Genomic DNA, 70,153 nt, shown 5'->3' with positions numbered 1-70,153 from the left:
AACTTGTGAAAACTCTTTCAATTTTTGTTGTACAGACTTTTCCTAAAACATCAAACGGGACCATATGGCAATATGAAGCGTGTTTGTGTGTCTGTGGCTGTGGCTGTCATGGTTCTATCGAAACTGTGAGTCTTGATGTTATGAGGGCGATGCATTGTGAGTGTGTCAGTTGTAAATCTCCTTTTATTTTGATAATATATATCAGGTTCTAAATATATAAATATTGTGCACTTGAGTATTATGGGTGTATCAGTGTGCTCATTCTGAATAAATGTGTGTGTGTGTGTGCGTGTGTTACTTCTCAATGTATTTGTGTGTATCTGTGTTGTGTATACATTTTTCTATGTGTCAAAGCAAAGTAAGAGAGCAATAAATAAGCAGTGAGTACACATAAACTCACACAATGCCATAACACGGTTCAGAAACACGCACACAAACTCACACAGTCCGACAAAACGGTTCAGAAACCCGCAGACAAACTCACACAGTCCTAGAACACCGTTCAGAGACACATTAAACTCACAGCGTCCCACAACACGCTGCAAAGCCACACACAAACTCACACGGTCCCACAGCACGGTTCAGAGACATACACAAACTTACACAGTCCCACAACACGGTTCAGACACGCACACACAATCTCACTCAGTCCCGCCGTTCATTTTAAATACCTGTCGAGCACGATAGATCTTAAAACCAGAGACGTTCACCATCCTGTCTGCACATATCCATTTCAGTAGCGAAAGGGGGAGCACTGGCTCCGGCCAGTTCTGATATAGCACGAGGCTTGTCAATCAAGTCATGCTCCACCCAGCGCAGATTGAGTCACCTACCAGGTCGCAGTTTACTGTGTGTCAGAACCTGCCCCTCAGGTGTGGGAGATTCCAAGCTTAGTCTGTCGGTTAAAAGGGCATGGGGGCAGATTGGCCTTTTGCCATGTGGCAGTATCCTCAATAAAAGCCTCTTTGCCTGGGAAACCGGGTCTAACGGTAGCTACCTGGAGACGAACCGGCAACATTGTGAGTGCACATGCAAACGAATGGTGGATGCTGGAAATCTGAAATGAAAAGAGAAAATGCAGGAAATGCGCAGCAACTCAGGCAGCACATCTGGAAAGACAAACAGTGTTAGACTTTCTGGTGGGCAGCCTTTCTTCACAACTGGATAAAGGTTAGAGATTGAACAGGTATAAAGCGAGTGCAGAGGCAGAGGGAAAGGCGAAGGGGCAAGGTCTGGGATAGGGTGGAACTGTGGCCTGGAGAGTTTGTCTGTCAGGGGAAAGATTTCCGCAGCAGAACAGTGTGACATTGTTAAATGGGCTCTGTTTTGTGCTTCGTACAATTGTTGAATTGCCGCAACCGTTTTGACATTGTCCCCTTGTGAAATGGTTCTCCGACTGACGGAAAAAGTGCTGGGGAGAAATTTTGATTTGTACCACCAGATGGCAGAGATAAACAGATACCATCCCGCAGCGTCGATCTGGAAAAGCTGATGACTGGCAGGATTCTCCAGCTCACACGACCTGAGACTCGAATTCATTGAAACACTGGTTTGCAGTGTCTTGAGTGATTTTGCTGTGGTAGTATCTGTGGCGCAATTGGCTAACGCGTTTGGCTGTTAACTGAAAGGTTGGTGGTTCAAGCCCACCCAAGGACGTCGGCCCTTACTGAGCGCTTCATTTAGCGCTCCTGGACGTGCTTGTTCTACTCTCTGTGTTTGCATTGGTGTCTTCTTTTCCTGATTATTTAACAACGCTGCTCTGATCCATTACCTGACTGTTTCCATGCATTCATGATAAGCAATTTTCAATGAAATGAACAAAAACCATGCACAGACGTCGAACCCATGCTAAATATATTAAGGTCGGTCGGGCTTCGAAAAAAGCAATGCAAATTCATTCAATGGCTGCACAATCTGGGACTGTTCCACCGCTGGGATTAGGGAAAACAAGTTGAATGCGGTGGACCATTTTAATGATATTTTACCTGCATCAAATAAGTTCACTTTTATTGATGTACACTAAACGTCCCTGGCTGACATTGTTCCAGTCCACTGCTAACAGCTGATCAAAGCAGGTGTGGAATTGCTCGAGACAGCTGAGCACCAAGCGCTGAATTTCCTTCAGTTTTCAAATCCAATTCCACACATCGTGACTCAGAATCACTGCTCTGAGAGTGGGAAATCGCTGCAAATACTCAACAGGACGGGCAACTTGTGAAAACTCTTTCAATTTTTGTTGTACAGACTTTTCTTAAAACTTCAAACTGGACCATATGGCAATATAAAGCGTGTGTGTGTGTCTGTGGCTGTGGCTGTCATGGTTCTATCGAAACTGTGAGTCTTGATGTTATGAGGGCGATGCATTGTGAGTGTGTCAGTTGTAAATCTCCTTTTATTTTGATAATATATATCAGGTTCTAAATAAATAAATATTGTGCACTTGAGTATTATGGGTGTATCAGTGTGCTCATTCTGAATAAATGTGTGTGTGTGTGCGCGTGTGTTAATTCTCAATGTATTTGTGTGTATCTGTGTTGTGTATACATTTTTCTATGTGTCAAAGCAAAGTAAGAGAGCAATAAATAAGCAGAAAGTACACATAAACTCACACAATGCCACAACACGTTTCAGAAACACGCACACAAACTCACACAGTCCGACAAAACGGTTCAGAAACCCGCAGACAAACTCACACAGTCCCAGAACACCGTTCAGAGACACATTAAACTCACAGCGTCCCACAACACGCTGCAAAGCCACACACAAACTCACACGGTCCCACAGCACGGTTCAGAGACATACACAAACTTACAGTCCCACAACACGGTTCAGACACGCACACACAATCTCACTCAGTCCCGCCGTTCATTTAAAATACCTGTCGAGCACGATAGATCTTAAAACCAGAGACGTTCACCATCCTGACTGCACATATCCATTCCAGTAGCGAAAGGGGGAGCACTGGCTCCGGCCAGTTCTGATATAGCACGAGGCTTGTCAATCAAGTCATGCTCCAACCAGCCCAGATTGAGTCACCTACCAGGTCGCAGTTTACTGTGTGTCAGAACCTGCCCCTCAGGTGTGGGAGATTCCAAGCTTAGTCTGTCGGTTAAAAGGGCATGGGGGCGGATTGGCCTTTTGCCATGTGGCAGTATCCTCAATAAAAGCCTCTTTGCCTGGGAAACCGGGTCTAACGGCAGCTACCTGGAGACGAACCGTCAACATTGTGAGTGCAAAAGCAAACGAATGGTGGATGCTGGAAATCTGAAATGAAAAGAGAAAATGCAGGAAATGCGCAGCAACTCAGGCAGCACATCTGGAAAGACAAACACTGTTAGACTTTCTGGTGGGTAGCCTTTCTTCACAACTGGATAAAGGTTAGAGATTGAACAGGTATAAAGCGAGTGCAGATGCAGAGGGAAAGGCGAAGGGGCAAGGTGTGGGATAGGGTGGAACTGTGGCCTGGAGAGTTTGTCTGTCAGGGGAAAGATTTCCGCAGCAGAACAGTGTGACATTGTTAAATGAGCTCTGTTTTGTGCTTCGTACAATTGTTGAATTGCCACAACCGTTTTGACATTGTCCCCTTGTGAAATTGTTCTCCGACTGACGGAAAAAGTGCTGGGCAGAAATTTTGATTTGTACCACCAGATGGCAGAGATAAACAGATACCATCCCACAGCGTCGATCTGGAAAAGCTGATGACTGGCAGGATTCTCCAGCTCACACGACCTGAGACTCGAATTCATTTAAACACTGGTTTGCAGTGTCTTGCGCGACTTGGCTGTGGTCTTCTCTGTGGCGCAATTGGCTAGTGAGTTCGGCTATTAACCGAAAGGTTGGTTGTTCAAGCCCACCCAGGGACGTCGGCCCTTATTGAGCGTTTCACTTAGCGCGCCTGGACATTTTTGTTCTTCTCTCTGTTTGCATTGGTGTCTTCTTTTCCTGATTATTTAACAACGCGGCTCTGATCCATTACCTGACTGTTTCCATGCATTCATGATAAGCAATTTTCAATGAAATGAGCAAAAACCATGCACAGACGTCGAACCCATGCTAAATATATTAAGGTCGGTCGGGCTTCGAAAAAAGCAATGCAAATTCTTTCAATGGCTGCACAATCTGGGACTGTTCCACCGCTGGGATTAGGGAAAACAAGTTGAATGCGGTGGACCATTTTAATGATATTTTACCTGCATCAAATAAGTTCACTTTTATTGATGTACACTAAAAGTCCCTGGCTGACATTGTTCCAGTCCACTGCTAACAGCTGATCAAAGCAGGTGTGGAATTGCTCGTGACAGCTGAGCACCAAGCGCTGAATTTTCTTCAGTTTTCAAATCCAATTCCACACATCGTGACTCAGAATCACTGCTGTGAGAGTGGGAAATCGCTGCAAATACTCAACAGGACGGGCAACTTGTGAAAACTCTTTCAATTTTTGTTGTACAGACTTTTCCTAAAACATCAAACGGGACCATATGGCAATATGAAGCGTGTTTGTGTGTCTGTGGCTGTGGCTGTCATGGTTCTATCGAAACTGTGAGTCTTGATGTTATGAGGGCGATGCATTGTGAGTGTGTCAGTTGTAAATCTCCTTTTATTTTGATAATATATATCAGGTTCTAAATATATAAATATTGTGCACTTGAGTATTATGGGTGTATCAGTGTGCTCATTCTGAATAAATGTGTGTGTGTGTGTGCGTGTGTTACTTCTCAATGTATTTGTGTGTATCTGTGTTGTGTATACATTTTTCTATGTGTCAAAGCAAAGTAAGAGAGCAATAAATAAGCAGTGAGTACACATAAACTCACACAATGCCATAACACGGTTCAGAAACACGCACACAAACTCACACAGTCCGACAAAACGGTTCAGAAACCCGCAGACAAACTCACACAGTCCTAGAACACCGTTCAGAGACACATTAAACTCACAGCGTCCCACAACACGCTGCAAAGCCACACACAAACTCACACGGTCCCACAGCACGGTTCAGAGACATACAAAAACTTACACAGTCCCACAACACGGTTCAGACACGCACACACAATCTCACTCAGTCCCGCCGTTCATTTTAAATACCTGTCGAGCACGATAGATCTTAAAACCAGAGACGTTCACCATCCTGTCTGCACATATCCATTTCAGTAGCGAAAGGGGGAGCACTGGCTCCGGCCAGTTCTGATATAGCACGAGGCTTGTCAATCAAGTCATGCTCCACCCAGCGCAGATTGAGTCACCTACCAGGTCGCAGTTTACTGTGTGTCAGAACCTGCCCCTCAGGTGTGGGAGATTCCAAGCTTAGTCTGTCGGTTAAAAGGGCATGGGGGCAGATTGGCCTTTTGCCATGTGGCAGTATCCTCAATAAAAGCCTCTTTGCCTGGGAAACCGGGTCTAACGGTAGCTACCTGGAGACGAACCGTCAACATTGTGAGTGCACATGCAAACGAATGGTGGATGCTGGAAATCTGAAATGAAAAGAGAAAATGCAGGAAATGCGCAGCAACTCAGGCAGCACATCTGGAAAGACAAACAGTGTTAGACTTTCTGGTGGGCAGCCTTTCTTCACAACTGGATAAAGGTTAGAGATTGAACAGGTATAAAGCGAGTGCAGAGGCAGAGGGAAAGGCGAAGGGGCAAGGTGTGGGATAGGGTGGAACTGTGGCCTGGAGAGTTTGTCTGTCAGGGGAATTATTTCCGCAGCAGAACAGTGTGACATTGTTAAATGAGCTCTGTTTTGTGCTTCGTACAATTGTTGAATTGCCGCAACCGTTTTGACATTGTCCCCTTGTGAAATGGTTCTCCGACTGACGGAAAAAGTTCTGGGGAGAAATTTTGATTTGTACCACCAGATGGCAGAGATAAACGGATACCATCCCGCAGCGTCGATCTGGAAAAGCTGATGACTGGCAGCATTCTCCAGCTCACACGACCTGAGACTGGAATTCATTGAAACACTGGTTTGCAGTGTCTTGGGTGATTTTGCTGTGGTCGTCTCTGTGGCGCAATTGGCTAGCGCGTTCGGCTGTTAACCGAAAAGTTGGTGGTTTAAGCCCACCCAGGGACGTCGGCCCTTATTGAGGGTTTCACTTAGCGCCCCTGGACGTGCTTGTTCTAATCTCTGTGTTTGCATTGGTGTCTTCTTTTCCTGATTATTTAACAACGCTGCTCTGATCCATTACCTGACTGTTTCCATGCATTCATGATAAGCAATTTTCAATGAAATGAGCAAAAACCATGCACAGACGTCGAACCCATGCTAAATATATTAAGGTCGGTCGGGCTTCGAAAAAAGCAATGCAAATTCATTCAATGGCTGCACAATCTGGGACTGTTCCACCGCTGGGATTCGGGAAAACAAGTTGAATGCGTTGGACCATTTTAATGATATTTTACCTGCATCAAATAAGTTCACTTTTATTGATGTACACTAAAAGTCCCTGGCTGACATTGTTCCAGTCCACTGCCAACAGCTGATCAAAGCAGATGTGGAATTGCTCGTGACAGCTGAGCACCAAGCGCTGAATTTTCTTCAGTTTTCAAATCCAATTCCACACATCGTGACTCAGAATCACTGCTGTGAGAGTGGGAAATCGCTGCAAATACTCAACAGGACGGGCAACTTGTGAAAACTCTTTCAATTTTTGTTGTACAGACTTTTCTTAAAACTTCAAACTGGACCAGATGGCAATATAAAGCGCGTGTGTGTGTCTGTGGCTGTGGCTGTCATGGTTCTATCGAAACTGTGAGTCTTGATGTTATGAGGGCGATGCATTGTGAGTGTGTCAGTTGTAAATCTCCTTTTATTTTGATAATATATATCAGGTTCTAAATATATAAATATTGTGCACTTGAGTATTATGGGTGTATCAGTGTGCTCATTCTGAATAAATGTGTGTGTGTGTGTGCGTGTGTTACTTCTCAATGTATTTGTGTGTATCTGTGTTGTGTATACATTTTTCTATGTGTCAAAGCAAAGTAAGAGAGCAATAAATAAGCAGAAAGTACAGATAAACTCACACAATGCCACAACACGGTTCAGAAACACGCACACAAACTCACACAGTCCGACAAAACGGTTCAGAAACCCGCAGACAAACTCACACAGTCCTAGAACACCGTTCAGAGACACATTAAACTCACAGCGTCCCACAACACGCTGCAAAGCCACAGACAAACTCACACGGTCCCACAGCACGGTTCAGAGACATACACAAACTTACACAGTCCCACAACACGGTTCAGACACGCACACACAATCTCACTCAGTCCCGCCGTTCATTTAAAATACCTGTCGAGCACGATAGATCTTAAAACCAGAGACGTTCACCATCCTGACTGCACATATCCATTCCAGTAGCGAAAGGGGGAGCACTGGCTCCGGCCAGTTCTGATATAGCACGAGGCTTGTCAATCAAGTCATGCTCCACCCAGCCCAGATTGAGTCACCTACCAGGTCGCAGTTTACTGTGTGTCAGAACCTGCCCCTCAGGTGTGGGAGATTCCAAGCTTAGTCTGTCGGTTAAAAGGGCATGGGGGCAGATTGGCCTTTTGCCATGTGGCAGTATCCTCAATAAAAGCCTCTTTGCCTGGGAAACCGGGTATAACGGTAGCTACCTGGAGACGAACCGTCAACATTGTGAGTGCAAAAGCAAACGAATGCTGGAAATCTGAAATGAAAAGAGAAAATGCAGGAAATGCGCAGCAACTCAGGCAGCACATCTGGAAAGACAAACACTGTTAGACTTTCTGGTGGGTAGCCTTTCTTCACAACTGGATAAAGGTTAGAGATTGAACAGGTATAAAGCGAGTGCAGAGGCAGAGGGAAAGGCGAAGGGGCAAGGTCTGGGATAGGGTGGAACTGTGGCCTGGAGAGTTTGTCTGTCAAGGGAAAGATTTCCGGTGCAGAACAGTGTGACATTCTTGAATGAGCTCTGTTTTGTGCTTCGTACAATTGTTGAATTGCCGCAACCGTTTTGACATTGTCCCTTTGTGAAATGGTTCTCCGACTGACGGAAAAAGTGCTGGGGAGAAATTTTGATTTGTACCACCAGATGGCAGAGATAAACAGATACCATCCCGCAGCGTCGATCTGGAAAAGCTGATGACTGGCAGGATTCTCCAGCTCACACGACCTGAGACTCGAATTCATTGAAACACTGGTTTGCAGTGTCTTGTGTGGTTTGGCTGTGGTCGTCTCTGTGTCGCAATTGGCTAGCGCGTTCGGCTGTTAAGCGAAAGGTTGGTGGTTTAAGCCCACCCAGGGACGTTTGCCCTTATTGAGCGTTTCACTTAGCGCTCCTGGACGTGCTTGTTCCACTCTCTGTGTTTGCATTGGTGTCTTCTTTTCCTGATTATTTATCAACGCTGCTCTGATCCATTACCTGACTGTTTCCATGCATTCATGATAAGCAATTTTCAATGAAATGAGCAAAAACCATGCACAGACGTCGAACCCATGCTAAATATATTAAGGTCGGTCGGGCTTCGAAAAAAGCAATGCAAATTCATTCAATGGCTGCACAATCTGGGACTGTTCCACCGCTGGGATTAGGGAAAACAAGTTGAATGCGGTGGACCATTTTAATGATATTTTACCTGCATCAAATAAGTTCACTTTTATTGATGTACACTAAAAGTCCCTAGCTGACATTGTTCCAGTCCACTGCTAACAGCTGATCAAAGCAGATGTGGAATTGCTCGTGACAGCTGAGCACCAAGCGCTGAATTTTCTTCAGTTTTCAAATCCAATTCCACACATCGTGACTCAGAATCACTGCTGTGAGAGTGGGAAATCGCTGCAAATACTCAACAGGACGGGCAACTTGTGAAAACTCTTTCAATTTTTGTTGTACAGACTTTTCTTAAATCTTCAAACTGGACCATATGGCAATATAAAGCGTGTGTGTGTGTGTCTGTGGCTGTGGCTGTCATGGTTCTATCGAAACTGTGAGTCTTGATGTTATGAGGGCGATGCATTGTGAGTGTGTCAGTTGTAAATCTCCTTTTATTTTGATAATATATATCAGGTTCTAAATATATAAATATTGTGCACTTGAGTATTATGGGTGCATCAGTGTGCTCATTCTGAATAAATGTGTGTGTGTGTGTGTGCGTGTGTTACTTCTCAATGTATTTGTGTGCATCTGTGTTGTGTATACATTTTTCTATGTGTCAAAGCAAAGTCAGAGAGCAATAAATAAGCAGAAAGTACACATAAACTCACACAATGCCACAACACGGTTCAGAAACACGCACACAAACTCACACAGTCCGACAAAGCGGTTCAGAAACCCGCAGACAAACTCACACAGTCCTAAAACACCGTTCAGAGACACATTAAACTCACAGCGTCCCACAACACGCTGCAAAGCCACACACAAACTCACACGGTCCCACAGCACGGTTCAGAGACATGCACAAACTTACACAGTCCCACAACACGGTTCAGACACGCACACACAATCTCACTCAGTCCCGCCGTTCATTTAAAATACCTGTCGAGCACGATAGATCTTAAAACCAGAGACGTTCACCATCCTGACTGCACATATCCATTCCAGTCGCGAAAGGGGGAGCACTGGCTCCGGCCAGTTCATGATATCGCACGAGGCTTGTCAATCAAGTCATGCTCCACCCAGCCCAGATTGAGTCACCTACCAGGTCGCAGTTTACTGTGTGTCAGAACCTGCCCCTCAGATGTGGGAGATTCCAAGCTTAGTCTGTCGGTTAAAAGGGCATGGGGGCTGATTGGCCTTTTGCCATGTGGCAGTATCCTCAATAAAAGCCTCTTTGCCTGGGAAACCGGGTCTAACGGTAGCTACCTGGAGACGAACCGTCAACATTGTGAGTGCAAAAGCAAACGAATGGTGGATGCTGGAAATCTGAAATGAAAAGAGAAAATGCAGGAAATGCGCAGCAACTCAGGCAGCACATCTGGAAAGACAAAGTGTTAGACTTTCTGGTGGGTAGCCTTTCTTCACAACTGGATAAAGGTTAGAGATTGAACAGGTATAAAGCGAGTGCAGATGCAGAGGGAAAGGCGAAGGGGCAAGGTCTGGGATAGGGTGGAACTGTGGCCTGGAGAGTTTGTCTATCAGAGGAAAGATTTCCGCAGCAGAACAGTGTGACATTGTTAAATGAGCTCTGTTTTGTGCTTCGTACAATTGTTGAATTGCCGCAACCGTTTTGACCTTGTCCCCTTGTGAAATGGTTCTCCGACTGACGGAAAAAGTGCTGGGGAGAAATTTTGATTTGTACCACCAGATGGCAGAGATAAACAGATACCATCCCGCAGCGTCGATCTGGAAAAGCTGATGACTGGCAGCATTCTCCAGCTCACACGACCTGAGACTCGAATTCATTGAAACACTGGTTTGCAGTGTCTTGCGTGGTTTTGCTGTGGTCGTCTCTGTGGCGCAATTGGCTAGCGCGTTCGGCTGTTAACCAAAAAGTTGGTGGTTCAAGCCCACCCAGGGACGTCGGCCATTATTGAGTGCTTCTCTTAGAGCCCCTGGACGTGCTTGTTCTACTCTCTGTGTTTGCATTGGTGTCTTCTTTTCCTGATTATTTAACAACGCTGCTCTGATCCATTACCTGACTGTTTCCATGCATTCATGATAAGCAATTTTACATGAAATGAGCAAAAACCATGCACAGACGTCGAACCCATGCTAAATATATTAAGGTCGGTCGGGCTTCGAAAACAGCAATGCAAATTCATTCAATGGCTGCACAATCTGGGACTGTTCCACTGCTGGGATTAGGGAAAACAATTTGAATGCGGTGGACAATTTTAATGATATTTTACCTGCATCAAATAAGTTCACTTTTATTGATGTACACTAAAAGTCCCTGGCTGACATTGTTCCAGTCCACTGCTGACAGCTGATCAAAGCAGGTGTGGAATTGCTCGTGACAGCTGAGCACCAAGCGCTGAATTTTGTTCAGTTTTCAAATCCAATTCCACACATCGTGACTCAGAATCACTGCTGTGAGAGTGGGAAATCGCAGCAAATACTCAACAGGACGGGCAACTTGTGAAAACTCTTTCAATTTTTGTTGTACAGACTTTTCTTAAAACTTCAAACTGGACCATATGGCAATATAAAGCGTGTGTGTGTGTCTGTGGCTATGATGGTTCTATCGAAACTGAGAGTCTTGATGTTATGAGGGCGATGCATTGTGAGTGTGTCAGTTGTAAATCTCCTTTTATTTTGATAATATATATCAGGTTCTAAATATATAAATATTGTGCACTTGAGTATTATGGGTGTATCAGTGTGCTCATTCTGAATAAATGTGTGTGTGTGTGCGTGTGTTACTTCTCAATGTATTTGTGTGTATCTGTGTTGTGTATACATTTTTCTATGTGTCAAAGCAAAGTAAGAGAGCAATAAATAAGCAGAAAGTACACATAAACTCACACAATGCCACAACACGGTTCAGAAATATGCACACAAACTCACACAGTCCGACAAAACGGTTCAGAAACCCGCAGACAAACTCACACAGTCCTAGAACACCGTTCAGAGACACATTAAACTCACAGCGTCCCACAACACGCTGCAAAGCCACACACAAACTCACACGGTCCCACAGCACGGTTCAGAGACATACACAAACTTACACAGTCCCACAACACGGTTCAGACACGCACACACAATTTCACTCAGTCCCGCCGTTCATTTAAAATACCTGTCGAGCACGATAGATCTTAAAACCAGAGACGTTCACCATCCTGACTGCACATATCCATTCCAGTAGCGAAAGGGGGAGCACTGGCTCCGGCCAGTTCTGATATAGCACGAGGCTTGTCAATCAAGTCATGCTCCACCCAGCCCAGATTGAGTCACCTACCAGGTCGCAGTTTACTGTGTGTCAGAACCTGCCCCTCAGGTGTGGGAGATTCCAAGCTTAGTCTGTCGGTTAAAAGGGCATGGGGGCAGATTGGCCTTTTGCCATGTGGCAGTATCCTCAATAAAAGCCTCTTTGCCTGGGAAACCGGGTCTAACGGTAGCTACCTGGAGACGAACCGTCAACATTGTGAGTGCAAAAGCAAACGAATGGTGGATGCTGGAAATCTGAAATGAAAAGAGAAAATGCAGGAAATGCGCAGCAACTCAGGCAGCACATCTGGAAAGACAAAGTGTTAGACTTTCTGGTGGGTAGCCTTTCTTCACAACTGGATAAAGGTTAGAGATTGAACAGGTATAAAGCGAGTGCAGATGCAGAGGGAAAGGCGAAGGGGCAAGGTCTGGGATAGGGTGGAACTGTGGCCTGGAGAGTTTGTCTATCAGAGGAAAGATTTCCGCAGCAGAACAGTGTGACATTGTTAAATGAGCTCTGTTTTGTGCTTCGTACAATTGTTGAATTGCCGCAACCGTTTTGACCTTGTCCCCTTGTGAAATGGTTCTCCGACTGACGGAAAAAGTGCTGGGGAGAAATTTTGATTTGTACCACCAGATGGCAGAGATAAACAGATACCATCCCGCAGCGTCGATCTGGAAAAGCTGATGACTGGCAGCATTCTCCAGCTCACACGACCTGAGACTCGAATTCATTGAAACACTGGTTTGCAGTGTCTTGCGTAGTTTTGCTGTGGTCGTCTCTGTGGCGCAATTGGCTAGCGCGTTCGGCTGTTAACCAAAAAGTTGGTGGTTCAAGCCCACCCAGGGATGTCGGCCATTATTGAGTGCTTCTCTTAGAGCCCCTGGACGTGCTTGTTCTACTCTCTGTGTTTGCATTGGTGTCTTCTTTTCCTGATTATTTAACAACGCTGCTCTGATCCATTACCTGACTGTTTCCATGCATTCATGATAAGCAATTTTACATGAAATGAGCAAAAACCATGCACAGACGTCGAACCCATGCTAAATATATTAAGGTCGGTCGGGCTTCGAAAAAAGCAATGCAAATTCATTCAATGGCTGCACAATCTGGGACTGTTCCACTGCTGGGATTAGGGAAAACAATTTGAATGCGGTGGACAATTTTAATGATATTTTACCTGCATCAAATAAGTTCACTTTTAATGATGTACACTAAAAGTCCCTGGCTGACATTGTTCCAGTCCACTGCTGACAGCTGATCAAAGCAGGTGTGGAATTGCTCGTGACAGCTGAGCACCAAGCGCTGAATTTTGTTCAGTTTTCAAATCCAATTCCACACATCGTGACTCAGAATCACTGCTGTGAGAGTGGGAAATCGCAGCAAATACTCAACAGGACGGGCAACTTGTGAAAACTCTTTCAATTTTTGTTGTACAGACTTTTCTTAAAACTTCAAACTGGACCATATGGCAATATAAAGCGTGTGTGTGTGTCTGTGGCTGTGATGGTTCTATCGAAACTGAGAGTCTTGATGTTATGAGGGCGATGCATTGTGAGTGTGTCAGTTGTAAATCTCCTTTTATTTTGATAATATATATCAGGTTCTAAATATATAAATATTGTGCACTTGAGTATTATGGGTGTATCAGTGTGCTCATTCTGAATAAATGTGTGTGTGTGTGCGTGTGTTACTTCTCAATGTATTTGTGTGTATCTGTGTTGTTTATACATTTTTCTATGTGTCAAAGCAAAGTAAGAGAGCAATAAATAAGCAGAAAGTACACATAAACTCACACAATGCCACAACACGGTTCAGAAACATGCACACAAACTCACACAGTCCGACAAAACGGTTCAGAAACCCGCAGACAAACTCACACAGTCCTAGAACACCGTTCAGAGACACATTAAACTCACAGCGTCCCACAACACGCTGCAAAGCCACACACAAACTCACACGGTCCCACAGCACGGTTCAGAGACATACACAAACTTACACAGTCCCACAACACGGTTCAGACACGCACACACAATTTCACTCAGTCCCGCCGTTCATTTAAAATACCTGTCGAGCACGATAGATCTTAAAACCAGAGACGTTCACCATCCTGACTGCACATATCCATTCCAGTAGCGAAAGGGGGAGCACTGGCTCCGGCCAGTTCTGATATAGCACGAGGCTTGTCAATCAAGTCATGCTCCACCCAGCCCAGATTGAGTCACCTACCAGGTCGCAGTTTACTGTGTGTCAGAACCTGCCCCTCAGGTGTGGGAGATTCCAAGCTTAGTCTGTCGGTTAAAAGGGCATGGGGGCAGATTGGCCTTTTGCCATGTGGCAGTATCCTCAATAAAAGCCTCTTTGCCTGGGAAACCGGGTCTAACGGTAGCTACCTGGAGACGAACCGTCAACATTGTGAGTGCACATGCAAACGAATGGTGGATGCTGGAAATCTGAAATGAAAAGAGAAAATGCAGGAAATGCGCAGCAACTCAGGCAGCACATCTGGAAAGACAAACAGTGTTAGACTTTCTGGTGGGTAGCCTTTCTTCACAACTGGATAAAGGTTAGAGATTGAACAGGTATAAAGCGAGTGCAGAGGCAGAGGGAAAGGCGAAGGGGCAAGGTCTGGGATAGGGTGGAACTGTGGCCTGGAGCGTTTGTCTGTCAGGGGAAAGATCTCCGCAGCAGAACAGTGTGACATTGTTAAATGAGCTCTGTTTTGTGCTTCGTACAATTGTTGAATTGCCGCAACCGTTTTGACATTGTCCCCTTGTGAAATGGTTCTCCGACTGACGGAAAAAGTGCTGGGGAGAAATTTTGATTTGTACCACCAGATGGCAGAGATAAACAGATACCATCCCGCAGCGTCGATCTGGAAAAGCTGATGACTGGCAGGATTCTCCAGCTCACACGACCTGAGACTCGAATTCATTGAAACACTGGTTTGCAGTGTCTTGGGTGATTTTGCTGTGGTCGTCTCTGTGGCGCAATTGGCTAGCGCGTTCGGCTGTTAACCGAAAGGTTGGTGGTTTAAGCCCAGCCAGGGACGTCGGCCCTTATTGAGCGTTTCACTTAGCGCCCCTGGACGTGCTTGTTCTACTCTCTGTGTTTGCATTGGTGTCTTCTTTTCCTGATTATTTAACAACGCTGCTCTGATCCATTACCTGACTGTTTCCATGCATTCATGATAAGCAATTTTCAATGAAATGAGCAAAAACCATGCACAGACGTCGAACCCATGCTAAATATATTAAGGTCGGTCGGGCTTCCAAAAAAGCAATGCAAATTCATTCAATGGCTGCACAATCTGGGACTGTTCCAGCGCTGGGATTAGGGAAAACAAGTTGAATGCGGTGGACAATGTTAATGATATTTTACCTGCATCAAATAAGTTCACTTTTATTGATGTACACTAAAAGTCCCTGGCTGACATTGTTCAAGTGCACTGCTAACAGCTGATCAAAGCAGGTGTGGAATTGCTCTTGACAGCTGAGCACCAAGCGCTGAATTTTCTTCAGTTTTCAAATCCAATTCCACACATCGTGACTCAGAATCAATGCTCTGAGAGTGGGAAATCGCTGCAAATACTCAACAGGACGGGCAACTTGTGAAAACTCTTTCAATTTTTGTTGTGCAGACTTTTTTTAAAACTTCAAACTGGACCATATGGCAATATAAAGCGTGTGTGTGTGGCTGTGGCTGTGATGGTTCTATCGAAACTGAGACTCTTGATGTTATGAGGGCGAGGCATTGTGAGTGTGTCAGTTGTAAATCTCCTTTTATTTTGATAATATATATCAGGTTCTAAATATATAAATATAGTGCACTTGAGTATTATGGGTGTATCAGTGTGCTCATTCTGAATAAATGTGTGTGTGCGTGTGCGTGTGTTACTTCTCAATGTATTTGTGTGTATCTGTGTTGTGTATACATTTTGCTATGTGTCAAAGCAAAGTAAGAGAGCAATAAATAAGCAGAAAGTACACATAAACTCACACAATGCCACAACACGGTTCAGAAACACGCACACAAACTCACACAGTCCGACAAAACGGTTCAGAAACCCGCAGACAAACTCACACAGTCCGAGAACACCGTTCAGAGACACATTAAACTCACAGCGTCCCACAACACGCTGCAAAGCCACACACAAACTCACACGGTCCCACAGCACGGTTCAGAGACATACACAAACTTACACATTCCCACAACACGGTTCAGACACGCACACACAATCTCACTCAGTCCCGCCTTTCATTTAAAATACCTGTCGAGCACGATAGATCTTAAAACCAGAGACGTTCACCATCCTGACTGTACATATCCATTCCAGTAGCGAAAGGGGGAGCACTGGCTCCGGCCAGTTCTGATATAGAACGAGGCTTGTCAATCAAGTCATGCTCCACCCAGCCCAGATTGAGTCACCTACCAGGTCGCAGTTTACTGTGTGTCAGAACCTGCCCCTCAGGTGTGGGAGATTCCAAGCTCAGTCTGTCGGTTAAAAGGGCATTGGGGCAGATTGGCCTTTTGCCATGTGGCAGTATCCTCAAGAAAAGCCTCTTTGTCTGGGAAACCGGGACTAATGGTAGCTACCTGGAGACGAACCGTCAACATTGTGAATGCAAAAGTAAACGAATGGTGGATGCTGGAAATCTGAAATGAAAAGAGAAAATGCAGGAAATGCGCAGCAACTCAGGCAGCACATCTGGAAAGACAAACAGTGTTAGACTTTCTGGTGGGTAGCCTTTCTTCACAACTGGATAAAGGTTAGAGATTGAACAGGTATAAAGCGAGTGCAGAGGCCGAGGGAAAGTCGAAGGGGCGAGGTCTGGGATAGGGTGGAACTGTGGCCTGGAGAGTTTGTCTGTCAGGGGAAAGATTTCCGCAGCAGAACAGTGTGACATTGTTAAATGAGCTCTGTTTTGTGCTTCGTACAATTGTTGAATTGCCGCAACCGTTTTGACATTGTCCCCTTGTGAAATGGTTCTCCGACTGACGGAAAAAGTGCTGGGGAGAAATTTTGATTTGTACCACCAGATGGCAGAGATAAACAGATACCATCCCGCAGCGTCGATCTGGAAAAGCTGATGACTGGCAGGATTCTCCAGCTCACACGACCTGAGACTCGAATTCATTGAAACACTGGTTTGCAGTGTCTTGCGTGACTTTGCTGTGGTCGTATCTGCGGCGTAATTGGCTAGCGCATTCGGCTGTTAACCGAAATGTTGGTGGTTCAAGCCCACCCAGGGACATCGGCCCTTATTGAGCGTTTCACTTAGCGCCCCTGGACGTGCTTGTTCTACTCTCTGTGTTTGCATTGGTGTCTTCTTTTCCTGATTATTTAACAACGCTGCTCTGATCCATTACCTGACTGTTTCCATGCATTCATGAAAAGCAATTTTCAATGAAATGAGAAAAAACCATGCACAGACGTCGAACCCATGCTAAATATATTAAGGTCGGTCGGGCTTCGAAAAAAGCAATGCAAATTCATTCAATGGCTGCACAATCTGGGACTGTTCCACCGCTGGGATTAGGGAAAACAAGTTGAATGCGGTGGACCATTTTAATGATATTTTACCTGCATCAAATAAGTTCACTTTTATTGATGTACACTAAAAGTCCCTGGCTGACATTGTTCCAGTCCACTGCTAACAGCTGATCAAAGCAGGTGTGGAATTGCTCGTGACAGCTGAGCACCAAGCGCTGAATTTTCTTCAGTTTTCAAATCCAATTCCACACATCGTGACTCAGAATCACTGTTCTGAGAGTGGGAAATCGCTGCAAATACTCAACAGGACGGGCAACTTGTGAAAACTCTTTCAATTTTTGTTGTACAGACTTTTCTTAAAACTTCAAACTGGACCATATGGCAATATAAAGCGTGTGTGTGTGTCTGTGGCTGTGGCTGTCATGGTTCTATCGAAACTGTGCGTCTTGATGTTGTGAGGGCGATGCATTGTGAGTGTGTCAGTTGTAAATCTCCTTTTATTTTGATAATATATATCAGGTTCTAAATATATAAATATTGTGCACTTGAGTATTATGGGTGTATCAGTGTGCTCATTCTGAATAAATGTGTGTGTGTGTGGGCGTGTGTTACTTCTCAATGTATTTGTGTGTATCTGTGTTGTGTATACATTTTTCTATGTGTCAAAGCAAAGTAAGAGAGCAATAAATAAGCAGAAAGTACACATAAACTCACACAATGCCACAACACGGTTCAGAAACACGTACACAAACTCACACAGTCCGACAAAACGGTTCAGAAACCCGCAGACAAACTCACACAGTCCTAGAACACCGTTCAGAGACACATTAAACTCACAGCGTCCCACAACACGCTGCAAAGCCACACACAAACTCACACGGTCCCACAGCACGGTTCAGAGACATACACAAACTTACACAGTCCCACAACACGGTTCAGACACGCACACACAATCTCACTCAGTCCCGCCGTTCATTTAAAATACCTGTCGAGCACGATAGATCTTAAAACCAGAGACGTTCACCATCCTGACTGCACATATCCATTCCAGTAGCGAAAGGGGGAGCACTGGCTCCGGCCAGTTCTGATATAGCACGAGGCTTGTCAATCAAGTCATGCTCCACCCAGCCCAGATTGAGTCACCTACCAGGTCACAGTTTACTGTGTGTCAGAACCTGCCCCTCAGGTGTGGGAGATTCCAAGCTTAGTCTGTCGGTTAAAAGGGCATGGGGGCAGATTGGCCTTTTGACATGTGGCAGTATCCTCAATAAAAGCCTCTTTGCCTGGGAAACCGGGTCTAACGGTAGCTACCTGGAGACGAACCGTCAACATTGTGAGTGCAAAAGCAAACGAATGGTGGATGCTGGAAATCTGAAATGAAAAGAGAAAATGCAGGAAATGCGCAGCAACTCAGGCGGCACATCTGGAAAGACAAACAGTGTTCGACTTTCTGGTGGGTAGCCTTTCTTCACAACTGGATAAAGGTTAGAGATTGAACAGGGATAAAGCGAGTGCAGAGGCAGAGGGAAAGGCGAAGGGGCAAGGTCTGGGATAGGGTGGAACTGTGGCCTGGAGAGTTTGTCTGTCAGGGAAAAGATTTCCGCAGCAGAACAGTGTGACATTGTTAAATGAGCTCTGTTTTGTGCTTCGTACAATTGTTGAATTGCCACAACCGTTTTGACATTGTCCCCTTGTGAAATGGTTCTCCGACTGATGGAAAAAGTGCTGGGGAGAAATTTTGATTTGTACCACCAGATGGCAGAGATAAACAGATACCATCCCGCAGCGTCGATCTGGAAAAGCTGATGACTGGCAGGATTCTCCAGCTCACACGACCTGAGACTCGAATTCATTGAAACACTGGTTTGCGGTGTCTAGGGTGACTTAGATGTGGTCGTCTCTGTGGCGCAATTGGCCAGTGCGTTCGGTTGTTAACCGCGAGGTTGGTGGTTCAAGCTCACCCAGTGGACGTCGGCCCTTCTCGAGCGTTTCACTTCGCGCCCCTGGATGCGCTTGTTCTACTCTCTGTGTTTGCATTAGTGCCTTCTTTTCCTGATTATTTAACAACGCTCCTCTGATCCATTACCTGACTGTTTCCATGCATTCATTAAAAGCAATTTTCAGTGAAATGAGCAAAAACCATGCACAGACGTCGAACCCATGCTAAATATATTAAGGTCGGTCGGGCTTCGAAAAAAGCAATGCAAATTCATTCAATGGCTGCACAATCTGGGACTGTTCCACCGCTGGGATTAGGGAAAACAATTTGAGTGCGGTGGACCATTTTAATGATATTTTACCTGCATCAAATAAGTTCACTTTTATTGATGTACACTAAAAGTCCCTGGCTGACATTGTTCCAGTCCACTGCTATCAGCTGATCAAAGAAGGTGTGGAATTGCTCGTGACAGCTGAGCACCAAGCGCTGAATTTTCTTCAGTTTTCAAATCCAATTCCACACATCGTGACTCAGAATCACTGCTCTGAGAGTGGGAAATCGCTGCAAATACTCAACAGGACGGGCAACTTGTGAAAACTCTTTCAATTTTTGTTGTACAGACTTTTCTTAAAACTTCAAACTGGACCATATGGCAATATAAAGCGTGTGTGTGTGTCTGTGGCTGTGGCTGTCATGGTTCTATCGAAACTGTGAGTCTTGATGTGATGAGGGCGATGCATTGTGAGTGTGTCAGTTGTAAATCTCCTTTTATTTTGATAATATATATCAGGTTCTAAATATATAAATATTGTGCACTTGAGTATTATGGGTGTATCAGTGTGCTCATTCTGAATAAATGTGTGCGTGTGTTACTTCTCAATGTATTTGTGTGTATCTGTGTTGTGTATACATTTTTCTATGTGTCAAAGCAAAGTAAGAGAGCAATAAATAAGCAGAAAGTACACATAAACTCACACAATGCCACAACACGGTTCAGAAACACGCACACAAACTCACACAGTCCGACAAAACGGTTCAGAAACCCGCAGACAAACTCACACAGTCCTAGAACACCGTTCAGAGACACATTAAAATCACAGCGTCCCACAACACGCTGCAAAGCCACACACAAACTCACACGGTCCCACAGCACGGTTCAGAGACATACACAAACTTACACAGTCCCACAACACGGTTCAGACACGCACACACAATCTCACTCAGTCCCGCCGTTCATTTAAAATACCTGTCGTGCACGATAGATCTGAAAACCAGAGACGTTCACCATCCTGACTGCACATATCCATTCCAGGAGCGAAAGGGGGAGCACTGGCTCCGGCCAGTTCTGATATAGCACGAGGCTTGTCAATCAAGTCATGCTCCACCCAGCCCAGATTGAGTCACCTACCAGGTAACAGTTTACTGTGTGTCAGAACCTGCCCCTCAGGTGTGGGAGATTCCAAGCTTAGTCTGTCGGTTAAAAGGGCATGGGGGGCAGATTGGCCTTTTGCCATGTGGCAGTATCCTCAATAAAAGCCTCTTTGCCTGGGAAACCGGGTCTAACGGTAGCTACCTGGAGACGAACCGTCAACATTGTGAGTGCAAAAGCAAACGAATGGTGGATGCTGGAAATCTGAAATGGAAAGAGAAAATGCAGGAAATGCGCAGCAACTCAGGCAGCACATCTGGAAAGACAAACAGTGTGAGACTTTCTGGTGGGTAGCCTTTCTTCACAACTGGATAAAGGTTAGAGATTGAACAGGTATAAGGCGAGTGCAGAGGCAGAGGGAAAGGCGAAGGGGCAAGGTCTGGGATAGGGTGGAACTGTGGCCTGGAGAGTTTGTCTGTCAGGGGAAAGATTTCCGCAGCAGAACAGTGTGACATTGTTAAATGAGCTCTGTTTTGTGCTTCGTACAATTGTTGAATTGCCACAACCGTTTTGACATTGTCCCCTTGTGAAATGGTTCTCCGACTGATGGAAAAAGTGCTGGGGAGAAATTTTGATTTGTACCACCAGATGGCAGAGATAAACAGATACCATCCCGCAGCGTCGATCTGGAAAAGCTGATGACTGGCAGGATTCTCCAGCTCACACGACCTGAGACTCGAATTCATTGAAACACTGGTTTGCGGTGTCTTGGGTGACTTTGCTGTGGTCGTTTCTGTGGCGCAATTGGCTAGTGTGTTCGGCTGTTAACCGAGAGGTTGGTGGTTCAATCCCACCCAGGGACGTCGGCCCGTCTTGAGCGTTTCACTTCGCGCCCCTGGGCACGCTTGTTCTACTCTCTGTGTTTGCATTTCTGCCTTCTTTTCCTGATTATTTAACAACGCTGCTCTGATCCATGACCTGACTGTTTCCATGCATTCATGATAAGCAATTTTCAATGAAATGAGCAAAAACCATGCACAGACGTCGAGCCCATGCTAAATATATTAAGTTCGGTCGGGCTTCGAAAAAAACAATGCAAATTCATTCAATGGCTGCACAATCTGGGACTGTTCCACCGCTGGGATTAGGGAAAACAAGTTGAATGCGGTGGACCATTTTAATGATATTTTACCTGCATCAAATAAGTTCACTTTTATTGATGTACACTAAAAGTCCCTGGCTGACATTGTTCCAGTCCACTGCTAACAGCTGATCAAAGCAGGTGTGGAATTGTTCGTGACAGCTGAGCACCAAGCGCTGAATTTTCTTCAGTTTTCAAATCCAATTCCACACATCGTGACTCAGAATCACTGCTCTGAGAGTGGGAAATCGCTGCAAATACTCAACAGGACGGGCAACTTGTGAAAACTCTTTCAATTTTTGTTGTACAGACTTTTCTTAAAACTTCAAACTGGACCATATGGCAATATAAAGCGTGTGTGTGTGTCTGTGGCTGTGGCTGTCATGGTTCTATCGAAACTGTGAGTCTTGATGTTATGAGGGCGATGCATTGTGAGTGTGTCAGTTGTAAATCTCCTTTTATTTTGATAATATATATCAGGTTCTAAATATATAAATATTGTGCACTTGAGTATTATGGGTGTATCAGTGTGCTCATTCTGAATAAATGTGTGCGTGTGTTACTTCTCAATGTATTTGTGTGTATCTGTGTTGTGTATACATTTTTCTATGTGTCAAAGCAAAGTAAGAGAGCAATAAATAAGCAGAAAGTACACATAAACTCACACAATGCCACAACACGGTTCAGAAACACGCACACAAACTCACACAGTCCGACAAAACGGTTCAGAAACCCGCAGACAAACTCACACAGTCCTAGAACACCGTTCAGAGACACATTAAACTCAAAGCGTCCCACAACACGCTGCAAAGCCACACACAAACTCAGACGGTCCCACAGCACGGTTCAGAGACATACACAAACTTACACAGTCCCACAACACGGTTCAGACACGCACACACAATCTCACTCAGTCCCGCCATTCATTTAAAATACCTGTCGAGCACGATAGATCTGAAAACCAGAGACGTTCACCATCCTGACTGCACATATCCATTCCAGTAGCGAAAGGGGGAGCACTGGCTCCGGCCAGTTCTGATATAGCACGAGGCTTGTCAATCAAGTCATGCTCCACCCAGCCCAGATTGAGTCACCTACCAGGTCGCAGTTTACTGTGTGTCAGAACCTGCCCCTCAGGTGTGGGAGATTCCAAGCTTAGTCTGTCGGTTAAAAGGGCATGGGGGCGGAATGGCCTTTTGCCATGTGGCAGTATCCTCAATAAAAGCCTCTTTGCCTGGGAAACCGGGTCTAACGGTAGCTACCTGGAGACGAACCGTCAACATTGTGAGTGCAAAAGCAAACGAATGGTGGATGCTGGAAATCTGAAATGGAAAGAGAAAATGCAGGAAATGCGCAGCAACTCAGGCAGCACATCTGGAAAGACAAACAGTGTGAGACTTTCTGGTGGGTAGCCTTTCTTCACAACTGGATAAAGGTTAGAGATTGAACAGGTATAAAGCGAGTGCAGAGGCAGAGGGAAAGGCGAAGGGGCAAGGTCTGGGATAGGGTGGAACTGTGGACTGGAGAGTTTGTCTGTCAGGGGAAAGATTTCCGCAGCAGAACAGTGTGACATTGTTAAATGAGCTCTGTTTTGTGCTTCGTACAATTGTTGAATTGCCACAACCGTTTTGACATTGTCCCCTTGTGAAATGGTTCTCCGACTGATGGAAAAAGTGCTGGGGAGAAATTTTGATTTGTACCACCAGATGGCAGAGATAAACAGATACCATCCCGCAGCGTCGATCTGGAAAAGCTGATGACTGGCAGGATTCTCCAGCTCACACTACCTGAGACTCGAATTCATTGAAACACTGGTTTGCAGTGTCTTGGGTGACTTTTCTGTGGTCGTCTCTGTGGCACAATTGGCTAGTGCGTTCGGCTGCTAAGCGAGAGGTTGGTGGTTTAAGACCACCCAGGAACGTCGGCCCTTCTTGAGCGTTTCACTTCGCGCCCCTGGACGCGCTTGTTCTAATCTCCGAGTTTGCATTGGTGCCTTCTTTTCCTGATTATTTAACAACGCTGCTCTGATCCATGACCTGACTGTTTCCATGCATTCATGATAAGCAATTTTCAATGAAATGAGCAAAAACCATGCACAGACGTCGAACCCATGCTAAATATATTAAGGTCGGTCGGGCTTCGAAAAAAGCAATGCAAATTCATTCAATGGCTGCACAATCTGGGACTGTTCCACCGCTGGGATTAGGGAAAACAAGTTGAATGCGGTGGACCATTTTAATGATATTTTACCTGCATCAAATAAGTTCACTTTTATTGATGTACACTAAAAGTCCCTGGCTAACATTGTTCCAGTCCACTGCTGACAGCTGATCAAAGCAGGTGTGGAATTGCTCGTGACAGCTGAGCACCAAGCGCTGAATTTTCTTCATTTTTCAAATCCAATTCCACACATCGTGACTCAGAATCACTGCTGTGAGAGTGGGAAATCGCTGCAAATACTCAACAGGACGGGCAACTTGTGAAAACTCTTTCAATTTTTGTTGTACAGACTTTTCTTAAAACTTCAAACTGGACCATATGTCAATATAAAGCGTGTGTGTGTGTCTGTGGCTGTGGCTGTGATGGTTCTATCGAAACTGAGAGTCTTGATGTTATGAGGGCGATGCATTGTGAGTGTGTCAGTTGTAAATCTCCTTTTATTTTGATAATATATATCAGGTTCTAAATATATAAATATTGTGCACTTGAGTATTATGGGTGTATCAGTGTGCTCATTCTGAATAAATGTGTGTGTGTGTGTGTGTGTGTGTTACTTCTCAATATATTTGTGTGTATCTGTGTTGTGTATACATTTTTCTATGTGTCAAAGCAAAGTAAGAGAGCAATAAATAAGCAGAAAGTACACATAAACTCACACAATGCCACAACATGGTTCAGAAACATGCACACAAACTCACACAGTCCGACAAAACGGTTCAGAAACCCGCAGACAAACTCACACAGTCCGAGAACACCGTTCAGAGACACATTAAACTCACACCGTCCCACAACACGCTGCAAAGCCACACACAAAATCACACGGTCCCACAGCACGGTTCAGAGACATACACAAATTACACAGTCCCACAACACGGTTCAGACACGCACACACAATCTCACTCAGTCCCGCCGTTCATTTAAAATACCTGTCGAGCACGATAGATCTTAAAACCAGAGACGTTCACCATCCTGACTGCACATATCCATTCCGGTAGCGAAAGGGGGAGCACTGGCTCCGGCCAGTTCTGATATAGCACGAGGCTTGTCAATCAAGTCATGCTCCACCCAGCCCAGATTGAGTCACCTACCAGGTCGCAGTTTACTGTGTGTCAGAACCTGCCCCTCAGGTGTGGGAGATTCCAAGCTTAGTCTGTCGGTTAAAAGGGCATGGGGGCAGATTGGCCTTTTGCCATGTGGCAGTATCCTCAATAAAAGCCTCTTTGCCTGGGAAACCGGGTCTAACGGTAGCTACCTGGAGACGAACCGTCAACATTGTGAGTGCAAAAGCAAACGAATGGTGGATGCTGGAAATCTGAAATGAAAAGAGAAAATGCAGGAAATGCGCAGCAACTCAGGCAGCACATCTGGAAAGACAAACAGTGTTAGACTTTCTGGTGAGTAGCCTTTCTTCACAACTGGATAAAGGTTAGAGATTGAACAGGTATAAAGCGAGTGCAGAGGCAGAGGGAAAGGCGAAGGGGCAAGGTGTGGGATAGGGTGGAACTGTGGCCTGGAGAGTTTGTCTGTCAGGGGAAAGATTTCCGCAGCAGAACAGTGTGACATTGTTAAATGAGCTCTGTTTTGTGCTTCGTACAATTGTTGAATTGCCGCAACCGTTTTGACATTGTCCCCTTGTGAAATGGTTCTCCGACTGATGGAAAAAGTGCTGGGGAGAAATTTTAATTTGTATAACCAGATGGCAGAGATAAACAGATACCATCCCGCAGCGTCGATCTGGTAAAGCGGATGACTGGCAGGATTCTCCAGCTCACACGACCTGAGACTCGAATTCATTGAAACACTGGTTTGCAGTGTCTCGCGTGATTTTGCTGTGGTCGTCTCTGTGGCGCAATTGGCTAGCGCGTTCGGCTGTTAAACGAAAGGTTGGTGGTTCAAGTCCACCCAGGGACGTCGGCCCTCATTGAGCGTTTCACTTCGCGCCCCTGGACGTGCTTGTTCGGCTCTCTGTGTTTGCATTGGTGTCTTCTTTTCCTGATTATTTAACAACGCTGCTCTGATCCATGACCTGACTGTTTCCATGCATTCATGATAAGCAATTTTCAATGAAATGAGCAAAAACCATGCACAGACGTCGAACCCATATATTAAGGTCGGTCGGGCTTCGAAAAAAGCAACGCAAATTCATTCAATGGCTGCACAATCTGGGACTGTTCCACCGCTGGGATTAGGGAAAACAAGTTGAATGCGGTGGAACATTTTAATGATATTTTACCTGCATCAAATAAGTTCACTTTTATTGATGTACACTAAAAGTCCCTGGCTGACATTGTTCCAGTCCACTGCTGACAGCTGATCAAAGCAGGTGTGGAATTGCTCGTGACAGCTGAGCACCAAGCGTTGAATTTTCTTCAGTTTTCAAATCCAATTCCACACATCGTGACTCAGAATCACTGCTGTGAGAGTGGGAAATCGCTGCAAATACTCAACAGGACGGGCAACTTGTGAAAACTCTTTCAATTTTTGTTGTACAGACTTTTCTTAAAACTTCAAACTGGACCATATGGCAATATGAAGCGTGTGTGTGTGTCTGTGGCTGTGGCTGTCATGGTTCTATCGGAACTGTGCGTCTTGATGTTATGAGGGCGATGCATTGTGAGTGTGTCAGTTGTAAATCTCCTTTTATTTTGAAAATATATATCAGGTTCTAAATATATAAATATTGTGCACTTGAGTATTATGGGTGTATCAGTGTGCTCATTCTGAATAAATGTGTGTGTGTGTGTTACTTCTCAATGTATTTGTGTGTATCTGTGTTGTGTATACATTTTTCTATGTGTCAAAGCAAAGTAAGAGAGCAATAAATAAGCAGAAAGTACACATAAACTCACACAATGGCACAACACGGTTCAGAAACACGCACACAAACTCACACAGTCCGACAAAACGGTTCAGAAACCCACAGACAAACTCATACAGTCCTAGAACACCGTTCAGAGACACATTAAACTCACACCGTCCCACAACACGCTGCAAAGCCACACACAAACTCACACGGTCCCACAGCACGGTTCAGAGACATACACAAACTTACACAGTCCCACAACACGGTTCAGACATGCACACACAATCTCACTCAGTCCCGCCGTTCATTTAAAATACCTGTCGAGCACGATAGATCTTAAAACCAGAGACCTTCACCATCCTGACTGCACATATCCATTCCAGTAGCGAAAGGGTGAGCACTGGCTCCGGCCAGTTCTGATATAGCACGAGGCTTGTCAATCAAGTCATGCTCCACCCAGCCCAGATTGAGTCACCTACCAGGTCGCAGTTTACTGTGTGTCAGAACCTGCCCCTCAGGTGTGGGAGATTCCAAGCGTAGTCTGTCGGTTAAAGGGCATGGGGGCAGATTGGCCTTTTGCCATGTGGCAGTATCCTCAATAAAAGCCTCTTTGCCTGGGAAACCGGGTCTAACGGTAGCTACCTGGAGATGAACCGTCAACATTGTGAGTGCAAAAGCAAACGAATGGTAGATGCTGGAAATCTGAAATGAAAAGAGAAAATGCAGGAAATGTGCAGCAACTCAGGCAGCACATCTGGAAAGACAAACAGTGTTAGACTTTCTGGTGGGTAGCCTTTCTTCACAACTGGATAAAGGTTAGAGATTGAACAGGTATAAAGCGAGTGCAGAGGCAGAGGGAAAGTCGAAGGGGCGAGGTCTGGGATAGGGTGGAACTGTGGCCTGGAGAGTTTGTCTGTCAGGGGAAAGATTTCCGCAGCAGAACAGTGTGACATTGTTAAATGAGCTCTGTTTTGTGCTTCGTACAATTGTTGAATTGCCGCAACCGTTTTGACATTGTCCCCTTGTGAAATGGTTCTCCGACTGACGGAAAAAGTGCTGGGGAGAAATTTTGATTTGTACCACCAGATGGCAGAGATAAACAGATACCATCCCGCAGCGTCGATCTGGAAAAGCTGATGACTGGCAGGATTCTCCAGCTCACACGACCTGAGACTCGAATTCATTGAAACACTGGTTTGCAGTGTCTTGCGTGACTTTGCTGTGGTCGTATCTGCGGCGTAATTGGCTAGCGCATTCGGCTGTTAACCGAAATGTTGGTGGTTCAAGCCCACCCAGGGACATCGGCCTTTATTGAGCGTTTCACTTAGCGCCCCTGGACGTGCTTGTTCTACTCTCTGTGTTTGCATTGGTGTCTTCTTTTCCTGATTATTTAACAACGCTGCTCTGATCCATTACCTGACTGTTTCCATGCATTCATGAAAAGCAATTTTCAATGAAATGAGAAAAAACCATGCACAGACGTCGAACCCATGCTAAATATATTAAGGTCGGTCGGGCTTCGAAAAAAGCAATGCAAATTCATTCAATGGCTGCACAATCTGGGACTGTTCCACCGCTGGGATTAGGGAAAACAAGTTGAATGCGGTGGACCATTTTAATGATATTTTACCTGCATCAAATAAGTTCACTTTTATTGATGTACACTAAAAGTCCCTGGCTGACATTGTTCCAGTCCACTGCTAACAGCTGATCAAAGCAGGTGTGGAATTGCTCGTGACAGCTGAGCACCAAGCGCTGAATTTTCTTCAGTTTTCAAATCCAATTCCACACATCGTGACTCAGAATCACTGTTCTGAGAGTGGGAAATCGCTGCAAATACTCAACAGGACGGGCAACTTGTGAAAACTCTTTCAATTTTTGTTGTACAGACTTTTCTTAAAACTTCAAACTGGACCATATGGCAATATAAAGCGTGTGTGTGTGTCTGTGGCTGTGGCTGTCATGGTTCTATCGAAACTGTGCGTCTTGATGTTGTGAGGGCGATGCATTGTGAGTGTGTCAGTTGTAAATCTCCTTTTATTTTGATAATATATATCAGGTTCTAAATATATAAATATTGTGCACTTGAGTATTATGGGTGTATCAGTGTGCTCATTCTGAATAAATGTGTGTGTGTGTGGGCGTGTGTTACTTCTCAATGTATTTGTGTGTATCTGTGTTGTGTATACATTTTTCTATGTGTCAAAGCAAAGTAAGAGAGCAATAAATAAGCAGAAAGTACACATAAACTCACACAATGCCACAACACGGTTCAGAAACACGTACACAAACTCACACAGTCCGACAAAACGGTTCAGAAACCCGCAGACAAACTCACACAGTCCTAGAACACCGTTCAGAGACACATTAAACTCACAGCGTCCCACAACACGCTGCAAAGCCACACACAAACTCACACGGTCCCACAGCACGGTTCAGAGACATACACAAACTTACACAGTCCCACAACACGGTTCAGACACGCACACACAATCTCACTCAGTCCCGCCGTTCATTTAAAATACCTGTCGAGCACGATAGATCTTAAAACCAGAGACGTTCACCATCCTGACTGCACATATCCATTCCAGTAGCGAAAGGGGGAGCACTGGCTCCGGCCAGTTCTGATATAGCACGAGGCTTGTCAATCAAGTCATGCTCCACCCAGCCCAGATTGAGTCACCTACCAGGTCACAGTTTACTGTGTGTCAGAACCTGCCCCTCAGGTGTGGGAGATTCCAAGCTTAGTCTGTCGGTTAAAAGGGCATGGGGGCAGATTGGCCTTTTGACATGTGGCAGTATCCTCAATAAAAGCCTCTTTGCCTGGGAAACCGGGTCTAACGGTAGCTACCTGGAGACGAACCGTCAACATTGTGAGTGCAAAAGCAAACGAATGGTGGATGCTGGAAATCTGAAATGAAAAGAGAAAATGCAGGAAATGCGCAGCAACTCAGGCGGCACATCTGGAAAGACAAACAGTGTGAGACTTTCTGGTGGGTAGCCTTTCTTCACAACTGGATAAAGGTTAGAGATTGAACAGGGATAAAGCGAGTGCAGAGGCAGAGGGAAAGGCGAAGGGGCAAGGTCTGGGATAGGGTGGAACTGTGGCCTGGAGAGTTTGTCTGTCAGGGAAAAGATTTCCGCAGCAGAACAGTGTGACATTGTTAAATGAGCTCTGTTTTGTGCTTCGTACAATTGTTGAATTGCCACAACCGTTTTGACATTGTCCCCTTGTGAAATGGTTCTCCGACTGATGGAAAAAGTGCTGGGGAGAAATTTTGATTTGTACCACCAGATGGCAGAGATAAACAGATACCATCCCGCAGCGTCGATCTGGAAAAGCTGATGACTGGCAGGATTCTCCAGCTCACACGACCTGAGACTCGAATTCATTGAAACACTGGTTTGCGGTGTCTAGGGTGACTTAGATGTGGTCGTCTCTGTGGCGCAATTGGCCAGTGCGTTCGGTTGTTAACCGCGAGGTTGGTGGTTCAAGCTCACCCAGTGGACGTCGGCCCTTCTCGAGCGTTTCACTTCGCGCCCCTGGATGCGCTTGTTCTACTCTCTGTGTTTGCATTAGTGCCTTCTTTTCCTGATTATTTAACAACGCTCCTCTGATCCATTACCTGACTGTTTCCATGCATTCATTAAAGGCAATTTTCAATGAAATGAGCAAAAACCATGCACAGACGTCGAACCCATGCTAAATATATTAAGGTCGGTCGGGCTTCGAAAAAAGCAATGCAAATTCATTCAATGGCTGCACAATCTGGGACTGTTCCACCGCTGGGATTAGGGAAAACAATTTGAGTGCGGTGGACCATTTTAATGATATTTTACCTGCATCAAATAAGTTCACTTTTATTGATGTACACTAAAAGTCCCTGGCTGACATTGTTCCAGTCCACTGCTAACAGCTGATCAAAGAAGGTGTGGAATTGCTCGTGACAGCTGAGCACCAAGCGCTGAATTCTCTTCAGTTTTCAAATCCAATTCCACACATCGTGACTCAGAATCACTGCTCTGAGAGTGGGAAATCGCTGCAAATACTCAACAGGACGGGCAACTTGTGAAAACTCTTTCAATTTTTGTTGTACAGACTTTTCTTAAAACTTCAAACTGGACCATATGGCAATATAAAGCGTGTGTGTGTGTCTGTGGCTGTGGCTGTCATGGTTCTATCGAAACTGTGAGTCTTGATGTGATGAGGGCGATGCATTGTGAGTGTGTCAGTTGTAAATCTCCTTTTATTTTGATAATATATATCAGGTTCTAAATATATAAATATTGTGCACTTGAGTATTATGGGTGTATCAGTGTGCTCATTCTGAATAAATGTGTGCGTGTGTTACTTCTCAATGTATTTGTGTGTATCTGTGTTGTGTATACATTTTTCTATGTGTCAAAGCAAAGTAAGAGAGCAATAAATAAGCAGAAAGTACACATAAACTCACACAATGCCACAACACGGTTCAGAAACACGCACACAAACTCACACAGTCCGACAAAACGGTTCAGAAACCCGCAGACAAACTCACACAGTCCTAGAACACCGTTCAGAGACACATTAAAATCACAGCGTCCCACAACACGCTGCAAAGCCACACACAAACTCACACGGTCCCACAGCACGGTTCAGAGACATACACAAACTTACACAGTCCCACAACACGGTTCAGACACGCACACACAATCTCACTCAGTCCCGCCGTTCATTTAAAATACCTGTCGTGCACGATAGATCTGAAAACCAGAGACGTTCACCATCCTGACTGCACATATCCATTCCAGGAGCGAAAGGGGGAGCACTGGCTCCGGCCAGTTCTGATATAGCACGAGGCTTGTCAATCAAGTCATGCTCCACCCAGCCCAGATTGAGTCACCTACCAGGTAACAGTTTACTGTGTGTCAGAACCTGCCCCTCAGGTGTGGGAGATTCCAAGCTTAGTCTGTCGGTTAAAAGGGCATGGGGGGCAGATTGGCCTTTTGCCATGTGGCAGTATCCTCAATAAAAGCCTCTTTGCCTGGGAAACCGGGTCTAACGGTAGCTACCTGGAGACGAACCGTCAACATTGTGAGTGCAAAAGCAAACGAATGGTGGATGCTGGAAATCTGAAATGGAAAGAGAAAATGCAGGAAATGCGCAGCAACTCAGGCAGCACATCTGGAAAGACAAACAGTGTGAGACTTTCTGGTGGGTAGCCTTTCTTCACAACTGGATAAAGGTTAGAGATTGAACAGGTATAAGGCGAGTGCAGAGGCAGAGGGAAAGGCGAAGGGGCAAGGTCTGGGATAGGGTGGAACTGTGGCCTGGAGAGTTTGTCTGTCAGGGGAAAGATTTCCGCAGCAGAACAGTGTGACATTGTTAAATGAGCTCTGTTTTGTGCTTCGTACAATTGTTGAATTGCCACAACCGTTTTGACATTGTCCCCTTGTGAAATGGTTCTCCGACTGATGGAAAAAGTGCTGGGGAGAAATTTTGATTTGTACCACCAGATGGCAGAGATAAACAGATACCATCCCGCAGCGTCGATCTGGAAAAGCTGATGACTGGCAGGATTCTCCAGCTCACACGACCTGAGACTCGAATTCATTGAAACACTGGTTTGCGGTGTCTAGGGTGACTTAGATGTGGTCGTCTCTGTGGCGCAATTGGCCAGTGCGTTCGGTTGTTAACCGCGAGGTTGGTGGTTCAAGCTCACCCAGTGGACGTCGGCCCTTCTCGAGCGTTTCACTTCGCGCCCCTGGATGCGCTTGTTCTACTCTCTGTGTTTGCATTAGTGCCTTCTTTTCCTGATTATTTAACAACGCTCCTCTGATCCATTACCTGACTGTTTCCATGCATTCATTAAAAGCAATTTTCAATGAAATGAGCAAAAACCATGCACAGACGTCGAACCCATGCTAAATATATTAAGGTCGGTCGGGCTTCGAAAAAAGCAATGCAAATTCATTCAATGGCTGCACAATCTGGGACTGTTCCACCGCTGGGATTAGGGAAAACAATTTGAGTGCGGTGGACCATTTTAATGATATTTTACCTGCATCAAATAAGTTCACTTTTATTGATGTACACTAAAAGTCCCTGGCTGACATTGTTCCAGTCCACTGCTAACAGCTGATCAAAGAAGGTGTGGAATTGCTCGTGACAGCTGAGCACCAAGCGCTGAATTCTCTTCAGTTTTCAAATCCAATTCCACACATCGTGACTCAGAATCACTGCTCTGAGAGTGGGAAATCGCTGCAAATACTCAACAGGACGGGCAACTTGTGAAAACTCTTTCAATTTTTGTTGTACAGACTTTTCTTAAAACTTCAAACTGGACCATATGGCAATATAAAGCGTGTGTGTGTGTCTGTGGCTGTGGCTGTCATGGTTCTATCGAAACTGTGAGTCTTGATGTGATGAGGGCGATGCATTGTGAGTGTGTCAGTTGTAAATCTCCTTTTATTTTGATAATATATATCAGGTTCTAAATATATAAATATTGTGCACTTGAGTATTATGGGTGTATCAGTGTGCTCATTCTGAATAAATGTGTGCGTGTGTTACTTCTCAATGTATTTGTGTGTATCTGTGTTGTGTATACATTTTTCTATGTGTCAAAGCAAAGTAAGAGAGCAATAAATAAGCAGAAAGTACACATAAACTCACACAATGCCACAACACGGTTCAGAAACACGCACACAAACTCACACAGTCCGACAAAACGGTTCAGAAACCCGCAGACAAACTCACACAGTCCTAGAACACCGTTCAGAGACACATTAAAATCACAGCGTCCCACAACACGCTGCAAAGCCACACACAAACTCACACGGTCCCACAGCACGGTTCAGAGACATACACAAACTTACACAGTCCCACAACACGGTTCAGACACGCACACACAATCTCACTCAGTCCCGCCGTTCATTTAAAATACCTGTCGTGCACGATAGATCTGAAAACCAGAGACGTTCACCATCCTGACTGCACATATCCATTCCAGGAGCGAAAGGGGGAGCACTGGCTCCGGCCAGTTCTGATATAGCACGAGGCTTGTCAATCAAGTCATGCTCCACCCAGCCCAGATTGAGTCACCTACCAGGTAACAGTTTACTGTGTGTCAGAACCTGCCCCTCAGGTGTGGGAGATTCCAAGCTTAGTCTGTCGGTTAAAAGGGCATGGGGGGCAGATTGGCCTTTTGCCATGTGGCAGTATCCTCAATAAAAGCCTCTTTGCCTGGGAAACCGGGTCTAATGGTAGCTACCTGGAGACGAACCGTCAACATTGTGAGTGCAAAAGCAAACGAATGGTGGATGCTGGAAATCTGAAATGGAAAGAGAAAATGCAGGAAATGCGCAGCAACTCAGGCAGCACATCTGGAAAGACAAACAGTGTGAGACTTTCTGGTGGGTAGCCTTTCTTCACAACTGGATAAAGGTTAGAGATTGAACAGGTATAAGGCGAGTGCAGAGGCAGAGGGAAAGGCGAAGGGGCAAGGTCTGGGATAGGGTGGAACTGTGGCCTGGAGAGTTTGTCTGTCAGGGGAAAGATTTCCGCAGCAGAACAGTGTGACATTGTTAAATGAGCTCTGTTTTGTGCTTCGTACAATTGTTGAATTGCCACAACCGTTTTGACATTGTCCCCTTGTGAAATGGTTCTCCGACTGATGGAAAAAGTGCTGGGGAGAAATTTTGATTTGTACCACCAGATGGCAGAGATAAACAGATACCATCCCGCAGCGTCGATCTGGAAAAGCTGATGACTGGCAGGATTCTCCAGCTCACACGACCTGAGACTCGAATTCATTGAAACACTGGTTTGCGGTGTCTTGGGTGACTTTGCTGTGGTCGTTTCTGTGGCGCAATTGGCTAGTGCGTTCGGCTGTTAACCGAGAGGTTGGTGGTTCAATCCCACCCAGGGACGTCGGCCCGTCTTGAGCGTTTCACTTCGCGCCCCTGGGCACGCTTGTTCTACTCTCTGTGTTTGCATTTCTGCCTTCTTTTCCTGATTATTTAACAACGCTGCTCTGATCCATGACCTGACTGTTTCCATGCATTCATGATAAGCAATTTTCAATGAAATGAGCAAAAACCATGCACAGACGTCGAGCCCATGCTAAATATATTAAGTTCGGTCGGGCTTCGAAAAAAGCAATGCAAATTCATTCAATGGCTGCACAATCTGGGACTGTTCCACCGCTGGGATTAGGGAAAACAAGTTGAATGCGGTGGACCATTTTAATGATATTTTACCTGCATCAAATAAGTTCACTTTTATTGATGTACACTAAAAGTCCCTGGCTGACATTGTTCCAGTCCACTGCTAACAGCTGATCAAAGCAGGTGTGGAATTGTTCGTGACAGCTGAGCACCAAGCGCTGAATTTTCTTCAGTTTTCAAATCCAATTCCACACATCGTGACTCAGAATCACTGCTCTGAGAGTGGGAAATCGCTGCAAATACTCAACAGGACGGGCAACTTGTGAAAACTCTTTCAATTTTTGTTGTACAGACTTTTCTTAAAACTTCAAACTGGACCATATGGCAATATAAAGCGTGTGTGTGTGTCTGTGGCTGTGGCTGTCATGGTTCTATCGAAACTGTGAGTCTTGATGTTATGAGGGCGATGCATTGTGAGTGTGTCAGTTGTAAATCTCCTTTTATTTTGATAATATATATCAGGTTCTAAATATATAAATATTGTGCACTTGAGTATTATGGGTGTATCAGTGTGCTTATTCTGAATAAATGTGTGCGTGTGTTACTTCTCAATGTATTTGTGTGTATCTGTGTTGTGTATACATTTTTCTATGTGTCAAAGCAAAGTAAGAGAGCAATAAATAAGCAGAAAGTACACATAAACTCACACAATGCCACAACACGGTTCAGAAACACGCACACAAACTCACACAGTCCGACAAAACGGTTCAGAAACCCACAGACAAACTCACACAGTCCTAGAACACCGTTCAGAGACACATTAAACTCAAAGCGTCCCACAACACGCTGCAAAGCCACACACAAACTCAGACGGTCCCACAGCACGGTTCAGAGACATACACAAACTTACACAGTCCCACAACACGGTTCAGACACGCACACACAATCTCACTCAGTCCCGCCATTCATTTAAAATACCTGTCGAGCACGATAGATCTGAAAACCAGAGACGTTCACCATCCTGACTGCACATATCCATTCCAGTAGCGAAAGGGGGAGCACTGGCTCCGGCCAGTTCTGATATAGCACGAGGCTTGTCAATCAAGTCATGCTCCACCCAGCCCAGATTGAGTCACCTACCAGGTCGCAGTTTACTGTGTGTCAGAACCTGCCCCTCAGGTGTGGGAGATTCCAAGCTTAGTCTGTCGGTTAAAAGGGCATGGGGGCGGATTGGCCTTTTGCCATGTGGCAGTATCCTCAATAAAAGCCTCTTTGCCTGGGAAACCGGGTCTAACGGTAGCTACCTGGAGACGAACCGTCAACATTGTGAGTGCAAAAGCAAACGAATGGTGGATGCTGGAAATCTGAAATGGAAAGAGAAAATGCAGGAAATGCGCAGCAACTCAGGCAGCACATCTGGAAAGACAAACAGTGTGAGACTTTCTGGTGGGTAGGCTTTCTTCACAACTGGATAAAGGTTAGAGATTGAACAGGTATAAAGCGAGTGCAGAGGCAGAGGGAAAGGCGAAGGGGCAAGGTCTGGGATAGGGTGGAACTGTGGACTGAAGAGTTTGTCTGTCAGGGGAAAGATTTCCGCAGCAGAACAGTGTGACATTGTTAAATGAGCTCTGTTTTGTGCTTCGTACAATTGTTGAATTGCCACAACCGTTTTGACATTGTCCCCTTGTGAAATGGTTCTCCGACTGATGGAAAAAGTGCTGGGGAGAAATTTTGATTTGTACCACCAGATGGCAGAGATAAACAGATACCATCCCGCAGCGTCGATCTGGAAAAGCTGATGACTGGCAGGATTCTCCAGCTCACACTACCTGAGACTCGAATTCATTGAAACACTGGTTTGCAGTGTCTTGGGTGACTTTTCTGTGGTCGTCTCTGTGGCACAATTGGCTAGTGCGTTCGGCTGCTAAGCGAGAGGTTGGTGGTTTAAGACCACCCAGGAACGTCGGCCCTTCTTGAGCGTTTCACTTCGCGCCCCTGGACGCGCTTGTTCTAATCTCCGAGTTTGCATTGGTGCCTTCTTTTCCTGATTATTTAACAACGCTGCTCTGATCCATGACCTGACTGTTTCCATGCATTCATGATAAGCAATTTTCAATGAAATGAGCAAAAACCATGCACAGACGTCGAACCCATGCTAAATATATTAAGGTCGGTCGGGCTTCGAAAAAAGCAATGCAAATTCATTCAATGGCTGCACAATCTGGGACTGTTCCACCGCTGGGATTAGGGAAAACAAGTTGAATGCGGTGGACCATTTTAATGATATTTTACCTGCATCAAATAAGTTCACTTTTATTGATGTACACTAAAAGTCCCTGGCTAACATTGTTCCAGTCCACTGCTGACAGCTGATCAAAGCAGGTGTGGAATTGCTCGTGACAGCTGAGCACCAAGCGCTGAATTTTCTTCAGTTTTCAAATCCAATTCCACACATCGTGACTCAGAATCACTGCTGTGAGAGTGGGAAATCGCTGCAAATACTCAACAGGACGGGCAACTTGTGAAAACTCTTTCAATTTTTGTTGTACAGACTTTTCTTAAAACTTCAAACTGGACCATATGTCAATATAAAGCGTGTGTGTGTGTCTGTGGCTGTGGCTGTGATGGTTCTATCGAAACTGAGAGTCTTGATGTTATGAGGGCGATGCATTGTGAGTGTGTCAGTTGTAAATCTCCTTTTATTTTGATAATATATATCAGGTTCTAAATATATAAATATTGTGCACTTGAGTATTATGGGTGTATCAGTGTGCTCATTCTGAATAAATGTGTGTGTGTGTGTGTGTGTGTGTTACTTCTCAATGTATTTGTGTGTATCTGTGTTGTGTATACATTTTTCTATGTGTCAAAGCAAAGTAAGAGAGCAATAAATAAGCAGAAAGTACACATAAACTCACACAATGCCACAACATGGTTCAGAAACATGCACACAAACTCACACAGTCCGACAAAACGGTTCAGAAACCCGCAGACAAACTCACACAGTCCGAGAACACCGTTCAGAGACACATTAAACTCACACCGTCCCACAACACGCTGCAAAGCCACACACAAAATCACACGGTCCCACAGCACGGTTCAGAGACATACACAAATTACACAGTCCCACAACACGGTTCAGACACGCACACACAATCTCACTCAGTCCCGCCGTTCATTTAAAATACCTGTCGAGCACGATAGATCTTAAAACCAGAGACGTTCACCATCCTGACTGCACATATCCATTCCGGTAGCGAAAGGGGGAGCACTGGCTCCGGCCAGTTCTGATATAGCACGAGGCTTGTCAATCAAGTCATGCTCCACCCAGCCCAGATTGAGTCACCTACCAGGTCGCAGTTTACTGTGTGTCAGAACCTGCCCCTCAGGTGTGGGAGATTCCAAGCTTAGTCTGTCGGTTAAAAGGGCATGGGGGCAGATTGGCCTTTTGCCATGTGGCAGTATCCTCAATAAAAGCCTCTTTGCCTGGGAAACCGGGTCTAACGGTAGCTACCTGGAGACGAACCGTCAACATTGTGAGTGCAAAAGCAAACGAATGGTGGATGCTGGAAATCTGAAATGAAAAGAGAAAATGCAGGAAATGCGCAGCAACTCAGGCAGCACATCTGGAAAGACAAACAGTGTTAGACTTTCTGGAGAGTAGCCTTTCTTCACAACTGGATAAAGGTTAGAGATTGAACAGGTATAAAGCGAGTGCAGAGGCAGAGGGAAAGGCGAAGGGGCAAGGTGTGGGATAGGGTGGAACTGTGGCCTGGAGAGTTTGTCTGTCAGGGGAAAGATTTCCGCAGCAGAACAGTGTGACATTGTTAAATGAGCTCTGTTTTGTGCTTCGTACAATTGTTGAATTGCCGCAACCGTTTTGACATTGTCCCCTTGTGAAATGGTTCTCCGACTGATGGAAAAAGTGCTGGGGAGAAATTTTAATTTGTATAACCAGATGGCAGAGATAAACAGATACCATCCCGCAGCGTCGATCTGGAAAAGCGGATGACTGGCAGGATTCTCCAGCTCACACGACCTGAGACTCGAATTCATTGAAACACTGGTTTGCAGTGTCTCGCGTGATTTTGCTGTGGTCGTCTCTGTGGCGCAATTGGCTAGCGCGTTCGGCTGTTAAACGAAAGGTTGGTGGTTCAAGTCCACCCAGGGACGTCGGCCCGCATTGAGCGTTTCACTTCGCGCCCCTGGACGTGCTTGTTCGGCTCTCTGTGTTTGCATTGGTGTCTTCTTTTCCTGATTATTTAACAACGCTGCTCTGATCCATGACCTGACTGTTTCCATGCATTCATGATAAGCAATTTTCAATGAAATGAGCAAAAACCATGCACAGACGTCGAACCCATATATTAAGGTCGGTCGGGCTTCGAAAAAAGCAATGCAAATTCATTCAATGGCTGCACAATCTGGGACTGTTCCACCGCTGGGATTAGGGAAAACAAGTTGAATGCGGTGGAACATTTTAATGATATTTTACCTGCATCAAATAAGTTCACTTTTATTGATGTACACTAAAAGTCCCTGGCTGACATTGTTCCAGTCCACTGCTGACAGCTGATCAAAGCAGGTTATGAATTGCTCGTGACAGCTGAGCACCAAGCGCTGAATTTTCTTCAGTTTTCAAATCCAATTCCACACATCGTGACTCAGAATCACTGCTGTGAGAGTGGGAAATCGCTGCAAATACTCAACAGGACGGGCAACTTGTGAAAACTCTTTCAATTTTTGTTGTACAGACTTTTCTTAAAACTTCAAACTGGACCATATGGCAATATGAAGCGTGTGTGTGTGTCTGTGGCTGTGGCTGTCATGGTTCTATCGGAACTGTGAGTCTTGATGTTATGAGGGCGATGCATTGTGAGTGTGTCAGTTGTAAATCTCCTTTTATTTTGAAAATATATATCAGGTTCTAAATATATAAATATTGTGCACTTGAGTATTATGGGTGTATCAGTGTGCTCATTCTGAATAAATGTGTGTGTGTGTGTTACTTCTCAATGTATTTGTGTGTATCTGTGTTGTGTATACATTTTTCTATGTGTCAAAGCAAAGTAAGAGAGCAATAAATAAGCAGAAAGTACACATAAACTCACACAATGGCACAACACGGTTCAGAAACACGCACACAAACTCACACAGTCCGACAAAACGGTTCAGAAACCCACAGACAAACTCATACAGTCCTAGAACACCGTTCAGAGACACATTAAACTCACACCGTCCCACAACACGCTGCAAAGCCACACACAAACTCACACGGTCCCACAGCACGGTTCAGAGACATACACAAACTTACACAGTCCCACAACACGGTTCAGACATGCACACACAATCTCACTCAGTCCCGCCGTTCATTTAAAATACCTGTCGAGCACGATAGATCTTAAAACCAGAGACCTTCACCATCCTGACTGCACATATCCATTCCAGTAGCGAAAGGGGGAGCACTGGCTCCGGCCAGTTCTGATATAGCACGAGGCTTGTCAATCAAGTCATGCTCCACCCAGCCCAGATTGAGTCACCTACCAGGTCGCAGTTTACTGTGTGTCAGAACCTGCCCCTCAGGTGTGGGAGATTCCAAGCGTAGTCTGTCGGTTAAAGGGCATGGGGGCAGATTGGCCTTTTGCCATGTGGCAGTATCCTCAATAAAAGCCTCTTTGCCTGGGAAACCGGGTCTAACGGTAGCTACCTGGAGATGAACCGTCAACATTGTGAGTGCAAAAGCAAACGAATGGTAGATGCTGGAAATCTGAAATGAAAAGAGAAAATGCAGGAAATGCGCAGCAACTCAGGCAGCACATCTCGAAAGACAAACGGTGTTAGACTTTCTGGTGGGTAGCCTTTCTTCACAACTGGATAAAGGTTAGAGATTGAACAGGTATAAAGCGAGTGCAGAGGCAGAGGGAAAGGCGAAGGGGCATGGTGTGGGATAGGGTGGAACTGTGGCCTGGAGAGTTTGTCTGTCAGGGGAAAGATTTCCGCAGCAGAACAGTGTGACATTGTTAAATGAGCTCTGTTTTGTGCTTCGTACAATTGTTGAATTGCCGCAACCGTTTTGACATTGTCCCCTTGTGAAATGGTTCTCCGACTGACGGAAAAAGTGCTGGGGAGAAATTTTGATTTGTACCACCAGATGGCAGAGATAAACAGATACCATCCCGCAGCGTCAATCTGGAAAAGCTGATGACTGGCAGGATTCTCCATCTCACACGACCTGAGACTCGAATTCATTGAAACACTGGTTTGCATTGTCTTGCGTGATTTTGCTGTGGTCGTCTCTGTCGCGCAATTGGCTAGCGCGTTCGACTGTTAACCGAAAGGTTGGTGGTTCAAGCCCACCCAGGGACGTCGGCCCCAATTGAGCGTTTCACTCAGCGCCCCTGGACGTCCTTTTTCTACTCTCTGTGTTTGCATTGGTGTCTTCTTTTCCTGATTATTTAACAACGCTGCTCTGATCCATTACCTGACTGTTCCCATGCATTCATGATAAGCAATTTTCAATGAAATGAGCAAAAACCATGCACAGACGTCGAACCCATGCTAAATATATTAAGGTCGGTCGGGCTTCGAAAAAAGCAATGCAAATTCATTCAATGGCTGCACAATCTGGGACTGTTCCACCGCTGGGATTAGGGAAAACAAATTGAATGCGGTGGACCATTTTAATGATATTTTACCTGCATCAAATAAGTTCACTTTTATTGATGTACACTAAAAGTCCCTGGCTGACATTGTTCCAGTCCACTGCTAACAGCTGATCAAAGCAGGTGTGGAATTGCTCGTGACAGCTGAGCACCAAGCGCTGAATTTTCTTCAGTTTTCAAATCCAATTCCACACATCGTGACTCAGAATCACTGCTGTGAGAGTGGGAAATCGCTGCAAATACTCAACAGAACGGGCAACTTGTGAAAACACTTTCAATTTCTGTTGTACAGACTTTTCTTAAAACTTCAAACTGGACCATATGGCAATATAAAGCGTGTGTGTGTGTCTGTGGCTGTGGCTGTCATGGTTCTATTGAAACTGTGAGTCTTGATGTTATGAGGGCGATGCATTGTGAGTGTGTCAGTTGTAAATCTCCTTTTATTTTGAAAATATATATCAGGTTCTAAATATATAAATATTGTGCACTTGAGTATTATGGGTGTATCAGTGTGCTCATTCTGAATAAATGTGTGTATGTGTGTGCGTGTGTTACTTCTCAATGTAACTGTGTGTATCTGTGTTGTGTATACATTTTTCTATGTGTCAAAGCAAAGTAAGAGAGCAATAAATAAGCAGAAAGTACACATAAACTCACACAATGCCACAACACGGTTCAGAAACACGCACACAAACTCACACAGTCCGACAAATCGGTTCAGAAACCCGCAGACAAACTCACACAGTCCTAGAACACTGTTCAGAGACACATTAAACTCACAGCGTCCCACAACACGCTGCAAAGCCACACACAAACTCACACGGTCCCACAGCACGGTTCAGAGACATACACAAACTTACACAGTCCCACAACACGGTTCAGACACGCACACACAATCTCACTCAGTCCCGCCGTTCATTTAAAATACCTGTCGAGCACGATAGATCTTAAAACCAGAGACGTTCACCATCCTGACTGCACATATCCATTCCAGTAGCGAAAGGGGGAGCACTGGCTCCGGCCAGTTCTGATATAGCACGAGGCTTGTCAATCAAGTCATGCTCCACCCAGCCCAGATTGAGTCACCTACCAGGTCGCAGTTTACTGTGTGTCAGAACCTGCCCTCAGGTGTGGGAGATTCCAAGCTTAGTCTGTCGGTTAAAAGGGCATGGGGGCAGATTGGCCTTTTGCCATGTGGCAGTATCCTCAATAAAAGCCTCTTTGCCTGGGAAACCGGGTCTAACGGTAGCTACCTGGAGACGAACCGTCAACATTGTGAGTGCAAAAGCAAACGAATGGTGGATGCTGGAAACCTGAAATGAAAAGAGAAAATGCAGGAAATGCGCAGCAACTCAGGCCGCACATCTGGAAAGACAAATATTGTTAGACTTTCTGGTGCGTAGCTTTTCTTCACAACTGGATAAAGGTTAGAGATTGAACAGGTAAAAAGCGAGTGCAGAGGCAGAGGGAAAGGCGAAGGGGCAAGGTCTGGGATAGGGTGGAACTGTGGCCTGGAGAGTTTGTCTGTCAGGGGAAAGATTTCCGCAGCAGAACAGTGTGACATTGTTAAATGAGCTCTGTTTTGTGCTTCGTACAATTGTTGAATTGACGGAACCGTTTTGACATTGTCCCCTTGTGAAATGGTTCTCCGACTGATGGAAAAAGTGCTGGGGAGAAATTTTGATTTCTACCACCAGATGGCAGAGATAAACAGATACCATCCCGCAGCGTCGATCTGGAAAAGCTGATGACTGGCAGGATTCTCCAGCTCACACGACCTGATACTCGAATTCATTGAAACACTGGTTTGCAGTGTCTTGCGTGATTTTGCCGTGGTCGTCTCTGTGGCGCAATTGGCTAGCGCGTTCGGCTGTTAACCGAAAGGTTGGTGATTCAAGCCCACCCAGGGACGTCGGCCCTTATTGAGCGTTTCACTTAGCGCACCTGGACGTGCGTGTTCTACTCTCTGTGTTTGCATTGGTGTCTTCTTTTCCTGATTATTTAACAACGCTGCTCTGATCCATTACCTGACTGTTTCCATGCATTCATGATAAGCAATGTTCAATGAAATGAGCTAAAACCATGCACAGACGTCGAACCCATGCTAAATATATTAAGGGCGGTCGGGCTTCGAAAAAAGCAATGCAAATTCATTCAATGGCTGCACAATCTGGGACTGTTCCACCGCTGGGATTAGGGAAAACAAGTTGAATGCGGTGGACCATTTTAATGATATTTTACCTGCATCAAATAAGTTCACTTTTATTGATGTACACTAAAAGTCCCTGGCTGACATTGTTCCAGTCCACTGCTGACAGCTGATCAAAGCAGGTGTGGAATTGCTCGTGACAGCTGAGCACCAAGCGCTGAATTTTCTTCAGTTTTCAAATCCAATTCCACACATCGTGACTCAGAATCACTGCTGTGAGAGTGGGAAATCGCTGCAAATACTCAACAGGACGGGCAACTTGTGAAAACACTTTCAATTTCTGTTGTACAGACTTTTCTTAAAACTTCAAACTGGACCATATGGCAATATAAAGCGTGTGTGTGTGTCTGTGGCTGTGGCTGTCATGGTTCTATCGAAACTGTGAGTCTTGATGTTATGAGGGCGATGCATTGTGAGTGTGTCAGTTGTAAATCTCCTTTTATTTTGAAAATATATATCAGGTTCTAAATATATAAATATTGTGCACTTGAGTATTATGGGTGTATCAGTGTGCTCATTCTGAATAAATGTGTGTATGTGTGTGCGTGTGTTACTTCTCAATGTAACTGTGTGTATCTGTGTTGTGTATACATTTTTCTATGTGTCAAAGCAAAGTAAGAGAGCAATAAATAAGCAGAAAGTACACATAAACTCACACAATGCCACAACACGGTTCAGAAACACGCACACAAACTCACACAGTCCGACAAATCGGTTCAGAAACCCGCAGACAAACTCACACAGTCCTAGAACACTGTTCAGAGACACATTAAACTCACAGCGTCCCACAACACGCTGCAAAGCCACACACAAACTCACACGGTCCCACAGCACGGTTCAGAGACATACACAAACTTACACAGTCCCACAACACGGTTCAGACACGCACACACAATCTCACTCAGTCCCGCCGTTCATTTAAAATACCTGTCGAGCACGATAGATCTTAAAACCAGAGACGTTCACCATCCTGACTGCACATATCCATTCCAGTAGCGAAAGGGGGAGCACTGGCTCCGGCCAGTTCTGATATAGCACGAGGCTTGTCAATCAAGTCATGCTCCACCCAGCCCAGATTGAGTCACCTACCAGGTCGCAGTTTACTGTGTGTCAGAACCTGCCCTCAGGTGTGGGAGATTCCAAGCTTAGTCTGTCGGTTAAAAGGGCATGGGGGCAGATTGGCCTTTTGCCATGTGGCAGTATCCTCAATAAAAGCCTCTTTGCCTGGGAAACCGGGTCTAACGGTAGCTACCTGGAGACGAACCGTCAACATTGTGAGTGCAAAAGCAAACGAATGGTGGATGCTGGAAACCTGAAATGAAAAGAGAAAATGCAGGAAATGCGCAGCAACTCAGGCCGCACATCTGGAAAGACAAATATTGTTAGACTTTCTGGTGCGTAGCTTTTCTTCACAACTGGATAAAGGTTAGAGATTGAACAGGTAAAAAGCGAGTGCAGAGGCAGAGGGAAAGGCGAAGGGGCAAGGTCTGGGATAGGGTGGAACTGTGGCCTGGAGAGTTTGTCTGTCAGGGGAAAGATTTCCGCAGCAGAACAGTGTGACATTGTTAAATGAGCTCTGTTTTGTGCTTCGTACAATTGTTGAATTGACGGAACCGTTTTGACATTGTCCCCTTGTGAAATGGTTCTCCGACTGATGGAAAAAGTGCTGGGGAGAAATTTTGATTTCTACCACCAGATGGCAGAGATAAACAGATACCATCCCGCAGCGTCGATCTGGAAAAGCTGATGACTGGCAGGATTCTCCAGCTCACACGACCTGAGACTCGAATTCATTGAAACACTGGTTTGCAGTGTCTTGCGTGATTTTGCCGTGGTCGTCTCTGTGGCGCAATTGGCTAGCGCGTTCGGCTGTTAACCGAAAGGTTGGTGATTCAAGCCCACCCAGGGACGTCGGCCCTTATTGAGCGTTTCACTTAGCGCACCTGGACGTGCGTGTTCTACTCTCTGTGTTTGCATTGGTGTCTTCTTTTCCTGATTATTTAACAACGCTGCTCTGATCCATTACCTGACTGTTTCCATGCATTCATGATAAGCAATTTTCAATGAAATGAGCAAAAACCATGCACAGACGTCGAACCCATGCTAAATATATTAAGGTCGGTCGGGCTTCCAAAAAAGCAATGCAAATTCATTCAATGGCTGCACAATCTGGGACGGTTCCACCGCTGGGATTAGGGAAAACAAGTTGAATGCGGTGGACCATTTTAATGATATTTTACCTGCATCAAATAAGTTCACTTTTATTGATGTACACTAAAAGTCCCTGGCTGACATTGTTCCAGTCCACTGCTAACAGCTGATCAAGCAGGTGTGGAATTGCTCGTGACAGCTGAGCACCAAGCGCTGAATTTTCTTCAGTTTTCAAATCCAATTCCACACATTGTGACTCAGAATCACTGCTGTGAGAGTGGGAAATCGCTGCAAATACTCAACAGGATGGGCAACTTGTGAAAACTCTTTCAATTTTTGTTGTACAGACTTTTCTTAAAACTTCAAACTGGACCATATGGCAATATAAAGCGTGTGTGTGTGTCTGTGGCTGTGGCTGTCATGGTTCTATCGAAACTGTGAGTCTTGATGTTATGAGGGCGATGCATTGTGAGTGTGTCAGTTGTAAATCTCCTTTTATTTTGATAATATATATCAGGTTCTAAATATATAAATATTGTGCACTTGAGTATTATGGGTGTATCAGGGTGCTCATTCTGAATAAATGTGTGTGTGTGTGTGCGTGTGTTACTTCTCAATGTATTTGTGTGTATCTGTGTTGTGTATACATTTTTCTATGTGTCAAAGCAAAGTAAGAGAGCAATAAATAAGCAGAAAGTACACATAAACTCACACAATGCCACAACACGGTTCAGAAACATGCACACAAACTCACACAGTCCGACAAAACGGTTCAGAAACCCGCAGACAAACTCACACAGTCCCAGAACACCGTTCAGAGACACATTAAACTCACACCGTCCCACAACACGCTGCAAAGCCACACACAAACTCACACGGTCCCACAGCACGGTTCAGAGACATACACAAACTTACACAGTCCCACAACACGGTTCAGACACGCACACACAATCTCACTCAGTCCCGCCGTTCATTTAAAATACCTGTCGAGCACGATAGATCTTAAAACCAGAGACGTTCACCATCCTGACTGCACATATCCATTCCAGTAGCGAAAGGGGGAGCACTGGCTCCGGCCAGTTCTGATATAGCACGAGGCTTGTCAATCAAGTCATGCTCCACCCAGCCCAGATTGAGTCACCTACCAGGTCACAGTTTACTGTGTGTCAGAACCTGCCCCTCAGGTGTGGGAGATTCCAAGCTTAGTCTGTCGGTTAAAAGGGCATGGGGGCAGATTGGCCTTTTGCCATGTGGCAGTATCCTCAATGAAAGCCTCTTTGCCTGGGAAACCGGGTCTAACGGTAGCTACCTGGAGACGAACCGTCAACATTGTGAGTGCAAAAGCAAACGAATGGTGGATGCTGGAAATCTGAAATGGGAAGAGAAAATGCAGGAAATGCGCAGCAACTCAGGCAGCACATCTGGAAAGACAAACAGTGTGAGACTTTCTGGTGGGTAGCCTTTCTTCACAACTGGGTAAAGGATAGAGATTGAACAGGTATAAAGCGAGTGCAGAGGCAGAGGGAAAGGCGAAGGGGCAAGGTATGGGATAGGGTGGAACTGTGGCCTGGAGAGTTTGTCTGTCAGGGGAAAGATTTCCGCAGCAGAACAGTGTGACATTGTTAAATGAGCTCTGTTTTGTGCTTCGTACAATTGTTGAATTGCCGCAACCGTTTTGATGTTGTCCCCTTGTGAAATGGTTCTCCGACTGACGGAAAAAGTGCTGGGGAGAAATGTTGATTTGTACCACCAGATGGCAGAGATAAACAGATACCATCCCGCAGCGTCGATCTGGAAAAGCTGATGACTGGCAGGATTCTCCAGCTCACACGACCTGAGACTCGAATTCATTGAAACACTGGTTTGCAGTGTCTTGGGTGATTTTGCTGTGGTCGTCTCTGTGGTGCAATTGGCTAGCGCGTTCGGCTGTTAACCGGAAGGTTGGTGGTTTAATCCCACCCAGGAACGTCGGCCCTTATTGCGCGTTTCACTGAGCGCCCCTGGACGTGCCTGTTCTACTCTCTGTGTTTGCATTGGTGTCTTCTTTTCCTGTTTATTTAACAACGCTGCTCTGATCCATTCCCTGACTGTTTCCATGCATTAATGAGAAGCAATTTTCAATGAAATGAGCAAAAACCATGCACAGACGTCGAAACCATGCTAAATATATTAAGGTCGGTCGGGCTTCGAAAAAAGAAATGCAAATTCATTCAATGGCTGCACAATCTGGGACTGTTCCACCGCTGGGATTAGGGAAAACAAGTTGAATGCGGTGGACCATTTTAATGATATTTTACCTGCATCAAATAAGTTCACTTTTATTGATGTACACTAAAAGTCCCTGGCTGACATTGTTCCAGTCCACTGATAACAGCTGATCAAAGCAGGTGTGGAATTGCTCGCGACAGCTGAGCACCAAGCGCTGAATTTTCTTCAGTTTTCAAATCCAATTCCACACATCGTGACTCAGAATCACTGCTGTGAGAGTGGGAAATCGCTGCAAATACTCAACAAGACGGGCAACTTGTGAAAACTCTTTCAATTTTTGTTGTACAGACTTTTCTTAAAACTTCAAACTGGACCATATGGCAAAATAAAGCGTGTGTGTGTGTCTGTGGCTGTGGCTGTCATGGTTCTATCGAAACTGTGAGTCTTGATGTTATGAGGGCGATGCATTGTGAGTGTGTCAGTTGTAAATCTCCTTTTATTTTGATAATATATATCAGGTTCTAAATATATAAATATTGTGCACTTGAGTATTATGGGTGTATCAGTGTGCTCATTCTGAATAATTGTGTGTGTGTGTGTGTGCGTGTGTTACTTCTCAATGTATTTGTGTGTATCTGTGTTGTGTATACATTTTTCAATGTGTCAAAGCAAAGTAAGAGAACAATAAATAAGCAGAAAGTACACATAAACTCACAAAATGCCACAACACGGTTCAGAAACACGCACACAAACTCACACAGTCCGACAAAACGGTTCAGAAACCCGCAGACAAACTCACACAGTCCCAGAACACCGTTCAGAGACACATTAAACTCACAGCGTCCCACAACACGCTGCAAAGCCACACACAAACTCACACGGTCCCACAGCACGGTTCAGAGACATACACAAACTTACACAGTCCCACAACACTGTTCAGACACGCACACACAATCTCACTCAGTCCCGCCGTTCATTTAAAATACCTGTCGAGCATGATAGATCTTAAAACCAGAGACGTTCACCATCCTGACTGCACATATCCATTCCAGTAGCGAAAGGGGGAGCACTGGCTCCGGCCAGATCTGATATAGCACGAGGCTTGTCAATCAAGTCATGCTCCACCCAGCCCAGATTGAGTCACCTACCAGGTCGCAGTTTACTGTGTGTCAGAACCTGCCCCTCAGGTGTGGGAGATTCCAAGCTTAGTCTGTCGGTTAAAAGGGCATGGGGGCAGATTGGCCTTTTGCCATGTGGCAGTATCCTCAATAAAAGCCTCTTTGCCTGGGAAACCGGGTCTAACGGTAGCTACCTGGAGACGAACCGTCAACATTGTGAGTGCAAAAGCAAACGAATGGTGGATGCTGGAAATCTGAAATGAAAAGAGAAAATGTAGGAAATGCGCAGCAACTCAGGCAGCACATCTGGAAAGACAAACAGTGTTAGACTTTCTGGTGGGTAGCCTTTCTTCACAACTGGATAAAGGTTAGAGATTGAACAGTTAAAAAGCGAGTGCAGAGGCAGAGGGAAAGGCGAAGGGGCAAGGTATGGGATAGGGTGGAACTATGGCCTGGAGAGTTTGTCTGTCAGGGGAAAGATTTCCGCAGCAGAACAGTGTGACATTGTTAAATGAGCTCTGTTTTGTGCTTCGTACAATTGTTGAATTGCCGCAACCGTTTTGACGTTGTCCCCTTGTGAAATGGTTCTCCGACTGACGGAAAAAGTGCTGGGGAGAAATTTTGACTTGTACCACCAGATGGCAGAGATAAACAGATACCATCCCGCAGCGTCGATCTGGAAAAGCTGATGACTGGCAGGATTCTCCAGCTCACACGACCTGAGACTCGAATTCATTGAAACACTGGTTTGCAGTGTCTTGCGTGATTTTGCTGTGGTCGTCTCTGTGGCGCAATTGGCTGGCGCGTTCGGCTGTTAACCGACAAGTTGGTGGTTCAAGCCCACCCAGGGACGTCGGCTCTTATTGAGCGTTTCAATTAGCGCCCCTGGACGTGCTTGTTCTGCTCTCTGTGTTTGCATTGGTGCCTTCTTTTCCTGATTATTTAACAACGCTGCTCTGATCCATGACCTGACTGTTTCCATGCATTCATGATAAGCAATTTTCAATGAAATGAGCAAAAACTATGCACAGACGTCGAACCCATGCTAAATATATTACAGTCGGTCGGGCTTCAAAAAAAAGCAATGCAAATTCATTCAATGGCTGCACAATCTGGGACTGTTCCACCGCTGGGATTAGGGAAAACAAGTTGAATGCGGTGGACCATTTTAATGATATTTTACCTGCATCAAATAAGTTCACTTTTATTGATGTACACTAAAAGTCCCTGGCTGACATTGTTCCAGTCCACTGCTAACAGCAGATCAAAGCAGGTGTGGAATTGCTCGTGACAGCTGAGCACCAAGCGCTGAATTTTCTTCAGTTTTCAAATCCAATTCCACACATCGTGACTCAGAATCACTGCTGTGAGAGTGGGAAATCGCTGCAAATACTCAACAGGACGGGCAACTTGTGAAAACTCTTTCAATGTTTGTTGTACAGACTTTTCTTAAAACTTCAAACTGGACCATATGGCAATATAAAGCGTGTGTGTGTGTCTGTGGCTGTCATGGTTCTATCGAAACTGTGAGTCTTGATGTTATGAGGGCGATGCATTGTGAGTGTGTCAGTTGTAAATCTCCTTTTATTTTGATAATATATATCAGGTTCTAAATCTATAAATATTGTGCACTTGAGTATTATGGGTGTATCAGTGTGCTCATTCTGAATAAATGTGTGTGTGTGTGTGCGTGTGTTACTTCTCAATGTATTTGTGTGTATCTGTGTTGTGTATACATTTTTCAATGTGTCAAAGCAAAGTAAGAGAGCAATAAATAAGCAGAAAGTATACATAAACTCACACAATGCCACAACACGGTTCAGAAACACGCACACAAACTCACACAGTCCGACAAAACGGTTCAGAAACCCGCAGACAAACTCACACAGTCCCAGAACACCGTTCAGGGACACATTAAAATCACAGCGTCCCACAACATGCTGCAAAGCCACACACAAACTCACACGGTCCCACAGCACGGTTCAGAGACATACACAAACTTACACAGTCCCACAACACGGTTCAGACACGCACACACAATCTCACTCAGTCCCGCCGTTCATTTAAAATACCTGTCGAGCACGATAGATCTTAAAACCAGAGACGTTCACCATCCTGACTGCACATATCCATTCCAGTAGCGAAAGGGGGAGCACTGGCTCCGGCCAGTTCTGATATAGCACGAGGCTTGTCAATCAAGTCATGCTCCACCCAGCCCAGATTGAGTCACCTACCAGGTCGCAGTTTACTGTGTGTCAGAACCTGCCCCTCAGGTGTGGGAGATTCCAAGCTTAGTCTGTCGGTTAAAAGGGCATGGGGGCAGATTGGCCTTTTGCCATGTGGCAGTATCCTCAATAAAAGCCTCTTTGCCTGGGAAACCGGGTCTAACGGTAGCTACCTGGAGACGAACCGTCAACATTGTGAGTGCAAAAGCAAACGAATGGTGGATGCTGGAAATCTGAAATGAAAAGAGAAAATGCAGGAAATGCGCAGCAACTCAGGCAGCACATCTGGAAAGACAATCAGTGTTAGACTTTCTGGTGGGCAGCCTTTCTTCACAACTGGATAAAGGTTAAAGATTGATAAGGTATACAGAGGCAGTGGGAAAGGCGAAGGGGCAAGGTCTGGGATAGGGTGGAACTGTGGCCTGGGGAGTTTGTCTGTCAGGGGAAAGATTTCCGCAGCAGAACAGTGTGACATTGTTAAATGAGCTCTGTTTTGTGCTTCGTACAATTGTTGAATTGCTGCAACCGTTTTGACATTGTCGCCTTGTGAAATGCTTCTCCGACTGACGGAAAAAGTGCTGGGGAGAAATTTTGATTTGTACCACCAGATGGCAGAGATAAACAGATACCATCCTGCAGCGTCGATCTGGAAAAGCTGATGACTGGCAGGATTCTCCAGCTCACACGACCTGAGACTCGAATTCATTGAAACACTGGTTTGCAGTGTCTTGGGTGATTTTGCTGTGGTCGTCTCTGTGGCGCAATTGGCTAGCGCGTTCGGCTGTTAACCGAAAAGTTGGTGGTTTAAGCCCAGCCAGGGACGTCGGCCCTTATTGAGCGTTTCACTGAGCGCCCCTGGACGTGCTTGTTCTGCTCTCTGTGTTTGCATTGGTGTCTTCTTTACCTGATTATTTAACAACGCTGCTCTGATCCATTACCTGAGTGTTTCCATGCATTCATGATAAGCAATTTTCAATGAAATGAGCAAAAACCATGCACAGACGTCGAAACCATGCTAAATATATTAAGGTCGGTCGGGCTTCGAAAAAAGCAATGCAAATTCATTTAATGGCTGCACAATCTGGGACTGTTCCACCGCTGGGATTAGGGAAAACAAGTTGAATGCGGTGGACCATTTTAATGATATTTTACCTGCATCAAATAAGTTCACTTTTATTGATGTACGCTAAAAGTCCCTGGCTGACATTGTTCCAGTCCACTGCTAACAGCTGATCAAAGCAGGTGTGGAATTGCTCGTGACAGCTGAGCACCAAGCGCTGAATTTTCTTCAGTTTTCAAATCCAATTCCACACATCGTGACTCAGAATCACTGCTGTGAGAGTGGGAAATCGCTGCAAATACTCAACAGGACGGGCAACTTGTGAAAACTCGTTCAATTTTTGTTGTACAGACTTTTCTTAAAACTTCAAACTGGACCATATGGCAATATAAAGCGTGTGTGTGTGTCTGTGGCTGTGGCTGTCATGGTTCTATCGAAACTGTGAGTCTTGATGTTATGAGGGCGATGCATTGTGAGTGTGTCAGTTGTAAATCTCCTTTTATTTTGATAATATATATCAGGTTCTAAATATATAAATATTGTGCACTTGAGTATTATGGGTGTATCAGTGTGCTCATTCTGAATAAATGTGTGTGTGTGTGTGCGTGTGTTACTTCTCAATGTATTTGTGTGTATCTGTGTTGTGTATATATTTTTCTATGTGTCAAAGCAAAGTAAGAGAGCAATAAATAAGCAGAAAGTACACATAAACTCACACAATGCCACAACACGGTTCAGAAACACGCACACAAACTCACACAGTCCGACAAAACGGTTCAGAAACCCGCAGACAAACTCACACAGTCCAAGAACACCGTGCAGAGACACATTAAACTCACAGCGTTCCACAACACGCTGCAAAGCCACACACAAACTCACACGGTCCCACAGCACGGTTCAGAGACATACACAAACTTACACAGTCCCACAACACGGTTCAGACACGCACACACAATCTCACTCAGTCCCGCCGTTCATTTAAAATACTTGTCGAGCACGATAGATCTTAAAACCAGAGACGTTCACCATCCTGACTGCACATATCCATTCCAGTAGCGAAAGGAGGAGCACTGGCTCCGGCCAGTTCTGATATAGCACGAGGCTTGTCAATCAAGTCATGCTCCACCCAGCCCAGATTGAGTCACCTACCAGGTCGCAGTTTACTGTGTGTCAGAACCTGCCCCTCAGGTGTGGGAGATTCCAAGCTGAGTCTGTCGGTTAAAAGGGCATGGGGGCAGATTGGCCTTTTGCCATGTGGCAGTATCCTCAATAAAAGCCTCTTTGCCTGGGAAACCGGGTCTAATGGTAGCTACCTGGAGACGAACCGTCAACATTGTGAGTGCAAAAGCAAACGAATGGTGGATGCTGGAAATCTGAAATGAAAAGAGAAAATGCAGGAAATGCGCAGCAACTCAGGCAGCACATCTGGAAAGACAAACAGTGTTCGACTTTCTGGTGGGTAGCCTTTCTTCACAACTGGATAAAGGTTAGAGATTGAACAGGTATAAAGCGAGTGCAGAGGCAGAGGGAAAGGCGAAGGGGCAAGGTCTGGGATAGGGTGGAACTGTGGCTTGGAGAGTTTGTCTGTCAGGGGAAAGATTTCTGCAGCAGAACAGTGTGACATTGTTAAATGAGCTCTGTTTTGTGCTTCGTACAATTGTTGAATTGCCACAACCGTTTTGACATTGTCCCATTGTGAAATGGTTCTCCAACTGATGGAAAAAGTGCTGGGGAGAAATTTTGATTTGTACCACCAGATGGCAGAGATAAACAGATACCATCCCGCAGCGTCGATCTGGAAAAGCTGATGACTGGCAGGATTCTCCAGCTCACACGACCTGAGACTCGAATTCATTGAAACACTGGTTTGCAGTGTCTTGGATAAATTGGCTGTGGTCGTCTCTGTGGCGCAATTGGCCAGCGTGTTCGGCTGTTGACTAAGAGGTTGGTGGTTCAATCCCACCCAGGGACGTCGACCCTTCTTGAGCGTTTCACTTCGCGCCCCTGGACGCGCTTGTTCTGCTCTCTGTGTTTGCATTGGTGTCTTCCTTTCCTGATTATTTAACAACGCTGCTCTGATCCATTACCTGACTGTTTCCATGCATTCATGATAAGCAATTTTCAATGAAATGAGCAAAAACCATGCACAGACGTCGAACCCATGCTAAATATATTGAGGTCGGTCGGGCTTCGAAAAAAGCAATGCAAATTCATTCAATGGCTGCACAATCTGGGACTGTTCCACCGCTAGGATTATGGAAAACAAGTTGAATGCGGTGGACCATTTTAATGATATTTTACCTGCATCAAATAAGTTCACTTTTATTGATGTACACTAAAAGTCCCTGGCTGACATTGTTCCAGTCCACTGCTAACAGCTGATCAAAGCAGGTGTGGAATTGCTCGTGACAGCTGAGCACCAAGCGCTGAATTTTCTTCAGTTTTCAAATCCAATTCCACACATCGTGACTCAGAATCACTGCTCTGAGAGTGGGAAATCGCTGCAAATACTCAACAGGACGGGCAACTTGTGAAAACTCTTTCAATTTTTGTTGTACAGACTTTTCTTAAAACTTCAAACTGGACCATATGGCAATATAAAGCGTGTGTGTGTGTCTGTGGCTGTGGCTGTGCTGGTTCTATCGAAACTGTGAGTCTTGATGTTATGAGGGCGATGCATTGTGAGTGTGTCAGTTGTAAATCTCCTTTTATTTTGATAATATATATCAGGTTCTAAATATATAAATATTGTGCACTTGAGTATTATGGGTGTATCAGTGTGCTCATTCTGAATAAATGTGTGCGTGTGTTACTTCTCAATGTATTTGTGTGTATCTGTGTTGTGTATACATTTTTCTATGTGTCAAAGCAAAGTAAGAGACCATAAATAAGCAGAAAGTACACATAAACTCACACAATGCCACAACACGGTTCAGAAACACGCACACAAACTCACACAGTCCGACAAAACGGTTCAGAAACCCGCAGACAAACTCACACAGTCCCAGAACACCGTTCAGAGACACATTAAACTCACAGCGTCCCACAACACGCTGCAAAGCCACACACAAACTCACACGGTCCCACAGCACGGTTCAGAGACATACACAAACTTACACAGTCCCACAACACGGTTCAGACACGCACACACAATCTCACTCAGTCCCGCCGTTCATTTAAAATACCTGTCGAGCACGATAGATCTTAAAACCAGAGACGTTCACCATCCTGACTGCACATATCCATTCCAGTAGCGAAAGGGGGAGCACTGGCTCCGGCCAGTTCTGATATAGCACGAGGCTTGTCAATCAAGTCATGCTCCACCCAGCCCAGATTGAGTCACCTACCAGGTCGCAGTTTACTGTGTGTCAGAACCTGCCCCTCAGGTGTGGGAGATTCCAAGCTTAGTCTGTCGGTTAAAAGGGCATGGGGGCAGATTGGCCTTTTGCCATGTGGCAGTATCCTCAATAAAAGCCTCTTTGCCTGGGAAACCGGGTCTCACGGTAGCTACCTGGAGACGAACCGTCAACATTGTGAGTGCAAAAGCAAACGAATGGTGGATGCTGGAAATCTGAAATGAAAAGAGAAAATGCAGGAAATGCACAGCAACTCAGGCAGCACATCTGGAAAGACAAACAGTGTTAGACTTTCTGGTGGGTAGCCTTTCTTCACAACTGGATAAAGGTTAGAGATTGAACAGGTATAAAGCGAGTGCAGAGGCAGAGGGAAAGGCGAAGGGGCAAGGTCTGAGATAGGGTGGAACTGTGGCCTGGAGAGTTTGTCTGTCAGGGGAAATATTTCTGCAGCAGAACAGTGTGACATTGTTAAATGAGCTCTGTTTTGTGCTTCGTACAATTGTTGAATTGCCGCAACCGTTTTGACATTGTCCCCTTGTGAAATGGTTCTCCGACTGACGGAAAAAGTGCTGGGGAGAAATTTTGATTTGTACCACCAGATGGCAGAGATAAACAGATACCATCCCGCAGCGTCGATCTGGAAAAGCTGATGACTGGCAGGATTCTCCAGCTCACACGACCTGAGACTCGAATTCATTGAAACACTGGTTTGCAGTGTCTTGTGTGATTTTGCTGTGGTCTTTTCTGTGGCGCAATTGGCTGGCGCGTTCGGCTGTTAACCGAAAGGTTGGTGGTTCAAGCCCACCCAGGGACGTCGTCCATTATTGAGCGTTTCACTTAGCGCCCCTGGACGTGCTTGTTCTACTCTCTGTGTTTGCATTGGTGTCTTCTTTTCCTGATTATTTAACAACGCTGCTCTGATCCATTTCCTGACTGTTTCCATGCATTCATGATCAGCAATTTTCAATGAAATGAGAAAAAACCATGCACAGACGTCGAACCCATGCTAAATATATTAAGGTCGGTCGGGCTTCGAAAAAAGCAATGCAAATTCATTCAATAGCTGCACAATCTGGGACTGTTCCACCGCTGGGATTAGGGAAAACAAGTTGAATGCGGTGGACCATTTTAATGATATTTTACCTGTATCAAATAAGTTCACTTTTATTGATGTACACTAAAAGTCCCTGGCTGACATTGTTCCAGTCCACTGCTAACAGCTGATCAAAGCAGGTGTGGAATTGCTCGTGACAGCTGAGCACCAAGCGCTGAATTTTCTTCAGTTTTCAAATCCAATTCCACACATCGTGACTCAGAATCACTGCTCTGAGAGTGGGAAATCGCTGCAAATACTCAACAGGACGGGCAACTTGTGAAAACTCTTTCAATTTTTGTTGTACAGACTTTTCTTAAAACTTCAAACTGGACCATATGGCAATATAAAGCGTGTGTGTGTGTCTGTGGCTGTGGCTGTCATGGTTCTATCGAAACTGTGAGTCTTGAGGTTATGAGGGCGATGCATTGTGAGTGTGTCAGTTGTAAATCTCCTTTTATTTTGATAATATATATCAGGTTCTAAACATATAAATATTGTGCACTTGAGTATTATGGGTGTATCAGTGTGCTCATTCTGAATAAATGTGTGTGTGTGTGTGCCTGTGTTACTTCTCAATGTATTTGTGAGCATCTGTGTTGTGTATACATTTTTCTATGTGTCAAAGCAAAGTAAGAGAGCAATAAATAAGCAGAAAGTACACATAAACTCACACAATGCCACAACACGTTTCGGAAACACGCACACAAACTCACACAGTCCGACAAAACGGTTCAGAAACCCTCAGACAAACTCACACAGTCCTAGAACACCGTTCAGAGACACATTAAACTGACACCGTCCCACAACACGCTGCAAAGCCACACATAAACTCACACGGTCCCACAGCACGATTCAGAGACATACACAAACTTACACAGTCCCACAACACGGTTCAGACACGCACACACAGTCTCACTCAGTCCCGTCGTTGATTAAAGATACCTGTCGAGCACGATAGATCTTAAAACCAGAGACGTTCACCAACCTGACTGCACATATCCATTCCAGGAGCGAAAGGGGGAGCACTGGCTCCGGCCAGTTCTGATATAGCACGAGGCTTGTCAATCAAGTCATGCTCCACCCAGCCCAGATTGAGTCACCTACCAGGTCGCAGTTTACTGTGTGTCAGAACCTGCCCCTCAGGTGTGGGAGATTCCAAGCTTTGTCTGTCGGTTAAAATGGCATGGGGGCAGATTGGCCTTTTGCCATGTGGCAGTATCCTCAATATAAGCCACTTTGCCTGGGAAACCGGGGCTCACGGTAGCTACCTGGAGACGAACCGTCAACATTGTGAGTGCAAAAGCAAACGAATGGTGGATGCTGGAAATCTGAAATGAAAAGAAAAAATGCAGGAAATGCACAGCAACTCAGGCAGCACATCTGGAAAGACAAACAGCGTTAGACTTTCTGGTGGGTAGCCTTTCTTCACAACTGGATAAAGGTTAGAGATTGAACAGGTATAAAGCGAGTGCAGAGGCAGAGGGAAAGGCGAAGGAGCAAGGTCTGAGATAGGGTGGAACTGTGGCCTGGAGAGTTTGTCTGTCAGGGGAAATATTTCTGCAGCAAAACAGTGTGACATTGTTAAATGAGCTCTGTTTTGTGCTTCGTACAATTGTTGAATTGCCGCAACCGTTTTGACATTGTCCCCTTGTGAAATGGTTCTCCGACTGACGGAAAAAGTGCTGGGGAGAAATTTTGATTTGTACCACCAGATGGCAGAGATAAACAGATACCATCCCGCAGCGTCGATCTGGAAAAGCTGATGACTGACAGGATTCTCCAGCTCACACGACCTGAGACTCGAATTCATTGAAACACTGGTTTGCAGTGTCTTGGGTTATTTTGCCGTGGTCTTTTCTGTGGCGCAATTGGCCAGCGCGTTCGTCTGTTAACCGAAAGCGTTGGTGGTTCAAGCCCACCCAGGGACGTCGTCCCTTATTGAGCGTTTCCCTTAGCTCCCCTGGATCTGCTTGTTCTACTTTCCGTGTTTGCATTGGTGTCTTCTTTTCCTGATTATTTAACAACGCTGCTCTGATCCATTACCTGACTGTTTCCATGCATTCATGATAAGCAATTTTCAATGAAATGAGAAAAAACCATGCACAGACGTCGAACCCATGCTAAATATATTAAGGTCGGTCGTGCTTCGAAAAAAGCAATGCAAATTCATTCAATGGCTGCACAATCTGGGACTGTTCCACCGCTGGGATCAGGGAAAACAAGTTGAATGCGGTGGACCATTTTAATGATATTTTACCTGTATCAAATAAGTTCACTTTTATTGATGTACACTAAAAGTCCCTGGCTGACATTGTTCCAGTCCACTGCTAACAGCTGATCAAAGCAGGTGTGGAATTGCTCGTGACAGCTGAGCACCAAGCGCTGAATTTTCTTCAGTTTTCAAATCCAATTCCACACATCGTGACTCAGAATCACTGCTGTGAGAGTGGGAAATCGCTGCAAATACTCAACAGGACGGGCAACTTGTGAAAACTCTTTCAATGTTTGTTGTACAGACTTTTCTTAAAACTTCAAACTGGACCATATGGCAATATAAAGCGTGTGTGTGTGTCTGTGGCTGTGGCTGTCATGGTTCTATCGAAACTGTGAGTCTTGATGTTATGAGGGCGATGCATTGTGAGTGTGTCAGTTGTAAATCTCCTTTTATTTTGATAATATATATCAGGTTCTAAATATATAAATAATGTGCACTTGAGTATTATGGGTGTATCAGTGTGCTCATTCTGAATAAATGTGTGTGTGTGTGTGCGTGTGTTACTTCTCAATGTATTTGTGTGTATCTGTGTTGTGTATACATTTTTCTATCTGTCAAAGCAAAGTAAGAGAGCAATAAATAAGCAGAAAGTACACATAAACTCACACAATGCCACAACACGGTTCAGAAACACGCACACAAACTCACACAGTCCGACAACACGGTTCAGAAACCCGCAGACAAACTCACACAGTCCTAGAACACCGTTCAGAGACACATTAAACTCACAGCGTCCCACAACACGCTGCAAAGTCACACACAAACTCACACGGTCCCACAGCACGGTTCAGAGACATACACAAACTTACACAGTCCCACAACACGGTTCAGACACGCACACACAATCTCACTCAGTCCCGCCGTTCATTTAAAATACCTGTCGATCACGATAGATCTTAAAACCAGAGACGTTCACCATCCTGACTGCACATATCCATTCCAGTAGCGAAAGGGGGAGCACTGGCTCCGGCCAGTTCTGATATAGCACGAGGCTTGTCAATCAAGTCATGCTCCACCCAGCCCAGATTGAGTCACCTACCAGGTCGCAGTTTACTGTGTGTCAGAACCTGCCCCTCAGGTGTGGGAGATTCCAAGCTTAGTCTGTCGGTTAAAAGGGCATGGGGGCAGATTGGCCTTTTGCCATGTGGCAGTATCCTCAATAAAAGCCTCTTTGCCTGGGAAACCGGGTCTAACGGTAGCTACCTGGAGACGAACCATCAACATTGTGAGTGCAAAAGCAAACGAATGGTGGATGCTGGAAATCTGAAATGAAGAGAGAAAATGCAGGAAATGCGCAGCAACTCAGGCAGCACATCTGGAAAGACAAACAGTGTTAGACTTTCTGGTGGGTAGCCTTTCTTCGCAACTGGATAAAGGTTAGAGATTGAACAGGTATAAAGCGAGTGCAGAGGCAGAGGGAAAGGCGAAGGGGCAAGGTCTGGGATAGGGTGGAACTGTGGCCTGGAGAGTTTGTCTGTCAGGGGAAAGATTTCCGCAGCAGAACAGTGTGACATTGTTAAATGAGCTCTGTTTTGTGCTTCGTACAATTGTTGAATTGCCGCAACCGTTTTGACATTGTCCCCTTGTGAAATGGTTCTCCGACTGACGGAAAAAGTGCTGGGGAGAAATTTTGATTTGTACCACCAGATGGCAGAGATAAACAGATACCATCCCGCAGCGTCGATCTGGAAAAGCTGATGACTGGCAGGATTCTCCAGCTCACACGACCTGAGAGTCGAATTCATTGAAACACTGGTTTGCAGTGTCTTGCGTGATTTTGCTGTGGTCGTCTCTGTGGCGCAATTGGCTAGCGCGTTCGGCTGTTAACTGAAAGGTTGGTGGTTCAAGCCCACCCTGGGACATCGGCCCTTATAGAGCGTTTCACTTAGCGCCCCCACACGTGCTTGTTCTACTCTCTGTGTTGCATTGGTGTCTTCTTTTCCTGATTATTTAACAACGCTGCTCTGATCCATTACCTGACTGTTTCCATGCATTCATGATAAGCAATTTTCAATGAAATGAGCAAAAACCATGCACAGACGTCGAACCCATGCTAAATATATTAAGGTCGGTCGGGCTTCGAAAAAAGCAATGCAAATTCATTCAATGGCTGCACAATCTGGGACTGTTCCACCGCTGGGATTAGGGAAAACAAGTTGAATGCGGTGGACCATTTTAATGATATTTTACCTGCATCAAATAAGTTCACTTTTATTGATGTACACTAAAAGTCCCTGGCTGACATTGTTCCAGTCCACTGCTAACAGCTGATCAAAGCAGGTGTGGAATTGCTCGTGACAGCTGAGCACCAAGCGCTGAATTTTCTTCAGTTTTCAAATCCAATTCCACACATCGTGACTCAGAATCACTGCTGTGAGAGTGGGAACTCGCTGCAAATACTCAACAGGACGGGCAACTTGTGAAAACTCTTTCAATTTTTGTTGTACAGACTTTTCTTAAAACTTCAAACTGGACCATATGGCAATATAAAGCGTGTGTGTGTGTCTGTGGCTGTGGCTGTGGCTGTCATGGTTCTATCGAAACTGTGAGTCTTGATGTTATGAGGGCGATGCATTGTGAGTGTGTCAGTTGTAAATCTCCTTTTATTTTGATAATATATATCAGGTTCTAAATATATAAATATTGTGCACTTGAGTATTATGGGTGTATCAGTGTGCTCATTCTGAATAAATGTGTGTGTGTGTGTGCGTGTGTTACTTCTCAATGTATTTGTGTGTATCTTTGTTGTGTATACATTTTTCTATGTGTCAAAGCAAAGTAAGAGAGCAATAAATAAGCAGAAAGTTCACATAAACTCACACAATTAGAATTAGAATTAGAATTAGAATATTACAGCGCAGTACAGGCCCTTCGGCCCGCGATGTTGCGCCGATCATCTGACCTACACTATTCCATTTACATCCATATGCCTATCCAATGACCACTTAAATGCCCTTAAAGTTGGCGAGTCTACTACTGTTGCAGGCAGGGCGTTCCACGCCCCTACTACTCTCTGCGTAAAGAAACTACCTCTGACATCTGTCCTATATCTTTCACCGCTCAACTTAAAGCTATGTCCCCTCGTGTTTGCCATCCTCATCCGAGGAAAAAGACTCTCACTATCCACCCTATCTAACCATCTGATTATCTTGTATGTCTCTATTAAGTCACCTCTCCTCCTCCTTCTCTCTAACGAAAACAACCCCAAGTCCCTCAGCCTTTCCTCGTAAGACCTTCCTTCCATACCAGGCAACATCCTAGTAAATCTCCTCTGCACCCTTTCCAAAGCTTCGACATCCTTCCTATAATGCGGTGACCAGAACTGCACGCAATACTCCAGGTGCGGCCTCACCAGAGTTTTGTACAGCTGCATCATGACCCCGTGGCTCCGAAACTCGATCCCCCTACTAATAAAGGCTAACACACCATATGCCTTCTTAACAGCCCTATTAACCTGGGTTGCAACTTTCAGGGATTTATGCATCTGGACACCAAGATCTCTCTGCTCATCTACACTACCAAGAATCTTCCCATTAGCCCAGTACTCTGCATTGCTGTTACTCCTTCCAAAGTGAATCACCTCACACTTCTCCGCATTAAACTCCATTTGCCATCTCTCAGCCCAGCTCTGCAGCCTATCTATGTCCCTCTGTACCCTACAACACCCTTCGACACTATCCACAACTCCACCGACCTTCGTGTCATCCGCAAATTTACTAACCCACCCTTCTACACCCTCATCCAGGTCGTTTATAAAAATGACAAACAGCAGTGGCCCCAAAACAGAACCTTGTGGTACACCACTAGTAACTAAACTCCAGGATGAACATTTGCCATCAACCACCACCCTCTGTCTTCTTTCAGCTAGCCAATTTCTGATCCAAAGCTCTAAATCACCTTCAACCCCATACTTCCGTATTTTCTGCAATAGCCTACCGTGGGGAACCTTATCAAACGCCTTACTGAAATCCATATACACCACATCCACGGCTTTACCCTCATCCACCTGTTTGGTCACCTTCTCGAAAAACTCAATAAGGTTTGTGAGGCACGACCTACCTTTCACAAAAACGTGCTGACTATCGCAAATGAACTTGTTCTTTTCAAGATGATTATAAATCCTATCTCTTGTAACCTTTTCCAACATTTTACCCACAACCGAAGTAAGGCTCACAGGTCTATAATTACCAGGGCTGTCTCTACTCCCCTTCTTGAACAAGGGGACAACATTTGCTATCCTCCAGTCCTCCGGCACTACTCCTGTCGACAATGACGACAATGCCACAACACGGTTCAGAAACACGCACACAAACTCACACAGACCGACAAAACGGTTCAGAAACCCGCAGACAAACTCACACAGTCCTAGAACACCGTTCAGAGACACATTAAACTCACAGCGTCCCACAACACGCTGCAAAGCCACACACAAACTCACACGGTCCCACAGCACGGTTCAGAGACATACACAAACTTACACAGTCCCACAACACGGTTCAGACACGCACACACAATCTCACTCAGTCCCGCCGTTCATTTAAAATACCTGTCGAGCACAATAGATCTTAAAACCAGAGACGTTCACCATCCTGACTGCACATATCCATTCCAGTAGCGAAAGGAGGAGCACTGGCTCCGGCCAGTTCTGATATAGCACGAGGCTTGTCAATCAAGTCATGCTCCACCCAGCCCAGTTTGAGTCACCTACCAGGTCGCAGTTTACTGTGTGTCAGAACCTGCCCCTCAGGTGTGGGAGATTCCAAGCTTAGTCTGTCGGTTAAAAGGGCATGGGGGCAGATTGGCCTTTTGCCATGTGGCAGTATCCTCAATAAAAGCCTCTTTGCCTGGGAAACCGGGTCTAACGGTAGCTACCTGGAGACGAACCGTCAACATTGTGAGTGCAAAAGCAAACGAATGGTGGATGCTGGAAATCGGAAATGAAAAGAGAAAATGCAGGAAATGCGCAGCAACTCAGGCAGCACATCTGGAAAGACAAACAGTGTTAGACTTTCTGGTGGGTAGCCTTTCTTCACAACTGGATATAGGTTAGAGATTGAACAGGTATAAAGCGAGTGCAGAGGCAGAGGGAAAGGCGAAGGGCAAGGTCTGGGATAGGGTGGAACTGTGGCCTGGAGAGTTTGTCTGTCAGGGGAAAGATTTCCGCAGCAGAACAGTGTGACATTGTTAAATGAGCTCTGTTTTGTGCTTCGTACAATTGTTGAATTGCCGCAACCGTTTTGACATTGTCCCCTTGTGAAATGGTTCTCCGACTGACGGAAAAAGTGCTGGGGAGAAATTTTGATTTGTACCACCAGATGGCAGAGATAAACAGATACCATCCCGCAGCGTCAATCTGGAAAAGCTGATGACTGGCAGGATTCTCCAGCTCACACGACCTGAGACTCGAATTCATTGAAACACTGGTTTGCAGTGTCTTGGGTGATTTTGCTGTGGTCGTCTCTGTGGCGCAATTGGCTAGCGCGTTCGGCTGTTTACCGAAAAGTTGGTGGTTTAAGCCCTCCCAGGGACTTCGGCCCTTATTGAGCGTTTCACTTTGCGCCCCTGGACGTGCTTGTTCTACTCTCTGTGTTTGCATTGGTGTCTTCTTTTCCTGATTATTTAACAACGCTGCTCTGATCCATTACCTGACTGTTTCCATGCGTTCATGATAAGCAATTTTCAATGAAATGAGCAAAAACCATGCACAGACGTCGAACCCATGCTAAATATATTAAGGTCGGTCGGGCTTCGAAAAAAGCAATGCAAATTCATTCAATGGCTGCACAATCTGGGACTGTTCCACCGCTGGGATTAGGGAAAACAAGTTGAATGCGGTGGACCATTTTAATGATATTTTACCTGCATCAAATAAGTTCACTTTTATTGATGTACACTAAAAGTCCCTGGCTGACATTGTTCCAGTCCACTGCGAACAGCTGATCAAAGCAGGTGTGGAATTGCTCGTGACAGCTGAGCACCAAGCGCTGAATTTTCTTCAGTTTTCAAATCCAATTCCACACATCGTGAATCAGAATCACTGCTGTGAGAGTGGGAAATCGCTGCAAATACTCAACAGGACGGGCAACTTGTGAAAACTCTTTCAATTTTTGTTGTACAGACTTTTCTTAAAACTTCAAACTGGACCATATGGCAATATAAAGCGTGTGTGTGTGTCTGTGGCTGTGGCTGTCATGGTTCTATCGAAACTGTGAGTCTTGATGTTATGAGGGCGATGCATTGTGAGTGTGTCAGTTGTAAATCTCCTTTTATTTTGATAATATATATCAGGTTCTAAATATATAAATATTGTGCACTTGAGTATTATGGGTGTATCAGTGTGCTCATTCTGAATAAATGTGTGTGTGTGTGTGCGTGTGTTACTTCTCAATGTATTTGTGTGTATCTGTGTTGTGTATACATTTTTCTATGTGTCAAAGCAAAGTAAGAGAGCAATAAATAAGCAGAAAGTACACATAAACTCACACAATGCCACAACACGGTTCAGAAACACGCACACAAACTCACACAGTCCGACAAAACGGTTCAGAAACCCGCAGACAAACTCACACAGTCCGAGAACACCGTTCAGAGACACATTAAACTCACAGCGTCCCACAACACGCTGCAAAGCCACACACAAACTCACACGGTCCCACAGCACGGTTCAGAGACATACACAAACTTACACAGTCCCACAACACGGTTCAGACACGCACACACAATCTCACTCAGTCCCGCCGTTCATTTAAAATACCTGTCGAGCACGATAGATCTTAAAACCAGAGACGTTCACCATCCTGACTGCACATATCCATTCCAGTAGCGAAAGGGGGAGCACTGGCTCCGGCCAGTTCTGATATAGCAGGAGGCTTGTCAATCAAGTCATGCTCCACCCAGCCCAGATTGAGTCACCTACCAGGTCGCAGTTTACTGTGTGTCAGAACCTGCCCCTCAGGTGTGGGAGATTCCAAGCTTAGTCTGTCGGTTAAAAGGGCATGGGGGCAGATTGGCCTTTTGCCATGTGGCAGTATCCTCAATAAAAGCCTCTTTGCCTGGGAAACCGGGTCTAACGGTAGCTACCTGGAGACGAACCGTCAACATTGTGAGTGCAAAAGCAAACGAATGGTGGATGCTGGAAATCTGAAATGAAAAGAGAAAATGCAGGAAATGCGCAGCAACTCAGGCAGCACATCTGGAAAGACAAACAGTGTTAGACTTTCTGGTGGGTAGCCTTTCTTCACAACTGGATAAAGGTTAGAGATTGAACAGGTATAAAGCCAGTGCAGAGGCAGAGGGAAAGGCGAAGGGCAAGGTCTGGGACAGGGTGGAACTGTGGCCTGGAGAGTTTGTCTGTCAGGGGAAAGATTTCCGCAGCAGAACAGTGTGACATTGTTAAATGAGCTCTGTTTTGTGCTTCGTACAATTGTTGAATTGCCGCAACCGTTTTGACATTGTCCCCTTGTGAAATGGTTCTCCGACTGACGGAAAAAGTGCTGGGGAGAAATTTTGATTTGTACCACCAGATGGCAGAGATAAGCAGATACCATCCTGCAGCGTCGATCTGGAAAAGCTGATGACTGGCAGGATTCTCCAGCTCACACGACCTGAGACTCGAATTCATTGAAACACTGGTTTGCAGTGTCTTGGGTGATTTTGCTGTGGTCGTCTCTGTGGCGCAATTGGCTAGCGCGTTTGGCTGTTAACCGAAAAGTTGGTGGTTTAAGCCCTCCCAGGGACTTCGGCCCTTATTGAGCGTTTCACTTAGCGCCCCTGGACGTGCTTGTTCTACTCTCTGTGTTTGCATTGGTGTCTTCTTTTCCTGATTATTTAACAACGCTGCTCTGATCCATTACCTGACTGTTTCCATGCATTCATGATAAGCAATTGTCAATGAAATGAGCAAAAACCATGCACAGACGTCGAACCCATGCTAAATATATTAAGGTCGGTCGGGCTTCGAAAAAAGCAATGCAAATTCATTCAATGGCTGCACAATCTGGGACTGTTCCACCGCTGGGATTAGGGAAAACAAGTTGAATGCGGTGGACCATTTTAATGATATTTTACCTGCATCAAATAAGTTCACTTTTATTGATGTACACTAAAAGTCCCTGGCTGACATTGTTCCAGTCCACTGCGAACAGCTGATCAAAGCAGGTGTGGAATTGCTCGTGAAGCTGAGCACCAAGCGCTGAATTTTCTTCAGTTTTCAAATCCAATTCCACACATCGTGAATCAGAATCACTGCTGTGAGAGTGGGAAATCGCTGCAAATACTCAACAGGACGGGCAACTTGTGAAAACTCTTTCAATTTTTGTTGTACAGACTTTTCTTAAAACTTCAAACTGGACCATATGGCAATATAAAGCGTGTGTGTGTGTCTGTGGCTGTGGCTGTCATGGTTCTATCGAAACTGTGAGTCTTGATGTTATGAGGGCGATGCATTGTGAGTGTGTCAGTTGTAAATCTCCTTTTATTTTGATAATATATATCAGGTTCTAAATATATAAATATTGTGCACTTGAGTATTATGGGTGTATCAGTGTGCTCATTCTGAATAAATGTGTGTGTGTGTGTGCGTGTGTTACTTCTCAATGTATTTGTGTGTATCTGTGTTGTGTATACATTTTTCTATGTGTCAAAGCAAAGTAAGAGAGCAATAAATAAGCAGAAAGTACACATAAACTCACACAATGCCACAACACGGTTCAGAAACACGCACACAAACTCACACAGTCCGACAAAACGGTTCAGAAACCCGCAGACAAACTCACACAGTCCTAGAACACCGTTCAGAGACACATTAAACTCACAGCGTCCCACAACACGCTGCAAAGCCACACACAAACTCACACGGTCCCACAGCACGGTTCAGAGACATACACAAACTTACACAGTCCCACAACACGGTTCAGACACGCACACACAATCTCACTCAGTCCCGCCGTTCATTTAAAATACCTGTCGAGCACGATAGATCTTAAAACCAGAGACGTTCACCATCCTGACTGCACATATCCATTCCAGTCGCGAAAGAGGGAGCACTGGCTCCGGCCAGTTCTGATATAGCACGAGGCTTGTCAATCAAGTCATGCTCCACCCAGCCCAGATTGAGTCACCTACCAGGTCGCAGTTTACTGTGTGTCAGAACCTGCCCCTCAGGTGTGGGAGATTCCAAGCTTAGTCTGTCGGTTAAAAGGGCATGGGGGCAGATTGGCCTTTTGCCATGTGGCAGTACCCTCAATAAAAGCCTCTTTGCCTGGGAAACCGGGTCTAACGGCAGCTACCTGGAGACGAACCGTCAACATTGTGAGTGCAAAAGCAAACGAATGGTGGATGCTGGAAATCTGAAATGAAAAGAGAAAATGCAGGAAATGCGCAGCAACTCAGGCAGCACATCTGGAAAGACAAACAGTGTTAGACTTTCTGGTGGGTAGCCTTTCTTCACAACTGGATAAAGGTTAGAGATTGAACAGGTATAAAGCGAGTGCAGAGGCAGAGGGAAAGGCGAAGGGGCAAGGTCTGGGATTGGGTGGAACTGTGGCCTGGAGAGTTTGTCTGTCAGGGGAAAGATTTCCGCATCAGAACAGTGTGACATTGTTAAATGAGCTCTGTTTTGTGCTTCGTACAATTGTTGAATTGCCTCAACCGTTTTGACATTGTCCCCTTGTGAAATGGTTCTCCGACTGACGGAAAAAGTGCTGGGAAGAAATTTTGATTTGTACCACCAGATGGCAGAGATAAACAGATACCATCCCGCAGCGTCGATCTGGAAAAGCTGATGACTGGCAGGATTCTCCAGCTCACACGACCGGAGACTCGAATTCATTGAAACACTGGTTTGCAGTGTCTTGCGTGATTTTGATGCTGTCGTCTCCGTCGCGCAATTGGCTAGCGTGTTCGGCTGTTAACCGAAAGGTTGGTGGTTCAAGCCCACCCAGGGACGGCGGCCCTTATTGAGCGTTTCACTTAGTGCCTCTGGACGTGCTTGTTCTACTCTCTGTGTTTGCATTGGTGTCTTCTTTTCCTGATAATTTAACAACGCTGCTCTGGTCCATTACCTGACTGTTTCCATGCATTCATGATAAGCAATTTTCAATGAAATGAGCAAAAACCATGCACAGACGTCGAACCCATGCTAAATATATTCAGGTCGGTCGGGCTTCGAAAAAAGCAATGCAAATTCATTCAATGGCTGCACAATCTGGGACTGTTCCACCGCTGGGATTAGGGAAAACAAGTTGAATGCGGTGGACCATTTTAATGATATTTTTCCTGCATCAAATAAGTTCACTTTTATTGATGTACACTAAAAGTCCCTGGCTGACATTGTTCCAGTCCACTGCTAACAGCTGATCAAAGCAGGTGTGGAATTGCTCGTGACAGCTGAGCACCAAGCGCTGAATTTTCTTCAGTTTTCAAATCCAATTCCACACATCGTGACTCAGAATCACTGCTGTGAGAGTGGGAAATCGCTGCAAATACTCAACAGGACGGGCAACTTGTGAAAACTCTTTCAATTTTTGTTGTACAGACTTTTCTTAAAACTTCAAACTGGACCATATGGCAATATAAAGCGTGTGTGTGTGTCTGTGGCTGTGGCTGTGGCTGTCATGGTTCTATCGAAACTGTGAGTCTTGATGTTATGAGGGCGATGCATTGTGAGTGTGTCAGTTGTAAATCTCCTTTTATTTTGATAATATATATCAGGTTCTAAATATATAAATATTGTGCACTTGAGTATTATGGGTGTATCAGTGTGCTCATTCTGAATAAATGTGTGTGTGTGTGTGTTACTTCTCAATGTATTTGTGTGTATCTGTGTTGTGTATACATTTTTCTATGTG

The 70,153-nt window shown here is 45.2% G+C and overlaps 18 non-coding genes across 18 annotated transcripts; all 18 read left to right on the top strand.

Moving 5' to 3' along the window:
- The first annotated feature begins 5,996 nt into the window (after nucleotides 1–5,996).
- Nucleotides 5,997–6,070, top strand: trnan-guu (transfer RNA asparagine (anticodon GUU)). The gene has a single exon. It is a non-coding gene; the product is annotated as a tRNA-Asn (tRNA).
- A 4,340-nt stretch (nucleotides 6,071–10,410) lies between these two features.
- Nucleotides 10,411–10,484, top strand: trnan-guu (transfer RNA asparagine (anticodon GUU)). Its single transcript has one exon. It is a non-coding gene; the product is annotated as a tRNA-Asn (tRNA).
- Nucleotides 10,485–12,609: 2,125 nt separating this feature from the next.
- On the top strand, nucleotides 12,610–12,683 carry trnan-guu (transfer RNA asparagine (anticodon GUU)). The gene has a single exon. It is a non-coding gene; the product is annotated as a tRNA-Asn (tRNA).
- A 2,127-nt stretch (nucleotides 12,684–14,810) lies between these two features.
- On the top strand, nucleotides 14,811–14,884 carry trnan-guu (transfer RNA asparagine (anticodon GUU)). Its single transcript has one exon. It is a non-coding gene; the product is annotated as a tRNA-Asn (tRNA).
- Nucleotides 14,885–21,423: 6,539 nt separating this feature from the next.
- On the top strand, nucleotides 21,424–21,497 carry trnan-guu (transfer RNA asparagine (anticodon GUU)). Its single transcript has one exon. It is a non-coding gene; the product is annotated as a tRNA-Asn (tRNA).
- A 4,335-nt stretch (nucleotides 21,498–25,832) lies between these two features.
- On the top strand, nucleotides 25,833–25,906 carry trnan-guu (transfer RNA asparagine (anticodon GUU)). The gene has a single exon. It is a non-coding gene; the product is annotated as a tRNA-Asn (tRNA).
- Nucleotides 25,907–34,636: 8,730 nt separating this feature from the next.
- On the top strand, nucleotides 34,637–34,710 carry trnan-guu (transfer RNA asparagine (anticodon GUU)). Its single transcript has one exon. It is a non-coding gene; the product is annotated as a tRNA-Asn (tRNA).
- A 4,335-nt stretch (nucleotides 34,711–39,045) lies between these two features.
- Nucleotides 39,046–39,119, top strand: trnan-guu (transfer RNA asparagine (anticodon GUU)). The gene has a single exon. It is a non-coding gene; the product is annotated as a tRNA-Asn (tRNA).
- Nucleotides 39,120–41,238: 2,119 nt separating this feature from the next.
- Nucleotides 41,239–41,312, top strand: trnan-guu (transfer RNA asparagine (anticodon GUU)). Its single transcript has one exon. It is a non-coding gene; the product is annotated as a tRNA-Asn (tRNA).
- Nucleotides 41,313–43,446: 2,134 nt separating this feature from the next.
- trnan-guu (transfer RNA asparagine (anticodon GUU)) lies at nucleotides 43,447–43,520 on the top strand. The gene has a single exon. It is a non-coding gene; the product is annotated as a tRNA-Asn (tRNA).
- A 2,134-nt stretch (nucleotides 43,521–45,654) lies between these two features.
- Nucleotides 45,655–45,728, top strand: trnan-guu (transfer RNA asparagine (anticodon GUU)). The gene has a single exon. It is a non-coding gene; the product is annotated as a tRNA-Asn (tRNA).
- A 4,345-nt stretch (nucleotides 45,729–50,073) lies between these two features.
- Nucleotides 50,074–50,147, top strand: trnan-guu (transfer RNA asparagine (anticodon GUU)). Its single transcript has one exon. It is a non-coding gene; the product is annotated as a tRNA-Asn (tRNA).
- Nucleotides 50,148–52,268: 2,121 nt separating this feature from the next.
- On the top strand, nucleotides 52,269–52,342 carry trnan-guu (transfer RNA asparagine (anticodon GUU)). The gene has a single exon. It is a non-coding gene; the product is annotated as a tRNA-Asn (tRNA).
- Nucleotides 52,343–54,477: 2,135 nt separating this feature from the next.
- Nucleotides 54,478–54,551, top strand: trnan-guu (transfer RNA asparagine (anticodon GUU)). Its single transcript has one exon. It is a non-coding gene; the product is annotated as a tRNA-Asn (tRNA).
- A 2,121-nt stretch (nucleotides 54,552–56,672) lies between these two features.
- On the top strand, nucleotides 56,673–56,749 carry trnan-guu (transfer RNA asparagine (anticodon GUU)). The gene has a single exon. It is a non-coding gene; the product is annotated as a tRNA-Asn (tRNA).
- Nucleotides 56,750–61,094: 4,345 nt separating this feature from the next.
- trnan-guu (transfer RNA asparagine (anticodon GUU)) lies at nucleotides 61,095–61,168 on the top strand. The gene has a single exon. It is a non-coding gene; the product is annotated as a tRNA-Asn (tRNA).
- Nucleotides 61,169–66,970: 5,802 nt separating this feature from the next.
- On the top strand, nucleotides 66,971–67,044 carry trnan-guu (transfer RNA asparagine (anticodon GUU)). Its single transcript has one exon. It is a non-coding gene; the product is annotated as a tRNA-Asn (tRNA).
- A 2,134-nt stretch (nucleotides 67,045–69,178) lies between these two features.
- trnan-guu (transfer RNA asparagine (anticodon GUU)) lies at nucleotides 69,179–69,252 on the top strand. Its single transcript has one exon. It is a non-coding gene; the product is annotated as a tRNA-Asn (tRNA).
- Nucleotides 69,253–70,153: the final 901 nt, after the last annotated feature.

Source organism: Heterodontus francisci, chromosome 22, assembly GCF_036365525.1.
Source record: "Heterodontus francisci isolate sHetFra1 chromosome 22, sHetFra1.hap1, whole genome shotgun sequence".
NCBI lineage: Eukaryota > Metazoa > Chordata > Chondrichthyes > Heterodontiformes > Heterodontidae > Heterodontus > Heterodontus francisci.
This window is presented reverse-complemented; position numbering and strand designations above follow the sequence as displayed.